Source organism: Larimichthys crocea, chromosome XII (assembly GCF_000972845.2).
Source record: "Larimichthys crocea isolate SSNF chromosome XII, L_crocea_2.0, whole genome shotgun sequence".
Taxonomy (NCBI): domain Eukaryota; kingdom Metazoa; phylum Chordata; class Actinopteri; family Sciaenidae; genus Larimichthys; species Larimichthys crocea.
The window spans coordinates 30,380,522-30,452,610 of record NC_040022.1 but is presented as its reverse complement, the minus strand read 5'-3'; the positions used below and the strand labels follow the sequence as shown (position 1 = coordinate 30,452,610).

Below are 72,089 nucleotides of genomic sequence, written 5' to 3'. Positions count from 1 at the left end.
ACATCTGTGTCTCCAGACTAGAACATGCTGACAATAACACCTCCATGGGTAAAGACATTCTCCGACTCAGGCACTTCTGATGAACTTTGAGAGTGTCTCTAATTCTCCTTGATCAAGCGTCAATAAATAATCAGAGGCTCCTGAACACTTTCTTCCTTCTGTACCTGCACGTCACCATCTACCTCCTGAGCTAACCGGCACTCAGGACTTTTTAAGGGAGACGTGAAGGCGCTCATGAATCGGCGGCCAACCAGAGAGTAAGAGTCAGCGATTATTATATATACCTGAATCCATCCGAACAAATTCTAACGCAGTTAACATAAAATGAGTAAATGTGCCGGTGAGAAAGAAAAACGTCTAAATTAACAGATAGTTTCTAACGAGATGGAGCTGCTCTGACTGCCGAGTCACGCTGACGAGATAAAGACGGAAAAAATAAAATAAAGATGGCTGGAGAGAGAGAGAGAGAGAGAGAGGATGAAAGCGTCAGGTAACGAGAGGGTAAAGGAGGTGGAGGTCGTCTGGCCGGTGATTAGTGAGCTTCCCCGTGCTGGTTGAGCCCGACTTGTCACAGGTTGACATGGGATGCAATTATAGAGGGGAAGTTTCCCAGCCCCTCAGGCATGTGCCAGCCATGCTGTCAACGTCGGGCTGATGTGCGGCAGCTCTTGGCACTGCCAAAAGGTGTCACAGGCGCTTATGTGTGCTCAAAACTGCTGCTATGCTCCCATGAAAATTGGGCCTTTCTTTTTCCTCCCCTTCCTCGCACTGGATGATGACTCTGTGTGTGTGTGTGTGTGCACACACCTTTTGTTTGAGTATTAGTTAAACCCCCTCCCCACTCCACTCTCAGACTCGTTCTTATTTCTTCTGAGGTAAAAGCCACAACACTTGTGATTCCGCCGGCTTCTCACGCTGTTCCCACATCTTCTCCTTTCCCCTCATATCAGCCCCGAATACGACTCCGCCGGCAGCAGCAGCAGCAGCAGCAGCAGTGTGGGTAAGCTCTATAAGACCCAAGGCAAATTACCTCAGCGGGACACTACACTTCTATCCCTCCCTCCCTTCCTCCTTTCCTCCATGCTTCCTCTTCCTCCTCCTTCTTTCTCTGCATGTCACAAATCAAAGTGTGTACCTCGGCGCTGGCTGCACATCGTGGGAGTGGAGCTTGAAACAAATTCAATATCCTCCACGAGCAGATTCATGTCTGTCCTGCAGCGTGAGAGAACAGAACACAGGCTTTTACTAAAGGACGCTGACGGTCATCTGGACTGTTGTCCCCCTACAAAGACTTCCACACTACCATCTAGTGGCTTGAAAGCCATGCTAGTGGGTTATCACATGTGATTTTCCTGAAAATTGGATCCTCTGGCAGCTTGCAGTTCCTCTAAACTCGCCCTGGGCGACACAACGCTGCTTAAACGCACCCCTGCCGTCTTCCTCTGCCATCGTTTCCGAGAAAACTTCTAAAAAAGATGCTGCCAATAATCCGAAGAGGACGCAGGGATGTGACGCACATCTGTGTCACACTCTGGAGATAATTGTACGACATGTTCGGGAGTGCCAAACGAGGCGAACTCCCGGTAAGCCGTGAAAGGTGTTAGTCAGCAACCTGTTAGCGGGCCCTGTAGGAGTCACCGGGGTCCGCCGCTGTGTGTGCCCGTTAGCGTTGTTAGAGATAACTGTAAGGACGCGTGTCCCCGTGTCCTCTACCTGAGGCCCCCCGCTGTGATCACACAGCAGCTGAACATATGATGCTTCCTCGCCCCCCCTCACAGTTCATAGCCCCAACACCCCCAACCAAGAGGGCCTGATTAAATCGGCGGAACAAGGGCTAATTAAATATGGTCTGATCAGGGAGGAGTGAATTATTTAACGCTGCCCACACACACACACACTGATGTGTCTTCTTCAGATCCTCACTTTCTTTTTGGTCGCCTTTGTCTGCTCCGTTTCATCCTCTCTCTCTCTCTTCGCCTCTTTGTCTTTTTACGACATTTACGCCACCGCTCTTTCATCTCTTAAATCGCGCCATTCAGTCGCTTGAAACAGTCACAGAGAGAAACGCAGGGGCCGCGGGGCTGGTGGGAGATAACATTGTGGGTTGATTAAAGACACGGACGGAGACACCTACAACATCCTTTTGAATCGACGCAGAAAGAGGCGACAGATATATCCCCCCGCGGACAAATACAACAAAGGCACAAGTGAAGATGTTAACCGCTGCAGCCTCGACCTAACCTATGCATTTCCAAATAAATAAGCCCTTCCTGTTTTATTGTACCCTTTAGAAACCTGCGGACTGTTAAGAGTTCTTTTTGCTGATGCTGTGGTGCCAGCAGTGTGACCAGCAGTTCACAGAGAAACTCATGCATTCATTCACCCAGCAGGAGATGGCATTTTCCATTTCTTTCCTTCAATGCTGTGGTCTTTTTCCTGACAGCGCCGCTCTCTCTGGGCCAATTTCAGACTTTCTGATCACCCACTGCACCGTGCACATCTTTCAGCTGCTAACTACAAAAACCTAAAGCACACAGAGAATCACTGACCCGTGACAGAGCGGACCGGAGGAAGAGAAAATGTTTTTTTTTTTTAAAAAAAAGCCTTGTAAACATTGCATTTTTTGCATTTACAATCTGCTGTCGTGAAACAATTAACCTTGAGAAAAAGCTGCAAACGACCGCGGCGAGGGAACATTCGAATGCAACACCCCATATCTCCGGATCATTACGAGGCCTCCGCCAAAACAAACTGAATGAATCCATAATTTTAACACCAGGGCAACACTGAAGAAAAAAAAGAGAGAGAGAGACAAACCAGGAGTGATTGTGGAAAACTCTGCAAAGTTCACAGAGTAAACACGCCAAGCTGACCCTCCACCACTGTTTTCCCAACTACACTTAACCGAGTAGCCTCTGTATGAACCAAGCGCACAAGACCCAGAATAAACTGGAACCAGAGGCCGCTAAATACTGGTCTCCAGAGTTAATACACAAACACATTGGCAAATTATGACTTAAACATCCATTACACACAACCCGGCAACTCAATCTGCCGACTCACAGCGAGCTCAGGTGACTTAAACCACACAATAAAGCACTACTGCTGCTCAGTCCTCCCCTTTAAGACGGCAGAAAAATACACAAACTGAAAGAAGTCTGGAAAAAAAAAACAGTGGTTGGCTTCTTTGAAAGTCTCTTTGTTGGAAAACTAAAAGAAACAAACAGCAAAGAAACTTTACAAGGAAGATTTTTAAACTGGAACGTCACAGCTTCTCCCAGGTGGAGACATGCAGGTAACCTAGGTGCTGACATAATCCCTCACCGACATGGAAAGTCTACAAATAAAACATCTTATGCAACAAATAACGAGCCGTTTCTTCTCGTAATATTAAAATCATGCTTTCAAACATTTTCACCACGGAGCCTACCAAATCAACTCCAAACAAAGGCCAGCCTCATGGCTGCTCTCCCAGGTGTGTGTCAGTGCAGGAAGACAAGGCCCAGGTGAGCTCCCGCCCCTTTTTTTATAGACTCCACCCCCCTCCTCATTTGCATGGAGGAGAAACAATGGAGGCTGCAAGAGAGGCAAAAGTAGAAAGTAGGAGTAGAGACATGCAAACAGCATTAGAGGATTTTTGACATCTGTAGATATAAAAAGGCTCCTTAACAAATCTGATTTTCAGGTGACAATATGAACTTCTTTTTTTTTGCCATATTCTGTGAATAGAGATCCCAAAATCTGACAAATTGGACCTTTAAATCTTTTCTTGGACACAAAACTAAACTAAACTGACTGAAACTACTAAAAACTAAACTGAAACGAGCACACCCACTCTGCAAACTAAGTGAAACTAAGAAAAGAAACAAGATAAACATAAAAACTAATTAACAGCTAGATGAGGACTGGAAGAACGATGTCGATGGATTGTGGCTCTGCAGAACGGTTTCTAACTTCCTCGTACGTGTCTGAACATCTGAAGCTGCTGAGACGTGCATAAAGTGAGTCACGGTGGGATAGTTTGTTTTAAAATCATATTGTATCCGTCTCCTATTTTTAGATATTCAAAATAGACCCGTGAGAAAAGAATCCCAGAGGAGCCGTGGGCGCTTTGTCTGCGTTTCATTAAGGATGCCGTCGGGTTAACGGCATACGTTGGACTAAAGTAGTACAGAAAGTTGACAAAGTAAAGAGAACCTTAAAACAACCTCTGCAGCTCAGCATTACTTTGATTATTAATGGCTTTTACAGAGGCCAAAGAAACAACACGGTCTGCAGTAAAAAATGACGCAAAGCTTAAAAAAACTTTAAGGTTAACAAAGCAATGCAGTCGTTTTTTTATAATGTGCTCTCTGTGCTTTAACGCACTGCAGACTATATAGGCTATGTTGTGTCTGTGCATAATCTAGGGCATATTCATTATGAAAACAACACTTTACTCCAGTGGCAAAATGATGTTGACCTTTTGCGGAAATCGAATACGAGCAAACCGTTGTCTCATTGTTCAAAGATAATAGCCGGGCAGCATTCCTTGTAAGGCAGATGATGTTGCTGGCATGCTGAGTGCCAGCCTCGCTGGCTGGGTGGGCGTTGGACCGGTGATGACTCATTCTTCATCTGCTTTCGAGAGACCCGGGTGACAGGTTTCTGTTTTAGCCGCTGTAACAAAGTGTTTCCTGTCGTCTGTGAATTTTCACTTAGATAAGCGATTGAGCAAAAAAAAAAAATCCTCCTTTTGTCTTGGCGACGCCTACCTGAGGTTTACTCAGCAAAGCATTTAAACTACGAAGAGGAGGAAGAGGAGGAGGCAGGAGAAAGCGAAAGAGAAAGAAAGAGAGAGAGAGGAAAGAGGGCCAGCCACCCAAAAAGAAGCCGCCTTCGTTCCCGAGGGAAATTGCATCACATATTGATCCATGTTCCCTGCATCTAATGGACACGGAGGGTGGAACCGCTGGTGGCAATTGGGAAATAGCTATGAGAGTAACAAGGAGTCATTAAGGCATAAAAGCCAGGTTAGTCACTTGAGGACCTCTCGCCCGCCTTCGCACAGTCTCCTCTTGGTGCAGCGACGTATACCTGAGGAGTTTCACAGGCTCAGGCGAGCATTTGTCTCCATTACGGCCCCTTACACCGGCAAATAAACAGGGGGAGACAGACAATCATTCTACATTACATCCATGACTATAGCGCTTTACATTTTCTATCAGCGTAACAGACTCCCCGGGCCATCTCACAATCCTCACGTTCATTTTTTACTGCCTCTCGTGTGCACAGATGGAGCTTTAACCAGGGAGGGATTTCCACTCGTGCTATAACATTTATGACCCTTTTCTCCCTAAAAAAAAGGCGAGATACAAAACAAGGTCTGGATCCTAACCTAAATCTGTCATGCCATCAGTGTTAATGCAAAACATAGCCTTCAGTGCCAGTCTGCACCTACGTTCCTTATTTCTCCTTCGAGCTCAACGTCCGACCCGTTTCAAAGGAAAGGGCAGAGGCTGCCGCGGTTTTAGTTTCCCTCAACAACAAATGTATTCAAAAGGGTTTTTGCAGCAAAAAGCAAAGAGCCTGTAGAGAGAGAGAGAGAGAGAGGGGAATCTGTGATTATCATTGATGTAGAAGGAAGTGGGAGGACCGGCTTCACAGTGATTTTTAGTTCAGTCTGATGTAACGCAAAACCTTCGGGGGCTGCACAAGAAGAAACTTCTGTTTTTTTTTCACACCTAAAGAGGCAAAACTAAATATTTTCCAAACTTAATCTTGCACGACAAAAAACGACCCCCGCTCGCCCCTGCGCGATCTCAATTTTGATTTTTAATCCGTTTTCACGCCGCCTCGTATTGTGATTCAAATACCATTATTCTTAGAGACGTGTGGACAATTGCCCAGATGTACGGCACTTTACCTGCATGTAAATTATTGATCACCTTTCAACCACTTAAAAATAAAGAATGAATCGGCTCTTTGCATGTAAATAAGGTGCCGCACTTAGCCGAGGTGTCAGACTCGGGATGGGCGGTGGGAAGTGATTTTGATTTGGTGCCATTTGGATATTAAGTGCACTGGATATTGAGTGCTATTACAGCCAGGGACAGGCTGCACATCAATCTCTGTCAGAGAAGTGGAAATCCAGACAGGAGCAGCCAGCAGGAAGGAGCTACAGTACGCTAACGCCAGCTGCATAAAATAAGAAATAAAAAACTGCAAAATCCCCAGGAGCAGTGGGAAAAGTAGTTCGGTATAATGAACTGTATACAAGCTTAGATACGAGCATCTCATCTTGGCCTTGGAGGATGACCTGTATACAAGCTTAAACTATAGTACCTCATCTTAGCCCCTGGGCGCTAACAACATGTCAGTTACTATAGCAGGCTGCATGCAGACTCGGCTCATTTGAACATATCAAGTGTCACTTGAAGATGTCTCCGGATGGGTGTCACACACACACACATATTTCAACATCTTTTCAAGTTTGCAAGCTCGGCTCGCTGTCACTGTTGGTTAACAGAGCTGCGGCGTGCAGCATGTGTGGCGAATGCTGCTCCGTGCATATTCTGTCCAAGATCGACGACTCTCTCTTCTCGCAGTGCTACTTTTGGTTTCGAGCTGCCTCCCTCTCTCTCTCTCTCTCTCACGGGATCGCCCCCCAACCAGCCAACCGACCAACCACCATCCCTCCCTAAAAAGTTACCTGATGAGCCACCGTCCTCACAGGAAACAGGAGGAGGAGGAGGCGAATCAGGGGGGTAGGAACAGAGACAGAGAGAAAGAGAAAGCTCTCATTATTTCTCCCTAATTGCCCACGAGTGACCCTCCTGATTCCCCCCTCTGCAACCAGGTACGGTGCCTCATTACAGGCAGCCTCCTCAGTTCTCCCAGGAGAAACCCATGAAAAGGCCATGAAAGGCCTCGTCTGACAGGGGCCAGCCAGACTGGACCAATTAACAGGGTTTTTCTGTGCTCTGACTTCGCCACACTGCAGTTTGCAACTCATCTACGGTGTGAGACTCGCAGACGTCCTAGGTCAGGTTCGGAAAAGGACGGTAGAAGAAGAAGGGGCGAGGGCAGTGGCGTCTTAGCCCGGCGCCTCTGTACCGTTTACGTGTTTCTCACGCCTCCTTTCACACTTTTTCTTCTTCTCTGAGGAGGAAAATTAACTGAGAATTAATTAAAGTCAAGAGCAAAGCCAGTTTTAATTTTCTATCCAGGGGGTGGCTTTTTTAATTTTGGATTACCGCTCAAACTGTGACAGGTCATTGAAAGTTTAAAATATCGATGTTTTCTGGTGCCCTGGCATCATCGCCCCATGAAGGCTAAATGCAATCGTCTCTCAGCTTCTCAGTGCCAGGTGACTTAGTGTGTTGTCTGAATAAATGACCCAGTCAAGGTGAGTCCCTGTGTCAAGCCAAAAGCATCAAAGACAAACCTATGCAACCTTGCCGGAGGGGCCTGTTTTTCCTTTCACCTGCAGAACTCCATTCCCACTCTTCAAGGTTTGATGCATTCAAGCGCCGTCCTGATCTTTGTAATGATTGGTCAAAAAAAAAAAAAAAAAAGAAGGTAATTCAGACAGCCTCCTGTCTATTAGTGACATGAAAGACAAGACTTTCAAAGAGCGTTCTCCTTCCTGTTCGCCTTTTAAAGACATCCCCCGTCAAGGTCACATCAGTTTCCGCCGGAGTGATTCAAAGCAGAAATCACCTGGACGTGAACAGAGCTGACGGATAGAGTGGAGGACAATGACGGAGGGGCAACGATACCACTCGGAGAAAGACTCTATGACAGTTGCAGCGACAGTTTATCTGGGCAGAGGAGGGAGAAAACGAAGAGTCGTGAGGGGGGCGGGGCCGGATGGAAGATTGGCTTGCCGTCTCATGGGGGTAGCGTTGTTTGCCTGCAGGGAAAGGTCACGGGAGGGAACGGGAGTAACGAGGTGTGAAGGGAAGGCACTGTCCTCGGCTTCCCGGGCCCTAGGAGACATCCCCGGCAAGGTGTTAATGCAGATGCCGCAGCCTCCCAGGTTCTGTTTATTACACTTTTCCGAAGGGGAAGCCAGTTCCACCATCAGTCGATACAGCTGAAAACATGCTAATCAGAAGCACAAACTGGCAGCAAATCTGACTCGTACGCCCACGAACGGATAAACACGGCATGTGGAAAGAGCTCGGCTGCTGCGTGCACGCTTCATACTGTGAACATCTTTTACTCGGTAACTGCTTGGGAAAAAAAAAAAAAGAAAAAGGATGCAAGCCTGATGTGTTGCTTTTTGTTCTTTTTCTCAGTAATTGGTCATGTCACGAATCCAGTTCACGTCTCGCTGAAGCTGTCCATGCGTCTGTCGGGAGTCGAACCTTCAACCCCCCAATACCATCAGCTCGTATCTTTATCCACAAACACCTGTGTTGTTTAATTAAACGTGACATCTTGGATTATTTACCGAACATGATGAGAGAACAGTTGAGGGAGTTGGTTGGCTTTTTTATTTCCCACTGTGTGTCTCAGAATCAGGACTACATTTCCCATGAATGTCTCCTTTTTTGTCTTTTGCACTGAGGACTAAAACGGAATCTTCAGAAGCTTCGAAGAAATCTGAAGTGTGTTTCAGTGTCAAATGATCAGACAATGATCGGATGTTGAACCGAGTTCTGCTGAAAGCGTTCGTGCAGTGTCAGTATTTAACATTACACTGCTAGCAAAAGGAGGTTTTAAAGTCTGGGGTGAGAGGGGAAGTCAGTATGGGGAATGGTGATGGGGAGCCGTGCTGACGTCGTGCCAGAACAGGAGCCGGGCAATGTAACCGAGCTCGCCAGCCTCTGTGGACTTCGGACGTTGGCGGAGGAAGCCGCTGGACAAGAGTAAATGTGGGACTGACTTTTAGTGGTTGGTGAGAGCTTGGTGAAATAAAAGGCTGAAAGACAGACGCCGAGCTGGGCTGACTGCTGCTGGACTAGGCAGTGAGATCAGCTGCTGCTGCTGGGGACCTGGATGATGATCGGCTGTTGGCGAAGTTGTCACGAAATCTTACATAATTGGGGGCGGCAGTAGTTCAGTCCATAGGGACTTGGCTTGGGAACCGGAGGGTGGCTGGTTCAAGTCCCGCATGGACCAAAAATATGGAAGGTGGACTGGTAGCTGGAGAGGGGCCAGTTCACCTCCGGGGCACTGCTGAGGTGCCCTTGAGCAAGGCACCGATCCCCCCCAACTGCTTGCTGGGCGCCCCTCAGGGGGGCTGCCCATCACTCCACCATCTCTCTACATTGCATGTCAATGAGCCCTTGTATTGCATGTGTGTGTGTCTGGGTTAAAATGCATGTAAAAGTAAAATAGAGTGAGGGATTAATAAAGTATCTTCTTCTTAATGTTGCACCAGTGATGAATGATGGATGGAAGGCGATTATTAACTGGTATATGTTGCTTTTTATGTTTCCAATAACCGCTACGTGGACGCAGTGAGTTAAAATCACTGCTATAGCTTTCATATAACAGGCTGATCCATAAATGAATGAACACTACAGGCTTGTGTCAATGAAAATGTGTGTTTCAAACAGACAAAGTCATAACAAAATGACCTTAACACAACCTGACACAACCCTTGTTTTGTTTCCAGCATGGTCCCTGCAGCCGCAGCAAAACTGCTGTCTCTCCATGAACTCAACCTGAGAGAGGACCACATGGGAGACCGACCCTCATTATGTATAAAATATCATTAATTAACTTTATTGAATGAGTCACAGTATGGTTTCCACCACATGGTTCCCTCAGGGTCTCTTGCCCAAGACCCCACCTTGCTCTGTTCGGAGCCAGTGAGCCAGCATCCTTCACATCAGGCCCGTTCTCTTAGCCGGGGCTGCTTCTAGGTGACTTTCTCCCCTCTTGTCATTGCTTAGAAAGCTGCCAGTAATTTATAATGTTGTGACAGTCAAATAAACAGGGGCTGCTGCTGCTTGCTGGAGTGAAAAGTCCCGTATTAAAAGGGAATCAAAACAGCTCCAAATGGTGCCTTGAATGGAAATAATCTTGGTGCAAGATCTGTTCTGGGCTGGCTAATTTAAATTTGTTCAGGGTGACAGCTTACTGGAAGAGGGACATAATGAAGTCCATTATCATCAGTGGTGCAAATTCTAAAGAACGAGAACTCTCATTATCAGCGCTTTCCTGTATACGAAGGAAATATGTTCATCCATTATGAAATGTGCTGAGAATGACAACATGGAGCAAACATAAGACAATGTAAGCTGCGAGTCGCCTCTGCAGGAGGAGGGGGGGAAAATGGAGCTCGCTGGAGACTGGACAAGTCCTTTTTTTTTTCTTCCGTACAATGCCTTCACTTTATTTATGGATGAGCTGATGGTGATTTTCAGTGCACACACAGAAAAAGGCCATGTATTGGATTTTAGCACAGTCAAGACTGTAATAGGCTGATCGTTTTGATACGTCGCAATGTCGTATACAGTTCTACGCAACGGCAAGACAGGCTGTGCTTTTATTTACGCTGGCTTTTCTTGTGGTAATCTGACATCTGGTAGACCACGCCAGACCTTGAACGGTGTCTTCCCCGGGCATTATCTCATAAAAACAGAGCCTTGATAATGCGGTTCCATTAGACAAGTGGCGGAAATAACAATAAGTCATTTTGACCAGAATTAACTGATAAAACAGGGAAATGAAGGAAGCCTCCGAGATCTGTAACCCGCGATAATAACCGCGGCTTCGTTAAACTTAGGGGAGCGAGGACTGACTTCAAGCTGTTTTCTGAAAATATGTTCACTTCAAAGAGTGTAAAAATATGTTTGGTGCCAAAATAATCATCAAAAGCAAGTTTAGTGCCAGAGAAATGTGTCGCTGAATGAACTGGAGTGGAGGAAACGGGGAGAGCCAGGTGTCACACACACATACTAATGTGCCATTAAAAGTCAAGTGCACATATTCAGGGAGACAAGAGACTGATGCAAACACAAAGCAGTGCACTGATGATTAAGAGACACACATGAAATATGGATTTATATTTTTAATTTGGGGTTCAATCTAAAATAATTAACATGTTTTTTTGTTGGTTTGTCCAAAACTTTCATGTATCAGGACAGAAAAACACCTCAAACTCATCTGGTATTTATCCCGTTTGAAGCACTAATCGAAACTCTTAGTGATCATTATCAGAAGCTTTGGTGGAAATTCAGGATAAAAAACGTTTAAATGGTCTGATATTCAGAAATAACACCACACACACACACACACACAATGAGTGTTTGACACAGCCGTGTGATGGTGCTGACGTTTTCAGGCACAGTTCATGATGAATGGATGGTGAAGATACTGCAGATCATCGTGCTCCAGAAGACTTTTTTAGGAAATACGGTAATTTGCTTTCTGTAGAATTATCTGAGAAGATCGACACCACACTTAAAGTCTATCTGTACTTTAATATAAGGCTACTACCAGAAGCCTAACCCCAATCCTACACCTTTGTGTCTGTCTTTAGCGTGCCTCGGCCTGAGGAAGACCCATTAAAGGGTCGAAAAATTAGATTTTTATTGGATTATTAAAGGAATAAAGACTTCCCCCCCCCAAAAAAAAACCCATGATCATACGAAGACCAAGATTGGACCATGGTGATCTATGGAACCAACGAACTGCAACTGGGACCGGTGTGGTAGGACCAACTGGAACAGTTCAGTTTGATATCAGGCAAACATGGACTGAGAACAGGACGAAACAGATCTGAAATCTGTACAAACTCGAGGTGTAAAAAGCAACAAATTGGACATTTTTTTTTATTTTTTTACAAAGGGTTAAGTGCCGCACTATTTCTTGGCTGGGACCAGTGAATACCTGGAGTATCCGACGGTTGCCTGGCAACTGTTCCCAGCCAAGAAATAGTCCAGCACATAAAGCGTGGATGTATTATAAGAACTTGACTCAAATATGCCGCCCACTCATTTGAATGAAAATTGCTCGCCAAGTGCATAAGCTAAAGAAACAATGAATAAAACAATGAACAGTCCTTATTTTAAGCCTTACATTGTAAACTTATATTGAACAAACAGACATGAGAGCGGCATCTATCATCTCATCTATCTCTGCGCCAGAAAGCGCGAATCCAAAAAATGGCTTCCTGACCCTTCAAGGACTTTTATATATACATAAAGAAACCTGCATAATTTCTCCATAAACTACAAATAGCGAAACATTACAGGTGACCATTTGGAAAACAATATTTCTCTCCATTCTGAGGTTTTCACTTGTTGAAGGTTGCTGAAGGTTGTGTAATCCATCACGGTGAAAATCATGTCTGGATTTTTTTCTTTTTTCCTCCAAAGTTCTATTATTATCATTATGGCATTACCTTGTAATAATATTGAAACTTTGAGGAAAAACCCTCTGCAGACTTAACATTTTCTGTGATGGATTACACGAGTGAGAAAAGTTTCAAAAGTCTTGTAATTGATTTTCACACACACACACACGACCAAAATGAATAGAAACAACAAAGAAAACACACATTTAAACACTACAGCATGGTGTTGGAGGTAGAAGGCATGTGCAGCATGTAAGTGGTCGACCAAATTTACTTTGATGGGTCGAAAAATGTAATTATTGTTCCAACAATGGAAATTCAGCCAGTGCAACAATAGAGTCGAACCTTTGACTACAATAGCTGTGGTTCTTCTGTTACTGTGAATGAATACCACAAGTATAATAATTACTGCTGGCCTGCCAAGCTCATGCTGTGAAGAACCATATGTACGTAAGTCTAAACCACAGACTGGGTGTTGTATGGTGCATCAAACAGAATTCAACGTGGGGAGTAAATGAAAGTTCCATTTCTTGTAATTAGAAAGTCAAACAGCGACATCTGGACGACCCAAAGCGGTGACTGCAAACCTTCAACGTGTCAATCTAAAAACATATTTTCATTTGTCAAAGATTATCATATTATGTTGGGATATGGTGATAGGGAGAACTGAATGTTAGTATTTAACATTACACCACTAGTAAAGGAGCTCTGGACCCCTGGGATGGGGAGGATTTCAGGCCTGAGGCGAGGGGAAGCTGTGCAGATGTCGTGCCAGAACAGGAGCTGGGCAATGTAACTGGGCTCAGCAGCCTTTTATTTATTACATTTTTGTATTTGGCGACCCAAAGCGTTGTTATACGCGACTCAACAGTCAACTACAAGACTAATGTTATCATATTATGTTGGTACTGGCCACAGCTCATAGATTAGTTAATGCTTATAGTTGATTCCATATCAGCGCCTCTATAAAAAGCAATAATCCTCTCCCATAAAATGCACTGTGCGATAGAGGGTACAACGCTCTGGAAGGAAGTGTCGACTGAAATCTGTTAACAAGTTCCTGTAAAAAAAAAAAAAAAAAACCTCAAAGCAGTGTTGAAAGACCTTAAAGCAGCTACCGTCATCTTCATTATGAAAATCAGATGCCAAACAAAAGTCTTGGGTGACTTTCAAGGCAAGAAAGACAAAGGACACATATCAAACACACTCGTCCTCTAACAATGTTCACTGCATTCAGTCCTTGTTCCATCTCCGAGGGATCTTCATGTCCCACACGTTCCTTTTCACCCACTCCTTCAGGTCAATATTAGCACAAGGAACTCCAGCTACTTGATGTACCCCAGTCAAATTTACCAAACACTGTTTGACTCATGCTATTAAATCTGGAGATGAAAGAATCGCCAAGGGCAAACAGCTCCTGAGGCTATACACCAAATACACCCAGACTCTCTACTTTTAACAGTAAGGCACAATTAAGAATTTAAATGGATCCTGCATAAATGTGCTTCTGCTGTGAATCTGACTGACTTTGAAAATATCATAATTAGTGTCAAGCCTTGCTGACATTGTGCAAAGTGTAAAGTCCGGCTATCTTCACTGATGTACCGCGGTAATAAGTTCATCCCTGTGATTACGGGGTAAAACCAGGAAATATGACACAAAACGTACCCAAGGAAGAATAATATAATTAAGTTGGGAGCTATAGATGTGTAACACGGCGGGAGCCTGACTGAAGCCTACGTCTATTTTACCTCAACACTATTTACTTTCACGATATAATTCCAGCTCTATTACAGGAGATAGAGAAGGACAAACATGACAGAGCAACAGACAAATGGGGAGGAAAGAGGAGTGAGGGAGGAGGAGAAGGGAAAGGGAAGGGGAGGTGGTGAGATAGGCAGAGTTGGGGATGATAAGGAATCACAGATAAAGCCTCTAGGGTGCAGACGTGTTCCAGAGAGGAGTGACCAATCAAGATAGAGTGAAAGAGGGGGTAAAAATTGTGATAAGAGTGATGACAGAGTGTAAAATGACTCAGTCAGCCCTGGCAATGGCATTGGCTCTGACCTCGCATTCCTCATCCCAGTTCAGCGGAGTCCCGAGGAGGTTCAGGACTGTGCCAGTTGGTTGTAGGACACGGTTTGAAGCTGCTGATTTGGACAAAACCTAAAAATCTGTAAACCCTCCAACGCGGAGCCCTTTCCAGACTCTGACAGCGCGTCGCGCACAAAGGGTCGATGTCAGCACGTTGCACGATTTAAATAGCAAAACCGGTCGTTTGTCATTGCTATCCGAAATGACACAAGGCTTCCTGAACAATGCTGTTTGCCAGCGCCTTCCAAAACTCATACGGTCACTGAACGATGTGCCACAGCTTTGGTTAAACATGACAATTTACTTTGGGTTTGCAGTCACAGTTCAAAGAAACCAAAATATGAACATTGGCCATTGCCATTGTCTTCCAAAATACGTTTATTCGACCTCGCCGACCTTTTGGCAGGACTGCAATTTTTCCATCTTCCATATAATTGTTTAAAAACAAGATTGTGGTCATGGTTAAAAGAATGCAACCTTGAGTATAGATTGGGAACACGATATGACCAGTGTCATCTACTTTGATGACTCTCCAGTCATTTTAAGTGTTTGAACAAACAACCAATGCTGTTGCTGTTCCGATGAGGACAGTCTGATTTGGACAAAACCTAAAAAGCTGTAAACCCTCCAACAGACAAGACAGAGAGCAAGTCGTCCAATTAAATTAGCAAAATCTGCCGTTTGTCAATGCTTTCCGAAATGACGCAAGGTTTCCTGATCCTGCCCCCTTCAGGTTGAACAATACTGTTTGCCAGTGCCTTCCCAAACTCATATGACCATTACATGATGTGCCACTTTGGTTAAACATGACTTTACTTTGGGTTTGGGGTCACAGTTCAACGAAACCAAAATCCCAACAATGGCATTGTCGTCCAAAATATGTTTATTTTATCCCGCTGACCTTTTAGTTGGACTATATTTTTTATCGGTGCCTTTCATAGCACATATAATTGGTTAAAAACATGATTGTGGTTAAAACCCTGACCTCCAACGTGTTTCATTGTTGGACAGTCTGATTTTGACAAAGCTAAAAAGCTGTAGACGCTCCAGATGAAAGGCCTCTCCACACCTTCGCAGTGTTTTACACACACACGGGATAAAGTCGTAGGTGAGCGCCGAGTGATTTGCAGTCCATCTAGCCGCCAAGTCCTCCAAACTAAATGTTGTTTATCGTTGCTTTGTTCTGATTCCGCTTGCCAATTTGCAGAACATTGTTTGTCTCTGCGTTCCATTGCATCTAGTGGTTCATATGTTTTCTGATCAGCTGGAAGCTGGAAATCCATTTTACGACCTCCTTTGTAACAGATTTTGTTATTTTTAACAAGTATGGACCCCAACAATGAATAGCATGGACCCTCAAGTAAACATCGCAGGTCAAAGATGGATCCAGCTTTGCTAAATTTGAATGTAAATTTAAAGTTTTATAGACGTCTAGGTTACATATAAGTATTGTTTGTTTTGTTTCACAGTGAAATATGGAATGTAAGTTGGTAAGTGGGTTAGGAACTCCTTACAGAGGAGGCAGGTTTTATTGCAAGGTTTGGACACATCCATCACTGTAGCTGTTACGTAAAATCAGATCCTCGGCTGTATCATCCAGACTGAAACTGTAGCAGGACCCTGTCAAGTGCAGTCACGGCTCAGAAAGTTCTTCATAACAAATGTAAGCGTGGCACCGTGAAGATTCTTTAGACACTAACACTTTCAAATAAACAGCTAGTGGAACAAACAGGACAGGAATGTATGGATGTCACCATAACTAGGAGTGGGTGGAGTTTGAGTAGCCGTGTTCTGTGGCGTCAAGAAGGTGACATGTTGAAGCCCCTTAGAGAGAACATTTTCCCAGGAGGACGAGTGGAGGCGACAAAAAGAGACTTTTGACCATCAAAAGAAGTTTTATCTCTTTATGACATTCATTATGTCACGTTTCAGATGTTTATGTTAAGAAAACTCGACGTTAATCAAGGCAACATAAACGTAAAAAAGACACATTTGAATGTGATTAACTACATGAAGTCGCATCTTCAATCTCCCCATAACTGCACGTAAATTTGAAAACAGTCGCGTTAGCTCGAGCCTTACTGAGAACACTGGCTCCATTTTCTACCTGCATCATGCATTTTCATAAGCAGTCGATGCTGAATAGTGAACAGTTGACGGTTGCAAAGTGCACACATATTGACAGTGATTAGAATCCGTGAGGGCTCGTTGCCGATGAATATTCAAGAGCACCTGTCTGCAGCAGAACCTGCGGCTCAACAACGTGCGGTCGGAGCCTCTAAGATGGAGTCCTGCTACACTCTGCTATGAAATGAGAAAATCACAAGCACGTGTTGGGTTACACACTGCTGCACACTGCACACTGAACACACAGCAAAGACGTTTAGTCTGTTTTTAACGTTTTGCTCATTAGTTCATTAAAAATGTGTCATGTTTTAAAGCTCACCTGCAACATGCAACATTGGTTTGTTGTCTGGAATACTGACAAATTAATTATTATTATTATTCAAGCTGTGGTTTCTGAATTTTTTATATTCACTACTGTTAAAGGCACAAAAAAGACAGCATACTATATACACTTTTGGAGGCTTTTCCCTGTAGGGTGTCCGGGCTCAGCCTTAGAGATCGGGTAAGGAGCTCGGACATCCAGCCAAGGTGGTTCGGGCATCTGATTAGGATGGCGCCTTCCTTTGCTGGAGGTGTTCTGAGCACATCCAACTGGCAAGAGAGACCTTGGTGCAGACCCAGAACTTGCTGGAGGGACTATATAGCCCATCTGGCCTGGGAACGCCTCAGGAGGAGTTGGCATGTGTTGCCGGTGAGTGGGATGTCTGGAACGCACCGCTAAAACCTGCTGCCACCGCGACCTGACCTCGGATAAGCGGAAGGAAATGGGTTGATGGATGGTTTTGGGGCCATGGATTCCAAAGATGTGAAACCTTAAAGATTCAGCATATGGTGACATTTTATCCATAGTTGTCCTAGTTTGGTGTGCAGCTTCACCTCAACCCCCGTCCGACACCTTTGGGATGAACTGGAACACCAACTCAGACCTTATCGCCCCAGTATGTAAGAGTGGCGGCTTCCCACAACATATGGTTATGGATTGAGGTGTTGCACAATGACAGAACATGTCAATAACTTTGTGGTATAAACAACTACCTTAGACCAAGCCGACAAGAAAGACACAATCTTTGTTATTCTTGACATCAATCTGTCCCAGTTCTGCTGAGCCACCACCCGCTGTGCCTCTCCTCCACCTTTGGCGCCGCTGAGTTTACAATGAGTCACCAAAATATCCAACAGGCCTGCAAGAGCTCAAACTATAATTTAGGAAAAAAAATAAATAGAATTTTACCTTTTAAACCAGATGGAAGAAGAAGAGAGTGCTTTGCCACGTTTCTGCAGACAATGAGGTCTTCTGTCATTACATGAGTTTAATTTTATTTTAGTTGACTCATGTACAGTGATATAACCTAGTAAATATAGATCCATGCTTTGGATCATTGCCTGACAAAGCCAGCTGGTTCAATTAAGTGTGTGATGCTTTTCTCTGGCACAGAAAGGGAAATAGGTGGGTGGGCGGCAGTGAAGCAGTTTCAGGGTCTGGAATTGATATCATTGTTTGTGCAATTTAAATGAAGATAATATTGGATAAACAAGACACAGAACACCAATGTAAACCATTATCGACGGTGCTGCGCCATCGTTTACCCGCAAATATTCAATTTGTAAGAGCAATTGTTTGAGAATTTGATCACAATTCGGGAATTTGAGCTGAATTTGAGTGCATTTAGAGTCCAGCCGCAAAAAGCAGCACTCACAAATCAGATCATCACGAGCTGTTTGTGCAATTTAACCACGATCATCTGTGCAGGGAAGAAAAAAAAAAAGCAGTATTTTGTGTGAAGTGAACGCCGCTATAGATAGGAACTGTAACCCTGCCATTCTGTAACTATGGAAACAATAATGAGGTCACTGTGCTATTTTAGCTGGGTTTACTTGGAGATCATTACTGACATCAGCGCACTTTCAGCTGAAGTTTGTGGAAGTTCAGTGCGAGACCGAACCTCGACGGAGACCGAGGGAACTTGTCACACACAGCGAGTCGCATTAAGACGCGATGCTGCCGGCTATATAACCTTGAGTGATCTCACACGGAGCTCATTAGTCACTGCAAACAGTTCAATCCTATTATGAGCCGAGTCGAAACCAGAAAAAAAGAGTCAAAATATCAACTTTTTTTTTTTATTCACAGTTATGACATTTTGTTTGGCCTTCAATCTTCTGAGAAATTCGATGTCTCCAATCTGAATTCTTTCCTCCGAATCAAACATTTGTTCACTGAACGACAAGCTGTGCCGAGAATGTGAGAGGTCTGATTCACAGAACATATCTTTAAAAAAAAAAAAGCTTCCCATCGCAGACTAATTGAGCTGCTTTTGTTTGCGATTGTACAAAGTCTAAATTGGAGTAAATTCCCGCTGCAGCTTCTTACACTCACAGTGGAGGGTTCGGCATCATTTGAGCACCCTATGATAATGCCTCCATCAATTAAAACATGCCCATTTAATAAATAACATAATTAAAGGGACACGCTGAGCCTAGACGAGCAAACCCAGTATTATGCTTCAAATTACACCCCGAAAAAAGAGACTTGTTCAGCCTTCATTCATAGCCTTAATTTAGACTCCAGAGTAACAGCTGAAATGTGCAAACTGAAGAACAGAGCGTGGCGTCTGTGTCAACAAGGATGAAGTCTGGATGCATCGCTCCGCACGTCATATAGGATAAGTGAACTTTCCCAGGCCTGTGGTCGGTGGTGGAGTCGCTATCGTCTCATTTTGGTGATGTTACCGCCTTTGAAGCAGTTTTCCCGCCCACACAAACCAAGAACAGAAGAAGACGTCGATAAGAGTAAATCACAGAGAGCTGAGGCGGAGCAGCTGAGCCGACCTGTTTTCCACATGGAGCTTGTTTCATTGTTACTGTCGACCCCGTGTTAACCTGCGCGTGACAAATAAGGCTGAGTCACAAAAGAAGACGCCCACGGTTAACTAATGATAAACACACGACCAAGAGAAATGACATAATCTGTTTGTTTATGTTCATATTCATGTTCACCTGACAGAGATGCACAATGTTGTCGATAGCAGCTGAAAACAGAGACGTTGCTGAAGCAACATTGTGCAACTTTTCCACCATAAACTAACTCCTGTTGACCCACACTGACCTGTGATCAGCTGAACGGTGTGTCTGTCATTCGTACGTCTGTTCTCACTCTATGTAACTTTGAGAAGTACGTAACGCTTTACGGCACTAAGTCACACAGCAGCAACTATTTCACTGATTCTGGTGAAACTGGATCATATTTTATGGAGGAAATGTTTTCTGGTTTTCCCTCTGATGTCCTCCGGCTGCTCCGCCTCAACTCTCTGTGATTTACAGAGTTTATGATGGACAGTGAAGTAAACTGCTGACAGCTGTAGCTGCTGTTAGCTCATGTTAGCTCAGTCTGTTAGCTGCTGTTAGCTCATGTTAGCTCAGTCTGTTAGCTGCTGTTAGCTCATGTTAGCTCTGTTTGTTAGCTGCTGTTAGCTCATGTTAGCTCAGTTTGTTATCTGCTGTTAACTCATGTTAGCTCAGTTTGTTAGCTGCTGTTAGCTAATGTTAGTTCAGTTTTCCCTATCTTGCTGTTTAGCTCATGTTAGTGTTAGCTGCCGTTAGCTAATGTTAGCTCAGTTTTTCCTAGCTGCGGTTAGCTAATGTTAGCTCAGTTTTTTTTGATAGCTGCTGTTAGCTAAGTTAGCCAGTTGTTCGCTGGCGTGGTTAGCTAATGTTAGCTCAGTTTTGTTAGCTGCTGTTAGCTAATGTTAGCTCAGTTTGTTGCGGTGTAGCTAATGTTAGCTTCAGTTTCTTAGCTGCTGTTAGCTTAATGTTTAGCTCAGTTGTTAGATGCTGTTAGCTAATGTGTTAGCTCCAGTTGTTAGCGGCTGTTAGCTGCTGTTAGCTCAAAGTTAAGCTCAGTTTGTTAGCTGCTGTTAGCTCATGTTAGCTCAGTTTGTTAGCTGTTGTTAGCTCATGTTAGCTCAGTTTGTTAGCTGCTGTTAACTCATGTTAGCTCAGTTTGTTAGCTGCTGTTAGCTAATGTTAGCTCAGTTTGATAGCTGCTGTTAGCTCACGTTAGCTCAGTTTGTTAGCTGCTGTTAGCTCAGTTTGTTAGCTGCTGTTAGCTAATATTAGCTCAGTTTGTTAGCTGCTGTTAGCTAATGTTAGCTCAGTTTGTTAGCTGCTGTTAGATAATGTTAGCTCAGTTTGATAGCTGTTGTTAGCTAATGTTAGCTCAGTGTGTTAGCTGCTATTAGCTAATGTTAGCTCAGTTTGTTAGCTGGGCTGAGGAGGTTTTAATGCCAAGGGTGATGCTGACGGGAATCAGAGCCAGTGTAATGCCAGAACAGGAGCTGGGCAATGTAACCAAGCTCAGCGGCCTCTATGGACATAATGGCAGAGGAGAAGAGAGTGAAGAGTTGACATGTTAAGTGTACTGCTGCTTAAAAAACATTCCAGGCTGATATCATTGTTGGAGCGGCTGAAATTAAAATAAAGAGGCGTGAGTGCATTAGTGTGCAGAGACAAAACAAACAACGGTTATAATGAGCTGCTTTAGCAATTTAGCTGTAAATCAATAGTGAGCACTAAAGTGAGATATTCCACCGCTGGGAGTGTAAATCAAACAAGTGCAACCCGACGACTCTGAACAACAACAGAGATGATGAGTGTCTGCAGAACAGGTAGAGGAGTTATTTTAGGGCTTTCAGCACAGCCTGAAAACAGATGGAACATAACAGTCATACAAAAATATGAGTTCATGTTCTGTGCTGCGTCAGGACGAATAAAAATAATGTGAAGGAGTGAATCAACTCAAACAGGCAGCGGGCTCATAGACAGAAACACTTAAACATCTGTGCTCTGGAACATTTACAGAGTTTATGATGGACAGTGAAGGCAACTGTAGGTGCTGTAGCTGCTGTTAGCTAATGTTAGCTCAGTTTATTAGCTGTCGTTAGCTCAGCTTGTTAGCTGCCGTTAGCTCAGTTTCTTAGCTGCTGTTAGCTCAGTTTCTTAGCTGCTGTTAGCTCATGTTAGCTCACTTCTTTAGCTGCTGTTAGCTCAGTTTGTTAGCTGTTGTTAGCTCAGTTTGTTAGCTGCTGTTAGCTCAGTTTCCTAGCTGTTCTTAGCTCAGTTTGTTAGCTGCTGTTAGCTCAGTTTGTTAGCTGCAGTTAGCTCAGTTTGTTAGCTGCCGTTAGCTCAGTTTGTTAGCTGCAGTTAGCTCAGTTTGTTAGCTGTCGTTAGTTCAGTTTGTTAGCTGTCGTTAGCTCAGTTTGTTAGCTGCCATTAGCTAAGTTTGTTAGCTGCTGTTAGCTCAGTTTGTTAGCTGTCATTAGCTCAGTTTGTTAGCTGCCGTTAGCTCAGTTTGTTAGCTGCCGTTAGCTAATGTTAGCTCACTTCTTTAGCTGCCGTTAGCTCAGTTTGTTAGCTGCTGTTAGCTTAGTTTCCTAGCTGTTGTTAGCTCAATTTGTTAGCTGCCGTTATCTCAGTTTGTTAGCTGCTGTTAGCTCAGTTTGTTAGCTGCTGTTAGCTCAGTTTGTTAGCTGCCATTAGCTCAGTTTGTTAGCTGCCATTAGCTAAGTTTGTTAGCTGCTGTTAGCTCAGTTTGTTAGCTGTCATTAGCTCAGTTTGTTAGCTGCAGTTAGCTCAGTTTGTTAGCTGCTGTTAGCTCATGTTAGCTCAGTTTCCTAGCTGCCGTTAGCTCAGTTTGTTAGCTGCCGTTAGCTCAGTTTGTTAGCTGCCGTTAGCTCAGTTTGTTAGCTGCCGTTAGCTCAGTTTGTTAGCTGCCGTTAGCTCAGTTTGTTAGCTGCCGTTAGCTCAGCTTGTTACCTGCCGTTAGCTCAGTTTGTTAGCTGCAGTTAGCTCAGTTTGTTAGCCTCTTTCTCACAGCCTGAGAAATCGATGGAATAACAGTAACACAATAATCAGAGATACAAACACATTCTGTGCTGCGCTTGGACGAATAGAAATGACGTGAAGGAGTGAATTAAGTTCAGATCAAACAGGCGTCCTCCGTGCAGAGCAGATTGCGGCTCACAGATAGCAGCACTGAGCAGTTTGTACACATTCCCCGAGCATCAGAGCGAATGTCTCGGCTCTGCCCTTAACCATTTGTACCCTGGTAATGACTCCAACATGCTGTGTTCACTAGATCGAAAAGGAAGGGAAGATACGAGGGTGGTGGTGGTGGTGGGTGAGGGTAGAGGGGGGGACGGTAAGAGTGGAGGCTTATCGTACAGTTAAGCTGCAGCTGCAGTTTCCATAACAACTACCTGCAAAAACCCAGCTCCCCCGACCGTCATTAGAATAACATTTTTACTCGTCAAGTAAGCATTAGCAGAATCTACATGAGCGATGAGGAGGGAGTAACACACACACACAAAAAGAAGAAGTGTCGGCGTCCGTCGGAGGTGTCGTCCGACAGGCGCAGGTACCTTAACCGATATCTAACGTGGTAATTACAGGAGAGCCGAGGCTCGCCGTGCACGGCAAATTATTGACACGTGGAAACACAAAAACATCCTGCGTGCTGCAGAGCTCAGGGCTTCCACAGCTCGGGCCCTTCATCATAACCTTTTCCTTCTGTCTTCCTCCCAGCAGGAACTCAAGGAGAGAACGCCGTCTTCCCCGTTCAGCCTCTCCTCTGATCACGCATTACAATACCAGGAGAGGAGGGGGATAATCAAGAGTTTAAAGAAAGAAAGGTAAAGGCTGGAGAGAGACAGAGAGGGAGAGAGAGGGGAGCACATTAAGTGCCGGCTAGTCCGGGGTATCATTTAAAATCAGTCCTGATGGCTTCATCGCTGCCAGGCTGTATGGGGCTGTAACCTTGAGCGAGGGCTGGTGGGGCCCTGGTGACCACGGAGGGGATGGGGAGAGGGATTGAGCTCTTTTTTGCATTCACATTCTGCTCAGCAGGCACCCGGGGGCTATAACCCTGAGAATCCGTATTAGGTGAGCCAAAGTCACCATTAATATAGAGCACTGGGCCATACTATAACCTTACACTTCACATCTCTGGGGTGTCCTGAACTGAGGAGAAAAAATGGTACTTTGGAACAATCACTTGGGAGGACTTTCAAAAGTGACCTCTTACCAAAGTCAATCCGTTTGCTTTCCCTCTCCCTCTCTCTCTTTTTATTCATTTTTATCTGTGTTTGCTGTTCCTGCTCAATCTCTCCATCTCGCTCTTGGCGAGCTCTCGCCGCCATCGCCTCCTTTCGCCGGATGCAATTACAGATCAGGGCTAAAAAAACACCGGTTTGGGAGGCATCTTCAGCCTGCTCCACCCTCCTCCTCCAAGTTAAAGAGCCGGCTCGCTCCGTGTTGACTTATCAACTCCTAACGTGTAGAGATGTGTCGACGCCACTGCAGATTCTGACCTTTGTAAAAGGTTATTTAATTCTTTACAACGTGTATAAACACGAGTCGTGGCTCCCTTTTAATAAACATGAATCAGAACCAACCAAATCCCAGCAGAAGATTTGCATAATCTGTGTGCATGAACTCTGAGTAAAGAGACAGTTTGGGATTTTTGAAGTGTGGCTGCATGAGGTATTAAAGTCAGTCAGTGCGTTTACATGCAGCAACAAACTTAGATTTTCTGATTGTGTCAGATAAAGACATGCATAAGACCGGAGCACTCGTCTGAGTATACAGAGAATCGGACGAACCGGAGCACTCGTCTGAGTATACAGGGAATCGGACGAACCGGAGCACTCGTCTGAGTATACAGAGAATCGGACGAACCGGAGCACTCGTCTGAGTATACAGAGAATCGGACGAACCGGAGCACTCGTCTGAGTATTCAGAGAATCGGACGAACCGGAGCACTCGTCTGAGTATACAGAGAATCGGACGAACCGGAGCACGGCTCACTCCGTTACGCTCTCAACAAAGAGCTGATTGCTGAGTAAACATGGCGTTAAAATGCCGACTATGAACGAATTATCTAGGAGTCTTATCTGATTTTGAGAAGTAGGTCGGACTAAGGTGTTTACAGGCATTTTAAAAGTCCAAACTATGTCTGGTACGTTCAGAAATTAAATTTGTTTTGCTGCATGTAAACATACTGAGTGTATCTGTGGTAGACCAGCATGGACGCTAATATACTGCTGTGGACAGACCACAGAGAAAAGCCACGTTATATTTAGAATATTTTCAGTTTTGTATCGCTCTCCTCATCAGTTATTCGTTTCTTTTATTGTGTTTTCCGTTGTAACACATTAGTTTGGATTCAAACTTGTCGCATTGTTTTTTGAGTCCATAAAGTCTGCTGGAGTGATAACAGTGCTTCAGTTCCCCGAGAGATTTTAAGTTTCACTTTTTAAATTAGTGTTGTGTTGCTACTCCTGTCTACAGCAGGAGTTATTTTTCTCTTAATTATTATCAACTTCAGATAACACAGAGGAGCAAAAGTTCAATTTAGAGCTTCAGTTTTGTCTCTTCAGGTTCAAATTTAGATATTTAACAAAGGTAACAGTGTTTTAAGCAGGGCCGTTTTTTTTACTATATGTGGACTATGGGCTTACAGTGTTACATGTGAATGTTTCTGAAACATCAGTATTTTGTTTTTTATTGTTTGTACATTAATATGGAGGCTGCTTGATTGTATTTTTATTCATTTTTGGATTGACGTGGACTAAATAGAGGCCCCCCAACCAGCATCTCGCATAGGGGCCCCAAAAGAGCAAGACACGGCCCTGGTTTTAAGTTAAAGTTCCAAGTCTGCTGGCTTTGGAGAGAGCGATATGACAAAGTGCTGTAAAGTGATGAAAATATTCTAATTATAGTTTAGCTTTTTTGACTTTTTTAGGACTTTAAAATCTGTTTTGTTGTGTTTGATGTTATTTTCTCTTAATAATCGATTTAACACTAAACCGAGGAGCAAAAGCCAAATTTAGAGCCTCACTTTTGTTTTTAAATTTAGTTATTTAACACACTAAAGTGACTCAGCACGTTCACACACTCCACCTTGAATCATAATATGAAACTTTCTGGAGATTTTAGGGTATAAATTCAGTCTGGTTAACTACAGTGAATCAACACCACGGTTATTTTTAACAGATCCTGGCAGAGAAATCTGGAAAACCTCCGCTGGCCTTGCGACAACACTCGTGTGTACTGGATGTTTTTTTGTTTTTGTTTTGTTTGTTATTAAGGGTTCTGCTTTACAGCACACACACACACACACACACACACACAAAGAGAGGGTGCTGTTCCTCTGGCACAAAGAAAGCTTTAAGAGTTTACTGATAACAGCAGATGGTGGAAGGAATGCGTCCCGAGGGAGGGTGGGCAAGGAGAACAGTCCTGTGTGTGACAGGAAACAGTGTGCTTTATGGGTAATTACGAGGACACGGTGGTGTGAGATGGAAGTGATTTCCAGTAATTAAAGTAAAATATCACAAACTCTAATAATGACAGAACAAACACAGAAGCTGTGCGTACAGTAGGCTGTGCTTACATAAGAGAGAAGGAGACGTACTTTCACGGAGTTGGTTCACTGAATTATTTTCATATTTGCTGTTTGAGAAGACTACATTAAAGGAAAACAATCACTTTGTGAGGGAATATAGATTCCTTCCCTGTGTTAGGTGGAGAAGTATAAACCATATGATACTCGGCCCAGGGCGAGAATGAATATATGAATAAATAAATGAACAAGCAGTCCTCTGGTGAAACGATACATTGTAAATTCAGTTTGCTTTGCACAGAGTATTCAGACAAACAGAGAGAGTGTTTGTTCCTGTTGTGTTGTGGATGTTTCATATTTGAGTTGTAGCCTCCTGAAGTGCTCGATGTATATACTGCAGCGCACGGTAAATGTTAAAAGGGTTAATTCACCTTATTTTCATCCAGCCGGGCAGATAATGTCGGAGGTTTTGAGATATTGCCTTCAAGGTTTCGACTGGAATTTCATCTGTGGAGATTAAAGAGCTGAAAACTCAGAGTACCGATGGATCTTTCTTCACACTGAAGCACTCGTTGGCAATGAAATACTTGTTCAAACAAGTGTCTCGATCGCGGTGGAACAAGACCTTTATGGCATTCGATGTGATTGTCAGAGGCGATACAAAGCCCTTCATTCTGCAGAATGGTCAGAGTGCGTTGGTTTCGGTTCAACGAGGATCAGAAAGAATGGTCGTGGTTTGATATTGAACACTGAAATGAAGTGTTTCAATTGAGGACCGACTTTTTAAATGTTTAACAATGGCCACCATCTTTCTCCAACCTTGAGTGAGTCAATGTAACCACTCGCAGATTTCATCTGTTGCAATTTCGTACACAAGTGTAATTTTTTTGGGTCCAACCAACCAGATATCGACTTTTTCTCCCTGCTAAGATCAGGACACACCAGACCAAGCGGTAATGTTAAGTGGCTGGTAAATGTAGCCTATGCAGAAGAGTTTCAGTTATAATGCACCTTAAAACATACTATAGAGCTTCTCCTGCCTGGAATCTGCCCCACACCAACACCAGACACATAAAAAAATCCTAATTTGTGTCGCTGACTCTTTGTTTTTGTTGTTATCACAGGTTATTGTTACCTTTTGTTTCATGTTTGAGTCCTTTCACTTGTTTATATTTGGCCTATATTGCATGTTTCTTGTCTTTCCACCTCTGTGGAAGGTAACAGGGATTGAAATAAATAAATGAGAATATTATTATTACTTATTTAACTCCATTAAAAATGTATAGTAGGAGCTCACGGCAATACATGTCACTATAATTGTTTTTTCATTGATTCTACGTGACGAATAAACTGTCATGACATTGACGTGAGATACGAGCCGACAGCTGATCGCGTGAGACGTTTCACCGTTTCTCTGGAAATGTAATCAGACAAAAAAAGCAGCAATCAGCTGGTCGACGAGTTTTCATTAAAGGTGAGGCCGCCTTTGGTGCCTGTTTGCCCCGTTTTGATCTGGAGTTCAATTTGATTTCTGTCTCGCTGTCATTGGTTTAACACTGACCAGTCCATTGGGGACAGCAATAAAGTTAGTAATTCATCTCAGAAAAGGGCAGACCCAGCCAATCGCTAAATATAATCTGGACACCGGGGCTCACTTATGACCTTTGGCCTTTTTTGAAATGGGTAACCTTTGCCAGGTGACCCGTTTGAATCCTCATACCAGCTGGGAAATGTGTCTGGGGTGCATGAGTGGGGAAAGCTCTGCCTTCTACAAGCATTACTTCTTAGTGTCGCTGATGCCCTTGCACAAGGCAGCTGCTGTAGCGTAAGAGCATGCACGCTTTGCAGAAATGCTCAGAGAATCTTTTCTTCAGATCTGTGTTTGGACGAAAGCTTCGACGGGGAATAAGACTGCCAACTGGCTTCAGCGAGGGTCAAAGAATATGGCCGGTCTGCCAGAACAGGGGGCAGATTAAACTCTCCTCTTCCGCGACGCAACTGCTGTGAGGCGACCACGTGCCCTCAAGATGGTCTTGGGGCTGGAGGTGGGGGTGGATGTAGGGCGCTTGATTATAATGATTGGCACCTGTGAAAGAGGGCTTGGGCAAGTGCACGGACCATATCAAAGAGGATCAGCCGGGGCACAGTGTGACCTGACTGTTATTAGGTGCCAAAATGAAATGGTCGCTCTATAGCCCTTCAAGAAATCATTTAACCAGTCACAGCTGAGAGAAATACACGCATGCATGCACACGCTCACACTCATAAAGTCAGACAAACACACACACACACACACAGTACAGTAAAGACCAAAGGTGTCTCGTATACCGTGCGATCAAAGTGGGAAGTGTGTTGAGAAATCAGTTGGAAATCTGTTTTTTTCCCCTGCAAACATGGAGAGATATGTCGATGTGAATCATGTTAGATGGTGTGAAAATGTGGAACGCGTCCGAGCAGTGAAGTAAAATGTCGATGCCGTGATTTACTACAGAGGTTGTGACCTTATGAGGTTTTTAAAGTACACTCAACAAACTAAATTCCATTGCTGTGCCTCAAATCTCGTACTTTCATACTTAAACTTGTTTTTTTTTAGTACATACGTGTGTTCGTGTTGTCGAAAAGTTGAAGGTGGAACGGTCAACACTTCTCAACCCTCATTTCGTCTACGGAACGGAACAGGAGGGACCATTGGGAAAATGGAGGAAGGAAGCTGCCGGTTGAATCTTTGTGTTTATATTTTGGAACTTAAACGTCGGACCTAATGCTCTACATGGTTGCAATTCAGTAAAGAAGAAGAAGCGGCAAAATGCCGTACTCGAACACAGTGCACATAGTGTACACAGTTTAATACATACAAGTGTACTAAAGGCAACGTTTCATTGGTTTGATTTTGTGATTTTTAAATCATCTCTTGTAATCATTTCATGCTTTTTTTCATCTCATCCAAACAGGCCGACGTGGTGTAAGATGTTGTAAATTAGTTAATCAGCAGATGGAGTTTGCTCAGTTGTCGTGGAAACCAAAACAACACAAAGACAACTCTTTTCACACTCGGCGTGGATACTGACAACTAATGGACATTACTATTTCGAGGGGGTGAAGGATGTTTTGCTCTGTGACCGGGTGGTGTGGATTTTTAGAACTGTAGGGAGTCAGACTAAACTGTGTGCACAGATTTGTCAAAATAAAATCCAACTGTAGAAGAGTCTATAAAAAAACTAGTATGTTACAAAGGTCATACCACTGATTCAAAGGGGAAAAATGTCTCCATGCTTTAGAGTTTACAAGTTACTGACCAGAACGTCTACTTCTGTCTCCTATAAATAACATTTATATGAAACTAATTTGCAACAGGAAACCAAACAAAAACCAAAAATGCTTGATATGATTAGGAAATGTTAATTTACACACCTGGCAAGTTGAAGCGACTGAAACGTGTCAGATGAATTCAGAAAATTACATGACTAACTTTGAAACACTCTGAGATGAAATGAATTCATCTCTATCTCTCTGCTCAGGGTGGCCTCAACGTGTCATCGAGCCGCCCTTTAAGGACCGCCCACAAAAATCCTGAAAACTGTTTGAACCTCTAACTCCACATTTCAGTGATATATCGTTCAAAGTCTCTTCATGTGTTTTCAGCAACTATTGTCCAACATATTTAATGTGTTTGGAAAGAAACTGGAGGAAAAGGAAAAAGGAGCGTAAGACCGAAAGACTGGATGCAAACCTGAGATTGTCCTTTGTCACCAATGTAAAACAGTTTTGTTACACACAAATGTAACTTATAGAAGACAGAGACAAAAAGTTGTGGTGGATACAAATAAAAATGGTGGACAGACAAGACAGTGAAGCAGTGGAAGAAGACCTGTCCCTCCCCAACAAACATTTAACTGTGCATATTCGTTTTATCCACCACTGTTAAAAAACTAAGTTCATTTCAAGCACTTGTATTGCCGAAAGGAAATTTGGCATCCATCTACATAAACTTCTTTGGTTCGTCTCCGATGTCTGTCCTCTAACCCTGCAAAGTGGATTCAGAAAGTAAAATAAGTTGTCAGAGCTGGAAGAGTTGGAAAAGGGTCAAAACAAACAAACAAACAAACAAAATAACCAAATAGGACTGCACAGTTTTATCTTCAGCTTCCATAATTGTAGATGCAAATAAACAAGAAAACCAATGTTCATACCAATTGGACGAACTTCAACGAGTCCATGCCAACATATTTCTTTGCATTTTCTCTGTTCTCAGTCTGTTAACTGGAAGCCTGTTTGCACCAGTGTTCAAATGGCCTACAGTTTTGTTCATAACAAATATTTCCTGTCACTTAGCAGCACCCCCACACTCCCAGCGCACCCCCTTGCTCATCAGCCATATCTCTGTTACCGTTTCCTCATTTGTTGTGTCTCCACGTTGGCCGAGCCTGCCGTCCCCTTGAGGGACTGCTTCACTCATGGCTTCCACTGTTGTGTCGCGGCAGTCCTCTGCCTTTTGCACAAACATATCGATCACTTCCAACCTCTCCTTCCCTTGTCACCTTTTTTCTGTCCTGGGCTAAAAATACATTTTCACAAACCAATCCGTGTTCGGCCGCCCGGCGACCACCTCCAATCCTCTTTCCTCTTTCATCCTTTGACCCCGTCTGCTCGCGCTTTAATCCTTTTTCATATTTCTATCTAAAATGTTTGTTTCATCAAAATCCATCTCGCGACCTCGTCAAGGCTTCGTGACCTTAAGATACTATCGCTGTTATTCCGAGGTCAAGAGGATCTCCTGAGCATTCTGAGACGTGTCTCGCATTGTGAAACCCTGAAAATATACCGTCTTCAAATAAATGCTGATTGCTGTGTTATTAGGTTCCTTTAGCTCATAAAAAACATGACAGCCCTTAGATGTTTACAGAGCCAGGCACTTTAAAGGGTCAATAAAAGGAAATTGCTGCTCAAAGAAGGTGTGGGAGTACGACTTAAGATGCGCGGCTCACGCTATGACCTGATCCAAACAACTCCTTCTTTTGCAATGACGGAGAAAGTCCGCCGTCATCGTGTTGTTTAATTGTGCAGCCAGACTCAGTCCAAAAAAAAAAAAGAAGTGCGTCTTAACTCTGCCCTCGTTTACCCTCATTGATGAAATCTCACCTGTGATCCTCTTATCTCTTTGACAAGACTGACAATAACAAGCGTGAAGGTCACTGCAAAGACACTGCTTCACTCTTGAAATAACAAGTTTGGGTTTCATAAGGCTGAAGTAGCGGCACTGGTGTCCAGATCAGTGGACCACACGTGCACCCTTGGCGAGGGAACAAGGAAAGGTCTATTTGCTCGGAAGGTCACGACGTCAAGGCCTCGAGTTGAAGTGTCTCAATCAAGGCGGGTTGCAGAGGAAGGGTCACCTGATGGCCAGCGCCGTCTGTTCCGGAGGGCACTTAACCCTGGATGAGTAGCTAATGGGTGGAGGGGGCGAGTCATCCAGAGCAGATTCACCTAACCGATTTAAATAGGCATCCACTCACAAATGCATGGAACTGCTGCGTGCTACCAAGCCAAAGGTGCTATTAAGGGGACACTCGACAATATCCACAGAAGCTGTTTAGTTGACGGAGCGTGACGTGAAGAAAAAACATAGTTTGAAACTCAGATTTTCGGATTTATTAAACGTTTGATTGTCTGTGATTGGGTTTTTATCTTTGCGTGATAAAACAATCGATCCATGTACCCAACGAAGCATCGAGATGTTTTTCTGGAGGAACCTTCACGGGTGCATATTCAAATAAATGCCCGACACAGACTTAAACACACTGATAGTCGCCGCCGTGCAAAAAAAAAGGGTGGGGGGGGCAAAAACATCCAGTAAAAAAACTCGACAACATATTAAATCTGATCGCGCTGTAACGAAAAGCGAGCAGTGATAATAATAAGCTCTGATGGGGCCCTCTTATGGCCCATCGATTTCCAATAGCTGAGATCATAGAAAGCTGGGTGGGTAATTACACTGTGCAAGCAGAGGTCGTCCTGAGCAAATATCATTATCATCAGATTAGAATGAAAGGCTGGCGCTGGGTCGAGCACGCGGGGGTGAAGGAGACCCAGAGGAGAAGCTTCTCGGCACACATTTTCTGACCCCTTCATCTGTCTCAATGTCCCCACCTTGCTCCCACCTCCACCGGGTCAGCCCTACATCACACTGACACAAACAAGGGGAGGGGGGTAAGGTGGGCAGGTCACCGAGGCACAACCATTCATCAGTGAGAGACAAGGCGTATGATGAGGATGATACCTCAGAGTAGCAAACAGATAAACAACGGGACGACGCGTGTGCTCGGTGCAGAGATGATGCTGGGGGCAGATACACCGGCAGGTTCACTCTTTTCTCTGGACTAGTGATGAGGTCCACCTTCTCTCAACCCTCACCCCCAAATTCCACGGGGCGTGGTCGCAGCAATACGCGGTCGTTCTTGTCGATGTTTTAAACCCCACCGGCTCCGCTGCGGTCCGGTTCAGAAGCGGGCCTCCGTTCGGCTCTGTTGTATTTCTGACGGATGCTGCGTCAATTTCCACAGAGCACCTCGAGCTGACAGGAAGCCAGACACAGAAACAGCATAGAGAATCCGGTGGATTTTCAAAATAAAACACCCTGCGCAAACTGCTGTCGTAGAAAACAGACAAAAGAGAAACAAATGAAGTACACAGCATATTTACACATGTAGAAGAACATGAACCAGGAAAATGAGCAAATCTGAGTAAGTAAACAAAGTCTGGAGGGATAAACGCTGCTGAAACGCTCCCGGTGGGTTTGAAGTCATGTGCATAGACTGTATCCGTGACAACACTCACATGTTTCTGAAGAGCCGTTGTGAAGCTCAGTGCGGTGGCTCTGGTCGCCGCCATGGTTGTAGTCCTGCTTCTGCCGAATAATCAAAAAAATGGTGCAAAGTTTAAGCCTTAATATAACCTGAACAGGCTGTAAACATGTTTATTTCTGCTGTGAAGTTGGACATTTGGACATGGGGACTTATGGAGACTGACTCACTTCTGGAGATTATTTCCGTTATAATAATGTTTATAGCTCCAAAGGTGGCGATTGTACCTGTCAGGATCTGACCCTGTCAAAATAAAACAAAAGAGTAAAAGACGCATACATTAAAGGCAGATGTCATGTGTGTCAAACGAAGTGTTGAGAACTGGATGAACCATCCACAGATGATTAGGTGGGAGTCCCAGCAGGCCCGGCTCACCTTATCCACCTCCCTCACCCCGGGTACTTCCCCTCAGCCTCCTCCCTCCTCCCTCCTCCCTTCCCCTCTGCCAAACATGCAAACGCAGAGATCCAGAGCAGCCCCGGTGAGAGGTTTGCGAGTGCCACTCTGACGAGCCTCTGACGTCTCTATCTGCGGCGCTCAGTGTGGGAGCTGGCCCGGGCCACCTGCATTAACATAAACAAGGCGTGCTGCTGGGGTCCGCCTGTCAGGTGGCTGTCACCGGCGAGGACAGAGGAGAGACGCCTCTGCATTAACCTCCAGGCTTATCTCACTTTCTGTGCATCCCACAAAAAAAAAAGAAGCAGGGATTAGTGCTCAGTCAGGAATTGCTTTTGGGTTCTTGACACTCTCGCACGATTATTGAACTCCCTCTTCTACACTCAGACTATTATTCTCATCCTTCTCTGCCACTTTCCCCAACGCGAGGGAATCCCTGCAACCCGCAGAAACTTTGATTTTGGTGACACCTTTGGTGATAAGTTGTCACTGCAGGGAAACGTATCCACTTCCATGAAGCGTTACAAAATAAAATGCATGCAGACGAACACAGAGCTGCATGAAACTCGACCGGATCCAAAACGTGTCGCCCCTGAACAAATCCCGAGAAGGAACACCAGCAGCGCCGTGACGCTCCAACAATTAACTTTTCCCGCTGTTTCACATTTCACACTCCGAGTCTCACCTGTGAAAACACATCATTACGACCAGCGCCTGATCAGAGCTGAACACACCGACGCCGGCGTAATACAATTGGACGAAACACTCACGCCAATAAGCCTGAATGCAATTTGGAGCCGGACCAACTTGGCTCTCGCGCCAGGTCTTGGTTTGCAAGGAAGTGAACCCGTGCAGACCTCTGCTTTGCAACTATTATTTATATCGATTACTGAGCTGCTACTGCGGGAGACAGTCAACCGTCCAAAATTATAAACGTCATGTGCACAAACAGACAAGGGGACGTGATGAAACTAAAAAAGAAGTGCTCAGAATGACAATTTCCATGATAAATACTGAGACGCTGGATGGTTTGAATACATATTTAAAGGTGCATCGTGTTCAGTGGCATTTGGTGGTCGATTGCAACCCCTCGTCTCACCCCGTCTTTCCTGAATTTAAGTTTTAAAAACAATGAAAATAACATTAAAGAAAACATAATTATTACATTCCTGAACCGTACAGATTGGTTGATATAATCATGCGACAACATGTCTTAAAGAAGCAGTGTGCAGGGTTTCGTGGTGTAGTTGCTGATTGCAAACCTCTCAGGTCAGCCTGTCCTTCCGAGTGTGATGGAGAAACATACGAGAATATCTGAAGGTCACATCTCCGGTGTTTAGTTTGTCTCTTCTGGGTTACTGTAGAAACATCCTCATACTACAGGTAACAACAACAATGAGTTAACGTTTCAATAATGCATTACCTCACATCACCCTTTGCTTTTCAGCATGAAGGAGAAACAACACAGGCTCAATCTGGTTTGTCCAAACCTGGACCTGCAGCTCATTCAGAGGTAACACAAAGATCTGACACACTGTGTAAACAGAGATTCTTAAATTTGACACATTGGACCTTTAAAATGGAAAAAAATAAAAAATAAATCTCTTTCGATTTTCTAAAAAATTCTGACTGAATCAGAAAAGTAGTGGGATTGTTATTGCATGAAAGCCTCAGCGGACTGCTGAAGACTGTTGTACAAGTTTGGAGAAAAACAGATCCTTGAGAATTCCTCTTGTTAAATCACTGTTTCCGAGGTCAGGAGTGAACTTCCACACTTTCTGTTGTCGAAGTTTCTTTTCTTGTCTGTGCAGCCGTGCCGAGTATCACTGCCTCATACCCAGCAAACTTTTTCTTTGAGAGGGAACACTTGATAAATCACCAACCACGCGCTCTCCTTCTTTTTTCGCAGGGCTCTCCTGAAGCGATACAGTATGCAAAGTCATTCTCTTCCTCCTCCATCACTGCCAAAACCAAAAACTACACCACCTCCGCTCGCCGCCGCTGCCTAAGTATTCGTTCAGCACATTCTTGACATCCTCCGCGTTTGGTGATTTTCGTGTCCTCCAGCTCCGGGAGGACGCGCGCACTGTCGGTGTCACCGGCAATGATGTAGCGTGAAAGGTAAATATGTTCCCCAACTCCTCCATGATGAGCACAAGCTAAAGGTTGTCTGCTTCACTGACAGAAAAAATAAAAAGTAAGCAGCAGTTAACTTCCTTCCCTCCTTCCTCCACCCTCCTCCTCCTCAGTCTGCATCTGTACGGCCTCGTGGCTCCCGGCCAACAAAGAGACGGCTGTAACACCGCGAGAGCCTAATCCATATCTCCAGACCTCAGGCCTAATCAAACGGGCTGAATATAGGGAAGGAGTCAATAGCTGCTTAATTACTAACGAGAGTAATGACAATAACAATCACGTTCCATTCCGGCTGACGTAATTAAGGGAGGCATGAAAGGCACACCGAGGGAGAGCTGCCTCCAAGCAAGGCAGCAATTAGGGCAGGAAGCTGAGGAGGCAGCTTGTGGCAAAGACATGAGACGAGCTGCAAACACTGCCTCAGCCTTGTCTCCTCGTCTCACACCTTGTCCTCCTTTCAGGCATCAGTATCATCAGTTGGTGCCATGCACTGACAGCACTGGGCTTCATTATATCCTGTCCTGCCCGTCGGTGGTGGTGCTGGTGGTGGTGGTGGTGGTGGTGGTGGTGCAAACACCGTGTTGTTGTTCAGCCGGCTTTCTCCAAGCACGTCGCTGCCGGCTGCCATGTTTAATGACCCTCCTTCCTCCTGTATCCAGCACTCAGTAGGCACAGCGTGAGACGTGGGGAAACACTCAATTTCTGTAATGGCTTGAAATGGAGTAAATATCACCACTCCTCCACCCAACCACCACCACCATCACCACCACCACCACCCCCTCTTGCATTTGTTACTCATTCAAGCCCCGTTATCACTCGCTGCCTAATTTCCTGGTGCACTGACAAAGGCAGAGGGCGTTTCCATGGAGAGGGAACCCTTGCGGTTTTCCGTGCTTCTCTCAACTTGGCACTCTGTTCATTTCACAGCAATTATCCTGAGTCATTCCGCACATTCTGCCACAGAACTCAAGGGAAGGACCTTTCAGCTAATTGCTTTCAAATGGAAATAAAAAATAATCACACGGCTACTTTGTCAGAATGACTCCTGTTATGCGGCATTTGGTGTGGAGGGGGGGGTGGTGGATTGATGTGGGATTCCTTTTTAATGTCCCATTTACAATGCCTCCCGCTCCATTTCCACACCAAGAGCCTTTCTTTAAATGCTTAAACGATCCTTCACTTTCTCACAAACCACAACATGTTTTGTGCGGACGACTTCTTTAACATCCAGGTAATTTGTCTTTTTTCGCCGCCGCCTCGGCGTCCGGGTCTATTTTAGGTGGAGCAGCTCTCGCCTCTGCAGTGTGAAATTCACCTGTCATCGTCTATAAACACCGATTTTTATTTATTATTATGAAATTAATATTTAATGACGTGTTTCATAGTTATTGACTTTGCCTTTATGTCCATGCAGCACGCTAGTTTTTCTTCTTTCTTTTATGTGACTTCTGCAAAGTCTGCTAATGCACAGAAGTCCAGATAGAAAATAAAGATTAGGCATGTGTGTGTGTGCCGTGCACAGTAATTAAAATGAATCCAGCCTGTATCTGTTACCACATCAATCATGAACAAGCTGCCAACATGAGTTCAATACGCTTATAAAACACAAAATATGTCGGCAAAACAACTGCAGCTGCCGAAGAACAGACTGTTTGAAGAGGCTCCGGGTCTGAAACGCTTCCAGCAGACTGAGATCCATCCACATTCATTGTGCATCAGTCCGCGGAGATCTTCCCTTTGTCCAATAACAAGAGCCCTCGACTCTTCAGTCGTGCCTTTGAGTTTCTTTTCTTAATTCATGCTCAGTTGTACCGTGAGAAACGATCTGGAAAAACAGAAAAGAGACGTCTAAAACTATGCCAGCAGCTCTGTAATGCCATACTTTGAGCTGAATGCTAATAATTACCAATCCATCTCTGGATTATGTTATTGTACTTCTTTGTTTTGACCTGGTATGGTCCATCCAAAGGTGACATTTATGTATGAACTCTTTTAGATAAGAATTAATCCAGCAGATTGCAGTTTTCATTGGATACGTTGGTGGCACGGCATGAAAAGTCAGGATATCAAAGTCATGAGGATTCACCCTCTTGGGACTATGAATATTTGTATAAAATGTCACATCAATTGACTTTTTGGGGGGTTTATCGATATCGATTTTAATTGGATGCATAAAAATTCTGACTTGTTGGTGGCACAGAGTTCAAAGTCATGAGGATTCACCCTCTGGGGACTATGAATATTTGTATAAGATCTCACATCAATCTTATATTTGTTGAGATATTTCACTAAAAAAACTAGAAAAAACCTGATGCTACAGGAAAAGTCAGAGTGCTCACCAGAGTCAGTCGGTTTCATCTCTGGGGACCATGAATGTGCAACATTAAACGGCGATTCATCCAAATGTTGTTCAGATATTTCAGTCTGGACAAAATCGATGGGTCGAGCTAAAGCTAAAACAGTCCAGACAGTATAAAACGTGGACGTGACGTCACTCACAGGTTTCTAAAGAGGGTTGTGAAGCTCCTGACTAATCTCAGACTGTGCATTGAAAGCGTCCACGCTCTTAATCCTGCATAACTTTAAGCCTTAATATAATGTGAACAGGTGAGTTGTATATAAATTCACCCTCAGTACAGTTGTCATGAACGGGGAAATTAGCTACAGAGACCAAAACTGTTTTTTGTACCAGGCTGTAAACATGTTTATTTCTGCTGTGAAGTTGGACATTTGGACATGGGGACTTATGGAGACTGACTCACTTCTGGAGCCAGCCTCAAGTGGACGTTAGAGGAACTGCAGTTTTTGGCTTCAGTTTGCAGCCACGGAGGTTGAAAACACAACATGTAACCCCACAAGCTGGAGCTCGGTCACTGATTTATTAATCGGTAGATGAATTATCTCTGTTATAATAATGTTTATAGCTCCAAAGGTGGCGATTGTACCTGTCAGGATCTGACCCTATCAAAATAAAACAAAAGAGTAAAAGACGCATACATTAAAGGCAGATGTCATGTGTGTCAAACGAAGTGTTGAGAACTGGATGAACCATCCACTCACTTCTGGAGCCAGCCTCAAGTGGATGTTTGAGGAACTGCAGGACAGAAAACTTCCTTTCTTCCTCTTGCTCTGAAATAATTTCCATACCCCTTCCTAAATTCTTCCACTTAAATCCACAAACTCTGCAGACTCGCTGTAAAGTGAAACAAACAAGCAAACACATCAGCCGCTGTAGTATGAGCTGCAGCGGGATCTTCTTTCGGGTTCAGCCAGCCTCATATTTGAGGTGTTTGAAGGCAGAGCAGAGCAGAGCGGTGCTGATGTGTTGACGTATGGTGGGAGGCAGGAAGAGGCAGCTGCTGTTCATCTCCATGAGAGGGAGGCCACTCTGAGAGGATGAGTGGAGGAGAGAGAGGAGAGAGAGGAGAGAGGGGGGAGCCCTTTCAGGAGATCTCTGAGTCAGAGCGAGTGGGGAGGCATCAGGATATTATTAGGGAGGTGTGTCTGCCGCCCTGCTATTACGGCTGAAATAAATGGCTCTGCCAGGTACACCTGCCCTGTGCTGCTCCGTCAGGTGTCACGTGTGCGATCCAAAAGAGATTTCGTACTTTTGAACCTGTAATTCACGTCAGATAAATAGCGCTAATGACACTTTTGGTCATCCCGAGGGAGGGAGGTGAGGAATCTGTCTTTGACACCGGCTGCAGGTAATTCCATTATCTCCTTGTCTTCAGGTTAGTCACCTCAAACAGTCACAATACATAACAGAGCCGCCCGACTGCTTTTTTATTCCATTCCCTTGAATTCCTCCGAGGCTCGACAGACTCTGTATTATCTCAAGTGAAACAGCCGCGCTTGCTCTTAATCTCTTACTTTAAATGCACTTAAATAAATGATTGAACGTATAGCGCGGGGAACCCGAAATGTCACTGACGAGCTTCCCCCTTTTTTGAAGCTTTGTGCGAAACATAAAGGCGGGCGAAACGCAAATGTTAATGAATTGTCTGAGGAGTAGAAGATCAGAGGAGCCAAACGAATTTCATATCACACCTAAAGACCTGGCATTTAATTAAAGTGGCCTGAAAAATGGCTGCCTAGGTTGGCTGACAACAGTTTCTCTTGAAGCAAATTAAAGAAATCAATTACGGCCGTGTGAAAGTGTAATGCCAGCACGCCGGAGCCCCCACAGCGCCACAATGAGACACCAGGCCAATGGGAGAGGAGGAGGAGGTGGAGGTGGAGGAGGAGGAGGGCGCCTCCACCGTTGCCACATCTGACTGGCTCGGCTGCAGAGTTTATCACGTCAACCTGTAACAGGCAACAGAGCCTGAAAGGGCCCACGCGCTGGAATGAAGCCGCAAATCAGCCTCAGCTGCCTCCACAAGCCGGAGCCTCCTCCACGCTGCTCGCAGCATTACTCACACACACACACACACACATGAACAACACACACACATGAACAACACACACATATGCTACGCTCAGAGATATTTCAGGGTAATAATGGCCGTTTACTACACGCTGCATATTGCTTTGCTCATCAACGTCGTCCACTGCTTATATAAGAAGCGTCTGTCGCCACAAACAAAAATCTAAAGCAGCGTTTGAAATTCACTGAGAACATCAGCTACAGACACAGCTGGAGGTTCTCTGACGTCTTTTCACCTCTGTCATTATGTCCATAAAGGCTGCTGAGCCGGCTCCTGTTCTGGCACAACACTGGCTCCGATCCTCCTTTTCTTGGCAGTGCAAAACTCCTGTGGTACAAACAACTAACACTGAGCTAACATTAGCTAACAGCAGCTAACAAACTGAGCTAACACCAGCTAACAAACTGAGCTAACAGAAGCTAACAAACTGAGCTAACTGCAGCTAACAGCAGCTAACAAACTGAGCTAACAGCAGCGAACAAACTGAGCTAACAGCAGCTAACAAACTGAGCTAACAGCAGCTAACAAACTGAGCTAACATTAGCCAACAGCAGCTAACAAACTGAGCCACCAGCAGCTAACAAACTGAGCTAACAGCAGTGAACAAACTGAGCTAACACTAGCTAACAAACTGAGCTAACATGAGCTAACAGCAGCTAACAAACTGAGCTAACATGAGCTAACAGCAGCTACAGCTGTCAGCAGTTTACTTCACTGTCCATCATAAACTCTGTAAATCACAGAGAGTTGAGGCGGAGCAGCCGGAGGACATCAGAGGGAAAACCAGAAAACATTTCCTCCATAAAATATGATCCAGTTTCACCAGAATCAGTGAAATAGTTGCTGCTGTGTGACTTAGTGCCGTAAAGCGTTACGTACTTCTCCCGACCCGGAGCCCAAAGTTACATAGTGTGAGAACAGACGTACGGATGACAGAGACACCGTTCACCTGATCACAGGTCAGAGTTAAACTCTGTTGCTTTAATCCACCGACTGCTCAAGAGAGCGAGTGAGAGAGCTGATACACTTGCAGGTTAGTAGCTGGAAGATTCAGGCCTCCGATGGACTGAGGAGAAAATGATTACATGCTCGTGGCCTCCTGGAGGAAGAGCTACTACATTATGGCAAATATCTGCTGTCATATTCCTGCTGTTCAATTTTAATACAGTATGTTACGTACACTGTGCCGCTCAGGCGGAACTGACTGCCACCCACTCTAAATGTTAATCTCATTGTTATCAAATCAACGTCAACACGCATAACGGGAGCAGCATTCACATGTAGACTTTGTCCGAGCGTGCAGACAGACGCTCAAGGTCAGCGCGAGCATAAACTGATCAGGTGCTGATATGGACGTTAGGAAGCAACAATAACAATGACTGGAGCCGGGCCTGGCCGACCTCTGCTGTCATCACATGTTGACCATATGTGGGTGTGGACTGTACCGGCCCGGTAACACCCTCCTCAGCTGTTTGACAGGTGTGAAGGAGTCCTCTTCCCTGCGGCACCTCGGCCTTTATTCTGCTGCACCAGGAGCTGCCACCACCACCACCCTCCTGCAAGTCCAGCTCTGCTCCACGATGATGATGATGATGATGGGGGTCCGTGATGGGGTGAATGGCAGGAAGTTGGCAGTGAAGAAAAAGAAGTCGAGCTGCCTGACGTGAAGTCTGTAAATGTTTTGTTTCATCCGTCCAAACAGATTTCAGTTCAATATGAAATATTCACATTTAAAACAACAAAGACACTTACTATAGCATGTAGGAAAGATTCTTAGGCCACTTGGGGGCAGCAGAAACAAGTTGCGAACATAACTTAGGCCTAAAGATTGTGCATTATTATTCATTTAGAGTCACGTTTCTGCTCACCTCATGAGTATAAGTTATATATTCAGCCTCTTTTAGCTCCAGGTTTGGTCTCTACCAACTCCTAAAGGACACATCTGTGTGTTTAGCTGCTAAATCCTCCACTGTGTTCATCAGCGAGTCTCTAACTGTGTTTGTGGCTGAGAAGGTCGTGTACAGTTGGTTTGAAGAGTCACTATGAAACGTCCTGTTAGGTGCAGATTGAGTTGATAACTCGCTGTAGGAGAACATCTATTTGCAAATTTGGATCCACTGTGTCACATTTAGAGGTCTCTTTTTATAGAATGTGGCAGAAACTTTGGTTTTCATCAGCGTATAATCACCTGAAAATAGGAACTGTTGTGTTTTCCATCCTTAGAATGAGACTTTATATCTACAGACGCCGAAGGTCGTCTCCCGTGGAGTCCACCACATTGAAGCTGGCTCTAGATCTAGCCACTGTAATTTCTCTTTGAGTTAGCGAGGGGGGTTGCCAGGCATTGCTCCTTTAAGAAATGTTGCTACATAGTTTGAGAAAATAATCACCTGGAAAACACTGGAAATAAAATAGAATGAATGTTGAACCCAACACGGTTACGTAACGAATTTGAAGGAAATGCAAAGGACACGCCGCTTAATATGCACAGATCGTTTGGATTAATATTTTACACTCAGCCTCGTTTGCCGTCCTTCATCGCGTGCTACCAAAGCCGATAAAACGACACGCTGAGTTTCTCTATGGCGGCAATTAACCGCGCGGACTTTCTTTGCATGTAACCTGATAATAAGCCGCTCATGCATTAAAAGTTTTGTTTGCTCACAATTCAAAACACATCGATCTCTGCACGCCGGCGTGAACTTGATGGTCTACTTCCAGTCACAGCGGGGGGGTCGGGGGGGAGAAGCAGCTTGCCATTCAAACTCCAAAGCGAGCAGAATACTGATGCAGTTAAGAATTTATTTCCACCTATAAAAGGCTCGTGTTCATGTATTTTACATTTAGATCTCACTCCTCTTTCATCAGCAATTCTGATTTAGGAGTAAACAGTTTATGTGCGCCGCAGAGATTCAAATGTTTAACAGTTTGACTCAGTTTGTGAGTACACAGAAACTTTTCCAAACGTTTAAATGAAATGTTGCATTTAGGATGATAAATGTGACAAAACTTGTCATTTTTACAACTCTGCTGACATTTAGGTATATTGAATAAAGATCAGTATAAATCCTTAAATCCAGGCATACACCTTCTGAAAGTGAGCGGCTTTACTCTGCGTGTTTGTTCAGAGCTGCTTTATGTAAAATTCAACAGGCTGCAACCACAAAAACACAAAAACACAAAAACACACACACACAGTTTGATGTTTATCCAGATCCCAACGGACTAATCTTTACAGAGTCGACAATACGTTGTCAAATAACGGAAAAATGTTCAAGCGTTTGGACAGCGTGAGGTTATTCCACGGGTGGTAAATACATGAATTCAATAAATTGTAAATACGGGAGCTTTGTCGTGTCGCACTCTTTCTAATTCTTTGACTTTGGGACAACACGCGGATGTTATGTGGAGGTTGTTTAAACGTTCTCTGAGGCCCAATGAAAGAGTTTTAGCCCCCATAGATGAATAAAATATGATGATAATATAAATAAATAACATATATCTATATATAATGAAGACAGAGTGATGTCTGATAGACATAAATATATAGACGTCATGTGGGCGAAGACTTGAATGAAGCCTGGTTGCTCAAACAAACCACCTGTCAATCAAAGCGTCCACGCTTTTAATCCTGCATAACTTTAAGCCTTAATATAATGTGAACAGGTGAGTTGTATATAAATTCACCCTCAGTACAGTTGTCATGAACGGGGAAATTAGCTACAGAGACCAAAACTGTTTTTTGTACCAGGCTGTAAACATGTTTATTTCTGCTGTGAAGTTGGACATTTGGACATGGGGACTTATGGAGACTGACTCACTTCTTCTGGAGTCTTGTTGCTGTATAGGTTTGTGGTTGTGCAAACTTGAACTACTTTACATACTGTATAATATTTACAGTAAACGTGTGTAATACATTTGAACTCACTGGTTTCCAAAGAAAAGAACAAAGGTGACAAAATGGCAGCTGGTGATGCTCCTGTGTTTGTAGTCCTCGTCTCTGACAGCTCACCTTTTACAGACAGTCGAGGATTTCATCACTGAAGATGAAGAAGATGAAATGATTGCCTTTATTAGTGGTTGTTGGGCTGATGATTGTCACTGACTGGAGGATTTACCTTTATTTCACCTTCAGATCAGCCGTGTTTTAGAAAAGTCTTCTGGTTTCTTTTGGACTCATTTCCAGGTGAAACTTTAACATGAACTATTTTCTTCACAGCGATCAAAGTGTATGAACTCTACAGATCATTTACAAGCTCCTCTTCCTGGAATGACTCAGCTCTTGATAAGCCCTCCCTCTTCTTCCTGCTCTCAAACACAGCCAGCTCCTCTCTGCTCATGTTTCCTTGTTCCCTCCCCCTCAGATCTACAGTTTGAAGATGGGTGGAACCAACATGTGCTGACGTGTCAGCTGACAGGCCGCATGTTGTTGAGATCAGAGCTCAAACTAGTTTCATTTCTGAGGAAGTCAAACTCAGACAGTCGTCGACGCGGAGAGGAGAAATGGCGCAGCAAGGAAATAAACTGGACCGGGAAACCTTCTCTTGTCCGATCTGTCTGGATCTACTGAAGGATCCGGTGACTATTCCCTGTGGACACAGCTACTGCATGAACTGTATTCAAAACTTCTGGGATGGAGAGGATGAGAAGAGAATCCACAGCTGCCCTCAGTGTAGGCAGACCTTCACACCGAGGCCTGTCCTGAAGAAAAACACCATGTTAGCAGCTTTAGTGGAGGAACTGAAGAAGACTGGACTCCAAGCTGCTCCTGCTGATCACTGCTATGCTGGACCTGAAGATGTGGCCTGTGATGTCTGCACTGGGAGAAAACTGAAAGCTCTGAAGTCCTGTCTGGTCTGTCTGGCCTCTTACTGTGAGAAACACCTCCAGCCTCATCATGATGTAGCTCCATTAAAGAAACACAAGCTGGTGGAGCCCTCCAAGAAGCTCCAGGAGAACATCTGCTCTCGTCATGATGAGGTGATGAAGATGTTCTGCCGTACTGATCAGCAGTGTATCTGTTATCTCTGCTCTGTGGATGAACATAAAGGCCACGACACAGTCTCAGCTGCAGCAGAAAGGACTGAGAGGCAGAGAGAGCTCGAGGTGAGTCGACTAAACATCCAGCAGAGAATCCAGGACAGAGAGAAAGATGTGAAGGAGCTCCAACAGGAGGTGGAGGCTATCAATGGCTCTGCTGATAAAGCAGTGGAGGACAGTGAGAAGATCTTCACTGAGCTGATCCGTCTCATGGAGAAAAGAAGGTCTGATGTGAAGCAGCAGGTCAGATCCCAGCAGGAAACTGAAGTGAGTCGAGTCAAAGATCTTCAGGAGAAGCTGGAGCAGGAGATCACTGAGCTGAAGAGGAAAGACGCTGATCTGAAGAAGCTCTCACACACAGAGGACCACAACCAGTTTCTACACAACTACCCCTCACTGTCACGACTCAGCCAATCTACAGACTCATCCAGCATCAATATCCGTCCTCTGAGGGACTTTGAGGATGTGACAGCTGCTGTGTCAGAGCTCAGAGATAAACTACAGGACGTTCTGAGGGACCAACGGACAAACATCTCACTGACAGACACTGAAGTCCATGTTTCACTGTCAGGACCAGAACCAGAGCCCAAGACCAGAGCTGAGTTCTTAAAATATTCACGTGAACTCACACTGGATCCAAACACAGCACACACAGAGCTGTTATTATCTGAGGGGAACAGAAAAGTGACAAGAATGGAACAAGAACAGTCTTATTCTTGTCACCCAGACAGATTCACTTATTATCGTCAGGTCCTGAGCACAGAGAGTCTGACTGGACGTTGTTACTGGGAGGTGGAGAGGAGAGGACATGGAGTTGTTGTAGCAGTCGCATACAAGGATATCAGGAGAGCAGGGAGATCACATGAATGTAGATTTGGATTCAATGACAAATCTTGGAGGTTAGATTGTTTCACAAACAGTTATAACTTTTGTTACAACAAAGTCCAAACTCCCGTCTCAGGTCCTCGGTCCTCCAGAGTTGGAGTGTACCTGGATCACAGTGCAGGTATTCTGTCCTTCTACAGCGTCTCTGAAACCATGACTCTCCTCCACAGAGTCCAGACCACGTTCACTCAGCCTCTCTATGCTGGACTTTATGTTCGTTATTCTGGATCCTCTGCTGAGTTGTGTGAAGTCAAATAGACAGAAGTCATTGAAGGGTTAAATTCTGTGTTTCATGTCTTCAGCTTGTTTTGTTTCCATCATTGTTGCTGACAGCTGATTGTTGTGGCATTTCTTCACCTGTCAATCAAACACTGTGGGCGGTACTTTGCCCTCTTCTCATTGGTGGTTGTGTAAATGTTTGAGTTTCTTTAGGTGGCGCTCCTTCCTGTGTCTGTTTAGCCATGGAGGCTATCACTGCTCATGATGACTTTAGTTTGTATGATCAGAATCAATAAGGAGATGATTCATTCTTTTCTTGTACATATGTGAGATTCAATGAAGAAACAACATTTAGTTTGTGTCTCAGTCAATAAAGAGGATTTATTACACAGACTGCAAGTCTTCATGTTTTCATTGAACATGTGCTCTAAATGAACTCCCTGCATTCACCCTGTTTATTTCACTGAGCTGCTTTCTCGTGGTTAAAGTGACAAATAAAGTTGAGTTTGAACTGAAGGTGACTGACAGTGAAGAAGAAGAACAGACAGATGGATCACCACAGACTGTAGAAAACATGGATGCAGTCGTGACAAAGTGCCGTTGTGAAGCTCCGTGTGGTCGCTCTGGTCGTCTCCGTCTGGGCGGTCCTGCCTCCGCCGCCTCCCGACTAATCTAAAAATGGTTATAGAGGCGGAGCTGAATGAAGCCTGGTTGATCAAACAAGCCACCTGTGACCACACCCACCTGTCAATCAAAGCGTCCACGCTCTTAACCCTGCATAACTTTAAGCCTTAATATAATGTGAACAGGTGAGTTGTATATAAATTCACCCTCAGTACAGTTGTCATGAACGGGGAAATTAGCTACAGAGACCAAAACTGTTTTTTGTACCAGGCTGTAAACATGTTTATTTCTGCTGTGAAGTTGGACATTTGGACATGGGGACTTATGGAGACTGACTCACTTCTGGAGCCAGCCTCAAGTGGACGTTAGAGGAACTGCAGATTTTGGCTTCACTGCATTGTACCAACTAACTTTGTGTTGAGTTAATAGTTGATGTCTACTACATTTCATTCCTGTTCGATTGATTCAGCTCAACAGTAGTTTGAGTTTGTAGCGACTGATCCAGAAGTGTGTAGTGTGCGCTTTTAATATCTTAAGAGGACTTTCTGATGTTCAAAGGAGATCAAATCTTACAGAGATCATGAAAGTTATATAGAACTATACAGATGTGTGTGTATGCTCTGGAAAATTGATGAAGTTGCTCTGGCTTCCTTCAGGGAAAGGTATACTGCAGTGGTTGTATACGGGCAGCAGGGCGTGCTCAGGGCTAAAAAACTAAAGGTTTCTTCTTCTTCAAGAAAATGTGAGAATCCCCGTGGAGATCCTGTGCAGGACTGAAGAGGGTCAGATGAAGTTTGCTCAGCCCCTCAAGTTCAGAGTGTGCCCGTTTGATAAAGTTCTCATGGCAAAGATCTGAGACTCGCTCCGGTCTCAACACTCACTCCGAAAAAATCTTGCTGACGGTGGATGACGACGGGATAAGAGTTAATGTGAGGAAAGCTAATGAATATGAATGAGGTAAATGAAAGCTGATGAATGTTATCCCTTATCTCCATAAAGATTGGACAATTCCCTTGAACCTCTGCCAAGGACACACACAATAAAGAACAAATTTGAAGAGTTAGCGTGCCGGGAGATTTGATGGACGTTGATAAGGTTACATCACAACGCAGTGATATATAATATCTGGATGAGAACGCGGAGTGTGATCTGAGCTGAAACACACTTTAATAGTTTGTCTATCGCCGTGGCAATTGCTGAAAAATCAATGTAGTTTTTTTTAACCATATCCTGAGGCCAATGTACACATTAGAGTTATTAAAATGAATATGTCTATTAGGGTCCTTTCTTCCCGAGAGACCACTGCCAGCTGACGAAGAGATATATACTCTCATTTTCCTCTTCATTTTCCTGGTGTCAGATCAATCATGCACCATCCCAACTCAAGGTGAAACCCATCAAAATGTCATTCCCCCATTGTCAGTGATTCACAGGAACCTCCCGACACACAGACACAGACGGGGCAAAGGCAGACAAACAGAAAGACAACATCAACAAGCGAGTTAAAGAGCAGCCATGATGCCCGGAGAGATTAATCTGCTTTACTGCCAGTAGTCAAGAGCAAAAAAAAACTCTGAACACGACTCCCAGCTGTAAAATCGGCTCATAAACATCATCGGGGCTGCATGCACAAAGTGCCAAGATAAAGTCTATCCAATCTAAGAGATTAGATAACCCGAAGAAACTTTGCTCAGGAGGTGTTAAGCCACCTTCTTGTAAATGAGCAGTTCAAACTTGGAGTGCAGAGTCAGTCGAAGCGTCGCCATGCCGTGCACCACGAGTCTCTGCCTCCTCCTCCTCCTCCTCCTCGTCTTGGCCTCGTCCGCGCTCGGAGCTCCGGCGAGGAAACCGAGGCAGAAGCTGCTGCTGGTCTCCTTCGATGGCTTCCGGTGGGATTACGACCGCGACGTGGACACGCCGAACCTCGACGAGATGGCAAAGGATGGAGTCAAGGCGGCGTACGTCACACCTCCTTACCTCACCGTCACCAGTCCTTCACACTTCACCCTCTTGACAGGTAAAGTGTTTCTTTTTCTACAACAGTAAGCATCTGCATATCATGGCAGAATAGGAGTTTACCTTAGAAGGGTTGGGGGGAAAAAAAGGAATTAGTTGTAATTGAATGTCCCAGGGTCCAACAGCTTTTATAGCTGAGTAAGATAATTATGCTTGGATGACTGAGGGAAGAATTCGGCGCTCCCTTTCTTATTTTGACTCTCAAATCATCAGCGCCAGCTAAAAGAAATTTAACTTCCTTGAAATTAAATTCCTCTAATCTCCGAAGTCGGTCATAAGACCTTGTCCAAAAGCGTCATGCCACTCAGCCTGTTAAGTTGATAGAATTTTTAATGTGAACGTGTCACGCCATGAATAATGAGTGCGAAGCTGACTGACATTCTCATCCGTACAGGCCGCTACATCGAGAATCACGGGGTAATCCACAACATGTGGTTCAACACAACCACCACCGAGAAGAAGCCGTACTATCAGACTCAGTTTGTGAACGAGTGGTGGGACAATGGCACTCTGCCTATCTGGATCACGGCGCAGAGGCAGGTCTGTTTGCAGCGCAATTTACATCTTATCACCGTGGAGAGAGACTGTTTTGCTGTTTGCAGCACTAGAAACCATTTCTCTTGACAAAACACCTCTGAAAAGCCTGCTGAATAATTTCAGGTCCCCCGCAGTTACATTGCAAATCATTTCGTGGGTATAGATGTTAACTGCATGCAAATGACAGCTGCTGCAAAGTTCAGCTGTATATTCAAGAAAATTAATGAAAACTCAGCGACTACCCATTTGGTTTCTTTCCAGATGAACACTTGGCTTGCTTCATGTGTTATTATTTATGTATGTAACGTTAATGTCTCTTTTTTTCCCCGCCCCTTCCAGGGTCTGAAAGCTGGCTCTCTTCACTTTCCTGGCACAGCTTCCAGTTACCAGGGACAGGTTGCTATGGTGCGGGAAGTGGAGCCACAGCCTTACAATTACAAGGACGAGACCCTTTGGAGACAGAACTCAGACAAGGTGATGGGCTGGTTCAGAGATGAGGATCTAGACTTCGTATCCCTGTACTTCGGTGAACCAGACGGCACGGGCCACAGATACGGCCCCGACTCCCCAGAACGTCGGGAGATGGTCAAGCAAGTGGACCGGGCGGTGGGCTACATCCGTCGCTCAGCCGATAAATATGGGCTGACCGACCGCCTGAACATCATCATCACGTCAGACCACGGCATGACCACGGTGTTGCGGAAAGGTCTGGTGGACGAAATCACCCTGTACAAGATCCCAGGTTTCTCGTTCAGTGACGTGTCCTTCCACCTGGTTGATTACGGCCCTTCTGGAATGCTGTTGCCAAAGCCGGGAAGGCTGGAGAAGGTTTACGCCGCCTTGAAGGACGCCCATCCTCACCTCCATGTGTACAAGAAGGAGGACATGCCAGAGAGTCTCCACTTCTCCAAGAATGATCGCATCCTCCCCATCATTTTATGGGCCGACCCCGGATACCTCATCAACGGGGTGCGTTGAATAGATATGTTTATTGCTTAAGAAACAGTTGTCAGAGAGACCTGTGAGGTGAGAAACGTGTTGCCCAATCCCTCACACCTTTTCTCTGAATGGAAAGTTTTGCTGGGAAGCTTAAAGAGATGTGCAGCAGCAGTTTTCTGCCCACTGCAAGTCCTATTGATTTACCCTTTAAAGCAAACAGTTACCTCAGGTCGCCATTTGTGCCCCGTCAACGTGCCGAGTTGTCGAGTGCAGCTGCTGCAACATTTACATTCATGCTTAAGTGTTAGTGATAACTTAAGAACAACAGTGTTTTATGTGATTATGGCCCAGTAAATTAAACGACAAGTGCTGATACAGATAAATAGCCAGGTGGACGATCTTTACCTTTAATCGATGTTTATTTTAGAAACAACCTTAACATGAATACTTAAATTGCCTGGTGCATTTCGCCCATAGGAAACAGTACATCAGGGCTGGTTTCAACCAGAAACAAGGAGTTAAATTTTAATCTTAGTCCATTACAGTTTTAATCAAGTGCATTTGCACATCCTTGGGATAATCCAGGCCTTGCTGATGACATGCAGCCCACTCTCAAAAAGCTTCATGAAAAACCCCCTTCATGCCTCAAAATTCAAAAAATTTGCGTTTTAATTCGGCTCCACTCAGAACTTTGAAGAACGTGTCGGTCACTACGGAGAACCATCAAGTCATAATTTAATTTAAAGGCTTAAATAATTAAATCGTAAAATGTTACCACATGCTGGAAATGAGGAAAATAACCAGTCATGTGAAACAAAATGATTATCTAAAGTCCGTAGGTTACGACTATTATCTGACTCCTCTGTTCTTTCCCTTTATGCCCACTTAAACTCCTTTTAGCTTGATCTCACACGAGGATAAGCACGCTCAGACTGTTGCATAACTGCTTAAAAGATAACAAGGACTCTAAATGCTGATGTTCCTATCATATTTTGTTGGTAACAAGCACAATACTACAACTTTATCAAAAAAGGAAATTATGTCCTTTAGGTGTTTGATAAAAACGGAAATTTTAGAGGTGGATTTAAATTCTCATTTAGCCTCTGTCATGGGTTGATAGTAGTCACAAAGAAAAGACTTTCATTGTACAGAATGGAAACAACGCTTTCACTTGGCCAAGAGCGCCATCTGCTGACCAAACAAGACTAAGCCGAGATGTGTGAACTCTGCTGTAGATGAGGTTGTGTCACTAAAAATCACTGGCTTCTAAAAAAAGTTGCCGTCTAATTGAATCGAACCAACTGGGTCATGCAAGTCAATGTAAATCCATGCCTTCATGTCCTTGCAGTATTTTCCAGTTCAGTTCAACAAGGGTGAGCACGGCTTTAACAACCAAGAGATGGACATGAAGGCCTTCTTCAGGGCAGTGGGCCCGGCGTTTAACAAGAATCTGGAGGTGGGGCCCTTTGAGACGGTGAACATCTACCCCTTGATGTGTCACATCCTGGGCATACAGCCGGAGGTCAACGACGGCCATTTGAACGCCACCAAACACATGCTGGTTAACGGCGCCGCGACTCGGGGTGAGTTTATATCAGACTAATGAGCCTCTCCCCCCGTGGCCTCGAAAGTGTGTCGCTCCAACACCTGCTCCTTCGTTACTAGGCCATTCATCCATCATTCCCGACTTCACATATGTCCAAATCAGACGTAGAGGTACTGTAGGTTAAAAGTAGAAAGTAGATCTGGCATTGCTCATGGTAAGTTTGGAAAAATTTTTTTTTTAAAAAGGGCTAAGATCTGATGAAGTGTCTGACATTTAATAGTTCAAAAACATTTTTTTATTGTCATCATAAGCTGTCAAAAAACCAAAACCAACAACGCCTTAGTGCAGAGAGTATACACCATGCAAAGTAGATAAATAAAACAGCTCAGATATCTTTTATTTTTGCATTTGGACACTCTAGTTTTTAACAATATTTACTATTAATATTGACTTTCACTATTTTAAAATGTGGATTATTCAACATTTGATGCCGTAGTGAGTATTTATGGCAGCAGGACGGAGTATGATTGAATCAAACTGAACTACAGTGTGTGTGTTTATGTAAGTGAATGAACACGTTACCCGGTGCAACAGCTCGTTGACGTCGGACAACAATAGAGCTCTGTGGCACAGAAGACACAATAGTTGCTCGTAGATGTTGGTCTTGGTCTTTTTGTGAGGTTTGTTGACAATAAGAAAGATATACGATATCAGAAGACTCATTATTTAAGTCTTGAATATAATAATAATATAATAATATAATATAATCCTGAAATCAAGACAAGATGTTGCCCCACCGTGACCCTGACGAGCGGTGATAAGCATTTACAGATAACGGATGGATGGATGTTCTTGTGTGCATTGTGTTGAGTTTTAGATTTTTGTACAGTCTGGTGTGTCAAAGCCACAAAAGCTGATATAACAGAGTACATTCACTAAAGACATTTACTTTTAAGAAGTCAGTTTAAAGATACATACAGAAGAACTTTGTGTCTGGGCTCCACACTTCAGAAGTTAATGAACAAAAATGTAAACATTGTCATAGTGCCATCATGTGGTAAGTTTGTAGTAGGGGCAGCGCTTTGGTTGTTGTAGTTTTGAAGATCCAGGTACTTTAAGAGTAAGAAAGACTAGAATAAAGTGAATGTGGTACAATAACACAGTGGTCCGTCCATCCATTTTCCATAACCGCTCATGCTCATTAGGATGATCGCGGGGTTGCTGGATCCAGTCCCAGCTGGCACTGAGTGAGAGGCAGGGTACGCTCTGGACAAGAACATTGTGGGCCTTTAAAGATTTTCAACATCAGAACGAAGCCTCAAAAATCATTATATATTATTATAGACCATTTTTTTTTAAATGACTGTGTTCCCTCGGTATTTTCTGTTTCAGCCGCAGATGTGAACTCTATGCAAGATGTCTTCACAGGACTGGCTGCAGTGTCTGGATTTCTTGTTGTACTTTTTATAGCGATGATATCTCACAGAGTACTAACGAAGACACGCAACAATAAAAGGTAAGAACACTGTCAGGTACTGTTTGTCCTCTGTAAAAACAATATTTCAAGAATACTTGATTCCACTATAATCGACACATATAATAATGATTTTCATGTTTCTATCGTTTTGATTCTGCTGGAAGTCGATGAACAATAATATTTATCTCTCAGCTCTGTCATCGTGTGTTTCAGATTGGGAAGTTCAGAACATCATCCAGAAGAAAAAGAAGAAGAGACAAAACAAACTTCTTTTTGATCGCAGAAATAATCGTACCGCGGCCTGTGGACAGTCCACGCATGACTCCTTGTTTTATTTTTTATCCCATGTGAGGAAACAAACAGCAGAAATCAATAAAAATAAATTCTCACAACTCAGATTTTATTTGTCTGCTTTGCAACATTGTTATTTATGTTTGAATGACCACGTTTGATTTAAATATCATGTCCGAACACATTAACGTAACAAACAAAATGTGTCTGTTGAACATTGTAATCATTTTAAAGTCTTTAATGTTGTTTAGAGTGTGACATAATAAGCTCTTTATTACATCTCTACTCTAAAAACAAAGTGAATGTGTTTTTTGGGAGGACGGTGGCTGCCGAGGGACAAACTTAAAACAACCACATTCTCTTTTGCCCGCCTCTCTTCGCGTAATAGCGTCAAGTTACGCACCAAAGCGCTACACTTCTGGTTTCGACTTTCAAAATAAGACTATGCTTAACTACTTTCCCCATTATGCCCTATATATTTAATATATACATAATATATAATATAATAATATATATAATTAATAAATATAAATTATAATATATTATATATATTATATATATATATATATATATATATATATATATATATATATATATACACACACATTACTACAAATACTTACGTTCATCCTATAGTAAGTTCATTTCTGGAAGAGTATGAATAGGATTTGTATCATCAGCACTTTATATTTCATTTTAATCAGCTTACTTACTAAAACAAAACTGACATTAATATAAACATTTCAATTAACTTATTGACTAGCTTCGGTGACGATGACAAAAACAACTGACATTGCTGAAGTTCAACCAGCACTACTGCAAAAGATTTTTAGTTTATATATCTATTTTATGGGAGACATTTTTTTACAGATGAAAATAAGCCTCCTAGGCTAACTCTGGCTTACAATTATTATTTTATGTTAATAAATGAGAATCGTCAATGACAACATATCTACATTAGAATCAGCTTTGTTGACCAAGGACTATTTCCAGGAAGATGGAAATACTCATACAGCAAAAATAAGGACAACAAACAAAGGTAAGTAGTTACCTTTAACAACATTTAACAATACAATGTCTATAGTCAAACAGTCTCAGATTAAAAACATATTTATATATGTTGCTTGACTATATAGACATTGAATGCTGTTGTTAATGTTTGCTCTATATATATTTTTCTTGCTTATAATTTACAGAGACTATATAAAGACATTGTATGTTGGATGAATGGATACACGCATAGATAGATACTTCATTGATCCTGAAGGAAATTAAAGCATCCAGTAGCAGCATGAGAGACACTGTGAACATACAGTAAACATGCATTAAGATTTGCCTATACTACAATGGTGTTAAAGTTAAACCAATGACCTGAATTTGCACTTAAATTAAACCTGTGCAAAGAAGTTAAATATGTGCATAGTAATTTGACGTGCTATAACAGTCCATGTAGGGCCTATTGTTATTGTTATTGTTGTATGTGTTAAATAAAGTTAAAGACACACATCTATAATAATATATGCTTCATTATGTTTCATTGTTGCTGAAAGTGTTTAAAGTTATTATGAAAGAAGCCAAAATTCAAAGTTACAAGTAAAGTTTGATGCCCTGGACTAGACATACTACATATACTACAATAAACATACATTAAAACTAACCTATACTACAGTAAACTTGCTGTTATCTCATATCTCACTGCTACTTGTTTTTTTAAATTATTTTTTTTACTGTTACTGCTACTGGTTCTATTTAACTGTTATTTATTTCAAAACTAAATTTATCTCATATCTCACTGTTACCTCACTGCTACTCGTGTTTTGTTTTTTTTTACCGTTACTGGTTCTATTTAACTGCTATTTATACATGTGTATATATTGTTTAAAATAGGATATTCTATAGGGTATATTGTTAAAGCTTTGTTTTCTTACTACTGTTTTCTTACCGTTTGGGAGCTGCGATAACAAAAACTAAAAATTTCCCTACGGGGATTAATAAAGTACTTCTGATTCTGATTCTGTAGATAGATAGATGGATGGTTGCTGTACAGTCAAACAGTCTCTATTCACTGTTACTTGGTTTTTAATCTACTGTTACTGGTTCTATTTAACTGTCTTTTGCTACTTATACATGTGCATATATTGTTTAAAATAGGATATTCTATAGCGTATATTGTTTTTTTTTCTTTCTAGTGTTTTCTTGCTATCACTCACTGGGAGCTGCGATAACAAAAACTAAAAATTTCCCTATGGGGATTAATAAAGTACTTCTTATTCTGATTCTGTAGATAGATAGATGGGTGGTTGCTGTACAGTCAAACAGTCCGTCTAAGTTGTAATCAGAAATCTTTTTTTTTTTTCATTCAGAAGTTGCTTCTGAGTAATAATTTATAAATATCTACATACAAACTGTAATAAAAAAAACAATACATTATCATTTTAATAACACGCCTTTATTTTGAAGGCGAGCCCGTGAACATCCGGCGGTGCGCGAGCGCCGCAGTGATTGGCCGGACGCGGCTGTCGTCGTGTGATAAAGGAGCCGAGCTCGGGGTGAAGGCAGACATGGAGGAGCTGAGCGCCGTCGGGGAGCAGGTCTTTGACGCCGAGTGCATCTTAAACAAACGGCTGAGAAAGGTCCGAGGCTTGTGGGGGTTCGAGGCGCGGTTCTCACGGTTTTATCCGCCAGTTTTTTTTTGTTCTCCTTCTACCGGCTGTTCACAAACTCTCCCTCTCTCTGTTGTTTCTTCGGTTTCTTTTCTTTCAGGGAAAGTTGGAGTTTCTCGTGAAGTGGAGGGGATGGTCGTCCAAGTAAGTCCGAAACAATGAACACAACAACAACAACAACAACAGCAGCAACAACGTGCCGTTTGTTTTTTTTCGAATAATCTGACCGTTAAACGGCCGTTATGATGTTAAATTGGCGCCATTTTATCACAATTTCGTCAAATCTGCCTTTTTTCATTCGCTTTCTTTTGTTCATAACATCTCTTTGGTAAGTTAACGGAAACCCAAAAGAAAATACTTTTTTTCATTACTATGTATCTGCTTTTATTTATTTATTTTAGATTTAAATCATATTATTTATCCGTTTTATTTAATTTGATTCCCGACTTTAATCAAGTTTGTTTTGTTTTGTGTAGTATGTGTGACGCCAAAACAAGGAGCATGTTGATATTTTGTTCACAACTTCTATATTTAACACACATTTCAAATTATTTTAATTAGTTTTTATTCTGCGTTTATGTTCGCCTTCATTTCTTGTCACTTTGCCCTTTTCTGTTCACTCCACATTGTTGCTGTAATCCACCATCAATGCACACTGTTGCCTGCCAGCTCCATGGTTTTCTGTTAGAACCACATCCTTTGTGTGTGTGTGTGTGTGGAAAGAGGGTGGGGGTTGATTATTTCACTGGTGACTGCTGATCAGAATAGGCTATTCAACAACAAGTGATGGGGAGAGAGAAAGACGGAGGTCATTACGCATGCATGTAGTTCAGATCACTTTAAGGAAAACACAAAAGTGGTTTTGTTTTTGCAGCTAAGTGAGTTTTTATTCTCTTGAATTTGTGCAGATTATCCAATTATTCCAACACTCGTGGTGGGTGGGGAGGGAGCTAACAGATGGTTTGATTTGTCATAATTGAGAAAACAAAAATGGGACGCTCCAGGGATTTTAAAACAGAACTGGATCCCGCCACAGGTGCGACTGCAAAAACAAACTGAAATAACCGACCGCGCCGTGCGAAGATATTTTCATGACTTCCCATAAATGTCAGAGCTCTTCCACGACCTTAAAAATGTTCTTCCTTTCCGGTTGTGTATGTTTTCAGTCGGGTTTTCCACCGAGCACAGCTGTGCTCGCCGTGGAAAGAACAATAACTCAAAACCGAATCTGATTTAAGAGCTGTGGGAGGTGAAGTTGTAAAAGTACCTTCTCTGGAAAAAGGCCAAACTTTCCCAAAAAAATTCCCCACATATTTCTGCAACAGCCCCAGAAAGTGTAGCAGATTTTGGTTTAGTTTTTTTTACCTCACCTCACCTCTCACATCCTAGTTCGGGTTTTCATGGCCCGCGTTCTCACATCTGCACCAGCTGGCCGGTCGCTGCGTTATGAAACATGGGTGTGATTTTTCAGATAGTCTGTCTGTTTCGTTGTTGGTTGGTTACGGGCGATGTTTTAGGCGAACTGCCAGTTTCAGACGAGTCGCATCGGTTGAAATCGTGATGCATATCAAGCTTTCACATGATGAATCATGAGTTAAACTGTGTAGATCCATCGATCATAGAGTTTTATTTGTCTACGGCATCAATTTCTTTATTACTATTGATTAATAAATTGTAGCTCTTGCCTTGAGTGGTCTTACTTAGCTGAAATAACTGATAAATAACTTCTCTTAGGTACCGTACAGGTTTGCCTGGACTACATTCATAGCCCCTGGAACAACAGAGTCCTCTGTTTCTGACCAAACTCTGTCGGAAGGTCATTTTCTAAATTTGGGAGCCTCCACTGAGGGCCCCGGAGGGTACATTTAACCTCATAACCTATGCATTATTCCTCACCGTGATATGTGACTTCTCTTCATGTCGATTTATTTTAGACACAACAGCTGGGAGCCTCAAGAAAACATCCTTGACCCAAGACTGTTGGCTGCATTCAACAAGAAGTGAGTGTCCCCGTCGAGGCATTAACACCAAGGAGTGGTCTGTCCTTTAACTTTAAAATTAGCCCGGTCCTTGCGATCGACTTGCATTTTTAGCTTTGAACTATGCTATGAATTTCTTAACGTCAGAACACGGGGGTGAAATCTGAACATATTTTTTAACTGAGTTGTTACAGTGAATTGCAGTTTTTACATTTATTTTAGCCCGTTTTGTTTTAATCGCTGATAAAGTTAGTCAAACAATAAGATTTTTGTTTTAATCGCTGATAAAGTTAGTCAAACAATAAGATTTAACAAGAAAGATGTGGAGCTATAGCATTTGTTGATGAACACTCATTAATCCCTAATTGAGTGTTTGTTAAAATTTGTCTCTTTTTCCCTCTTTTCTTTAAAAATAGAGAGCAAGAAAAGGAGCTTCTGATACGTAAGAAAGGCAAAAGGCCAAGGGGACGACCTCGGAAAATCCTAGTAAGTACAAGTTAAAGTAGAATATGATTATTTGACGGAGTACACAGTTTCTAATGTTTGCTCTTTAATTCAGGAAAATGTGCCAGAAGCTCCGAAGTCCAGCAGCTCTTCATCTGGTTCATCGTCGTCGTCCTCCGATTCCTCATCCTCGTGCTCCTCCTCTTCGTCCTCATCAGAGGATGATGATGACGACGGCGGCCACGTCAAACAGGCGAGCCCGGGCGTCCGAACACGAGACCTTCACCCCGTCCCCCAGAAGAAGGCGCAGATTGTTGTGGCAAAACAGGAGCCCCCAAAGAAACGGAGCAGGAAACCTCTGCCCCCCGACGTGAAGGAATTTCAACAGAACAAGGGCCCTCGCAAAATCCTGAAGACCTCCAAAGATATAGATCTACCGGGGGCGATCAAGAAGCCAGTTCACCCGGCGAGCTTCACCTTCATGGGCTTTCATCGGGGCTCGCCTAGGGATCCGGTGGGTGGTCAGAACAGGAGCTCTCTGACACAGGGTGGTGCTGTTAAAAACTCCATGAGCTCTGTGGGATCTGGCAGGTCAGTCCAACCTGCCTCCCCCTCCCTGAACAAATCCAGTCAGAGCAGGAATGCCACTGAGGGTAAACTGTCCATCTCCAGTATGAACAGTGGGACAAGTCTGGATTTGAAAGCAGCTGCTAGTAAATCAAAAGGGGTGGCAGCATTGAATTTGAATACATCCAAACACCCCATTCAAGGAACCACTCAGCATACACTAAGTTCCCCCAATGGACAAAAGAAACCCCAGGCCCCTGTGTCAACACTGCAGCGGATACCCAATACTAAACCAGTGGCTTCCTTACCATCCAAGAATGCCTCTGCCAATCAAGGTTCTGGCCTTCAGCCTCTCAACCTTCAGAACAAACTGGTCCAAAGCAAAGATGCTCCTGGAAATGGCACAACTCCCGTGTCAGGCCTGAGAAATGCAACAAACCCAGCAAGGAAAACTACTGTCGCACAAAATCAGGAGTATAATCCTCCCAAGAGTCCAGCAACCCCCGCAAGACTGCAAGCCAGAAAGAACCAGCCCGGAGCAGACAAGGTCAAGGAGATGACTGAAATCCAGACCCCGAGAGTCCAAGGCAGGCTGGAGAAGAGCGGCGTGCAGAAATCCTCCGCCGAGGTCCAGAGCCAGCAGGAAAGATCGGCCCCCAAAGACGGCAAGAAAGCCAAAATGAACGACATGAGCACGGGTGAGGACGAAAGCAGCTCAGACTCCGACCAGGACTACGCCGGGGAAAATCGCACGGTAGCGGTCCAGAACCAAGACTGGAAGCCCACGCGGAGTCTGATAGAGCATGTGTTCGTAACGGATGTCACCGCTAATCTAGTCACCGTCACAGTCAAAGAGTCGCCAACCAGCGTGGGCTTCTTCAGCATTCGCAACTACTGACAGGACTCCAGAGACACCGCAAACCAGATGGGGCTTTGAAGCAAACTGTGGGCTTTTGGGTTCTGAAGGAATTAGATAAACCTTTTTTTTTTTTGGCTGGAGAATTCCTGAGGAATGCGTCAGGGAATGGAGGTTCAGTCTTCTTTTAGGAAAAGACTCTCTCTCTTGTAGGTTTAAAAAAAAAAAAAAGATAAAAACAGTTGATTGTGATTATTTATTTGTTCATGTCTACAAATTGCTCAAGAAGGGGCAGTGGAGGAAAGGCAGTGCCCACAGATAGGCAAACAGTCCTGGAGAAAAATAACTTATTCATCTTCTCAAGAGCAAGAAACCCAATGTAGGTTGCTGAATCTATGAAATATTAACATTCATACACTCGTTCGTGTTGACGAGGAATGTCTGACTGAAGAAGGGTAGGCATGAGCAGAAGGGGGGTAGTACACATCTAGTTCATGATGTGTCAGTCAATAGCTAATGTAAAGCAGTTTTTAATTCTTAGTATAGTATTCTTTATTTTTTTAATGTTCCATAAATTAGCTACCTCTTTTTTATTTTATTTCAATGTTTGCTGCATACGTGTATTCATTTCTCACGGGACGGGAGACCTTTCCCTCCAGGGTATATACCATCATATTTGTTTTTTATATAGTTCTAAATGTATTGGACTCTCATGCTGTATAAAGAGCCCGGGCAGCAGACAACAGCGTCATTTCTGATTGATTAAAAAACATCAGACCGGCCTCCGACTTCCACGGGCGTGTTGAACTGTGCGCACCATTATCGCGCCCCCCCGCGAAAAGGGAGTTTCATTCCACAGTGCAGCCCAGTTTATCAGCGCCGTTTTCCAAACTGACTAAAGCATGCGGGGAGTCAGATACTGTATCTCTGCTCCTCCCTGGTCAGATAAGACTCGAGTCCAGGCTGAGGTTTTGCTCCTCCGCCTTTGCATCAGTTCTGTCCTTCACCAGCAACTTGAATCTGCTCAGACTTATAATTAATATGCACAAAAACCGAGTAAGTGCTTGTATGATCATGGACTTCCCACCTGAGTCTATCGGAGCTCCCCACATGAGCCTTTGAAGGCAACCGCTTGGGAAAAGGTCGGGCGTGGACAAAGCTCGACAGTAAAACCACTCGGCATTGTTCGTCACTGACCACAAAAACACCAGAGTTCATTCCGTCTGCTGCTGCTGGTGTTTCAAAACGAGTACTGAAGCACCGGTTTTTCCTTGCAAGCTGCAGACATCTTATTTCACCCGCCTGCATGGGGTTCAGGAGCTGCAGGGCCCCGAGTTTTTTTATCTGATGCAACGGAAAAGAAACCACAACAATGTGCGCTACTTTCTGCTCCCTCAAGAGGAGTTCAGCAACCAAGCACTTCGACTGAACTCTTCTGTCTAATCCTGCTCTGCAGACTGTGCCTTTCTTCCTCTCAAAGACTTAAACACAAAAGGCATTACCCCAAAGATAGCTAGAATTTCAGGTTGTTCAATAAAGGAGTACCCTCTAGAGAATAGCATGGAGACTGGACTCGTTTTTCATTGTCTTGTGTTGTTTCGGAAACCCTGCTGGTATCACACATGCGTGAAACAGACACAAACATTCGATGCCTTATTGGAACAATACGAGTGGTTTAGGGTGAAGCTAGAGAAGTAGTTTACATTCAGGAACAGCTGGAAAACAAAAGTGCATTCTCTTGTTGACGTGTGTTCCAGGTGAAAATGTCTCTGTGCACCAGCGGTAGGTAAAGGTAGTTTAGGCACAGTCATTTATCGCCACCGTGCGAGAGGCTAACGGGGTAACACGAGGTGTTTATATGAAAATGTTCTTTGATTTTTTTTTTGTATCTTATTTCTTAAATCGATGAAAAGGAACAAACCAGTCGTGTTTTCTTTTAGATCTACTAACCATCTCAACCAAGTGTTTTCTTTACAATCTATTTATTTCAAATCACAAACCTTTCAGGGTAGGACGGTGTCGTCAATCTTTGTTATTGTGCCACTTGTCAAAATCAACTAATAAAATAAATGGTACAGCCTCATGTCCGCTTTGTGTTTTTCTTTTTAGGTAATTCAGACTTGTCGCAGGCATTTGCTGGTTTCAAAGCTTCTTAAAATTTGAGGATTTGCTGCACGTCTCTGTTTTGTATCACCGCTGATTAAACCATGTCTGTGTTTTGGACTGGAAGCAGTAAAGAAACAAACGGACAGCTCGACTGTCGGCGTGTTGGCGTGAAGCTGAGATGAGTCAAAAAGGTGTCATGGACTTGACAGATTTTTCAATTTCTCAACATTTACAGACATGTCATGACTACAATTGATCTTTCATAGTGTCCACTGCGAAAGAAATCACATCCATCAAGTAAGAGGTGATGGAGACGGGAAGACTTTCTATCTTATCTCCACTTTCACATCAACAGCCACTAGGTGGTGCTGTTGTACTGGAAGGTAAAGGCACCCAACAGACCTCCAGTTTCTTAATTAACCATAATTATAATTGTCTTACATACAGGAGATTTAAATCCTTATATTTTTTTGTATTTTATGACATGCAGCAAACATAAACCCAATATAGAACCACAATTATACTCTGTATATAAAATTAATACAACAGCATCCACTGGTATTTCCTCTATAGTGGATTTTTTTTATGTTTTGAGATATCTATGACCTCAGTTTCTAATTTCAAGTGCTTGCCAAGAGAAATGTCGACATCCTCCGTTTCCACTGCATCCCTGTCCGATCTTCTTGATAACATTGGAATCCCGTACCCGCCTCTGGCGTGGAAACACTTTCGCCGTATGGCCGTGCGGTTAAATTTCAGCCACTCATTCCATTCGATTTGCCTCAGCTCTGTATAGGTATTGGGTGTGTGTGTGTGGTTTGGCTGCGCAATATGTTGTATCTCAAACCCACAGAGTTCTGGATCAGAGGGCACGGTCACAGAATAACTCAACTTCTGATTTGGCCCTCAGATAGGACAGTATTGATGACTTGACCCATGGGTCGTTCTATGTTCTCTATACCGAAACGATTGGCTAAAGTTAAATGACAGAAAAATAATCAACAATTAAACCATCTAAACTTTTGAAGAGACATTTCACCAATCTGTTTTAAACCTCATATCATTATTCTTACATAATTACATTACATGCTTCTTACATAATAATCACTTACAAATACAACATACTACAAGTCCTAACTACAGTTGATTGTTGAGGTGTGTATAGGTAGCCATAATGTGTACTATTATGTACATATTATGTACTTCACTTTACTGAACATACAATGGTAACTCATGACGCTGAATGGACTATTATGGCATACTATGAGTCCTTCCTACAGTTCACTGTTGAAGTGTATAAGTGAATAGAAGTAGCACCAAAAGTCAACCTAGTCCAGGGCATCAAACTTTACTTGTAACTTTGAATTTTGGCTTTTTACATAATAACTTTAAACACTTTCAGCAACAATGAAACATAATGAAGCATGTATTATTATAGATGTGTGTCTTTCACTTTATTTAACACACACAACGATAACTTTAGGCCCTGCATGGACTGTTATAGCACGTCAAATTACTATGCACATATTTAACTTCTTTGCACAGGTTTAATTTAAATGCAAATTTAACTTTAACGTTTATTGTAGTATAGGCGAATCTTAATGCATGTTTACTGTATGTTTACAGAGTCTCATGCTGCTACTGGATGCTTGAATTTCCCTCGGGGTCAATAAAGTATCTATCTACTATGAGTCCTTACTACAGTTGATTGTTTAGGTGTTTCTACACTGAGTATAGGTTAGTCATAATGTGTTATAAGAGCGTTCATAGGATCTATGATGTTTCATGAATGTAAGTGTAGACACTGAACATTAAGAATGCATTATAATTCACCATGATGTCGTCTGCATAGAATATACCACATTTTCATATGAAAGCTGAATCTGCAACATTAGTATAAAGTATAACTGTCAAATAAACGTAGTGCCGTCAAGTGAAGTATCTCAAAGCTGTACTTTAAGTACAGTACTTGAGTAAATGTAAGTAGTCGCAGTACATTCCACCACTGCTTCTCCACTGGCGACACGAGAAAAAAGTGATGCAAGGAGCTCGTTTTAAAGCATTGTTATTGTTCCGCCGAGGAGACTAAATGAACAAGAAAGTCTGCAGCACCTTTCAACACACAGACACCCCTCTCCCTCTTTCACCACCCCTGTATTTACACACTCTTAAAAACACTGTCACACAGCCTGACTAACTGACAGAAGTTATCATTACACAAAGCGCTCGATTCCATAATTTATAGAGATCCCCGTCCCAGTCATGTGGAATTCTCCCAAAATAAATTCAAGTAAACACTTACGCGACAAAGAGGCACTCACAGTGGCCTGGTATGCATAAACAGTATGAACAGTGTGACAGTGTAATCCCAACCCCGCTACCCCCGCCAACCCCCCCTCCAAGCCCAACACACACACACATACCCAACAACCCAGCCCAGCACTGACTTCAGGCTGGGGTTGGAAATGAGCCTAAACCCCCCCACCACCACCACCACCTCACCCCTCTAGCGCCGATGCACCAACCCCGATCCCTCCACCCCACACCTGACTCCTGGCAAAATAAGCCAGACTCCAATCCATCTTCCATCGCAATAACACACACCCCAAACCATGTTGTTTTGAAGAGCATTCAGCAAGTTCATCTCCGGGGATGTTTTTGTTTTTTTCCCCAGGACATCTTATTGTTTTAGCAACACAAGATGCTGTAAATCAATCAGCTCTTTGGCCTTTGTTTAAAAGCCAGAAATAAGCTTTTTCCATGATGCATTGTCCAAAGTAAGCAATTGACACAAAGGATGCAAACAAAGATGATTAGGGTTGCAGGGGAACCTATTTTCCTTGCATTTTTTTTACTTGCAGGAACGATTCTACTTACCTTTGCATGCAGACTATAACTAAATATCATCAAAACAGGGAGATTTAGCATTTTTATTGCTTTACGATGGCTCCATACCAAACTAAAGGGAAGAATTTACCAACATTTTATTTGTCTGCTTCATTGCTGGAGAATCCAGGCTGCGTGTTGACTAATGTGAGTATTTAAGAGGCCAAAACTGATACTGATATTTAATTTGCTCTGTTTGTATTTGTGTTTGGCCTCCTCTCCTACCTTGAGGATTGTAGCCGAGCGGGGCTGGTTGAGTTTAAAACGCCTGGGATGGTCGCTATTCGATTTCAAAGGGAATGTTTAGAAACCTGATCCGACCCTCCAGCGAGCATACCTTCTACACCCACGTCTCCCTCGCCCCTCATTCTAAATCACTCCACTGGAGCAGTGTAAACAAACTTCAGTTTGCTCTCTGATATTGAGAGGTTAAGACAAGCGGCAATCCTCCACTATGACAACACGGCCTCAGACAGACGATGTCATCTGTCTTACCTCACTCTCCATCCATCACTACGCCGGAGTCGACATGTCTGACAGTCCCACTCTCGCTTTTCTCGCTGGCACAGGCCTCCACATCTGTCACATTTTCCTCCAAAGCTTACTTTTATTACACCAGATGAACTCCGCCTTCTTCCCTCTGAAATTCACGGACACCTGAAGGGCAAGCAGGCAGAGAGAAAACCTATTGATTAGTCATGGTATCTGAGGTCATCCCGGCTCCATAAACACTTTTTCAATTGCTACTCAGGCTACCTGTGAAACATGAGAGAGCAATGTCAGAGACATGTTGTGCTAAAATGATTCATCTGAAGCTGCAAGTCAAACAAGTTTTCTTTATGTCAGAAATGATTTAATGAGCATTTACTGAAGAGATAAATAAAAATGTAATTAATAACTTCTGACTGGACTAAAAAGGTTGGAGCCTCGAGTTTGTGTTCAATAATATCAACTTTTTCTGCTTTTCTCAGCTCCACCAGGACGCCATTTAAAAGCTAATTAAAAGTTAATTAAAGAAAAGTGTAAGTTGGAGCCTTGAGGGGATCGTAAACAGGACATCCCTCGATGATTTAGAGGGATGGTAAACGTTATAACTTACAAGCACGCCCAAGATACTTAAATTCATAATGAAATGAAAGTTTATAGGCAACGCGTATGGTGATTCTAATTAAGGAGGTCAGTATGGAAGTAATGTTTCTCAAACTTCATGTAAAGCTAACAAGATTTCTGCCGCTTAAAACGAGGTTCAAATTACATCAACCGTAGCCCAGCTCACAGAACATCTTTGGTCCGTGGAGCCAATAATTACCACAGTTATGTCCCTGCATGGACATCCAGAATCTAATATTTAACACAGTGTTGTGTAAATGGAAATATGTGTAACATTAGCACAGCTCTGTGTCCAGATGATATCAGAGGGGAAGTCTATAAAGATAGAAAATTAAAAAGGATCCAAAGCGGAGCCTTGAGGCACACCAACTGACGGTCTTAACTCTAAAATACAAAAACTCAGTCAGGAATCGAGGACACTGTTTTGTTGGGATTAAATGTACGATGATTATCAAGCAGTACATGTTGGAAAAAAGTTTCTTGGCAGCTAAATTTATTCAATTTTCTACACGGATACTTGCACAGAAACCTGATTTCATCTTTCCCGACTCAAAAAGTTAGTAGTCTTGATATTGTAGCTGCGAGCTGGAAGCTTAAAGATTTATGAAGCGGAGACGTGGCCTTACGTTAGACATGGATGAGAAGGCAAAAGGGTTCATCACTGCGAATAAACATTCACAAAGTCACTGATTTAATGTTGATATAAATATAATAAATAAATACAAATCTAAGTAAGTACAGACATGAATTACGTCCTTTGTGCGTAGGGTCAGGGTTGGTAGTGGACTCAGACTAATGAAGTAATAATACAACATGTTAAAGTGAAATAAAAAGTAAGACAGAGTAGCACAACAAAGTGTGAGGAGTTGTTGCATAAAAGCAGTTTTAGACTTTTTAACGCCCACAGGGCAGGAATAAGGAGGAATCTCCCTCCGCTGTGAAACTGAGGTAACAAAGTCAAACTGTATCTAGCAGACAGAAGGTGCCAGCGGGAAGTTTGCCCTTCTGATCTTTGTATAATCTGCTCTGGGGAAGACACAGCTACTCTCCTTACCACCTTCAAAGACTCCCCTCACCAACTTTCAGCCTCACATCCTAATCTGATTGAGGAGGAGAGAAAATATTGACTATTTCAGAGGACAAAGCAGTGTAAATATTTGAAACCATTGCTATGATACACTGAGAGAAATGGAGCTCAAATATTGACGATTAAACCAAATAATTTGACCCAAAATGTAGCTAGTATTTCAATCAGTTACAGGTTAAGGACGTCAACATCACGCGGCCCTTTGACATTCACAAACAAAGCATTAATTTCCCTCCTCAAACCGGGGTCCTTTGGTCAACCCACATAAAACTCCATAAAGCCAGTGGCACCAGGAGAGGCGCGCTGATAAATCAGCGGCAGGCCGCGAACAAGGCCCGGTGCCGGCGGACCTGTGTGCAACAGGACAAGTCTATCGGCGAATTTCACAGGTCATTACTCTGGCTCCAGCCATCGCAGCCTCCAGTGGCTCTGGAGACGGCCAGCTTTTTTCTCAGAGACAACAGCTTACTGGGCTTTGTGCTAGCTAAACAAGCGTGTCTGTCTCACAGCAGTAGATTAATGTCGAGATAGAGAGGTTTTTGGTCCTCGGGGAGACCTGAAGAGGAGCCATCCTTCAAACTTTGGAGGCCATTACACAATAACAAAATAACAAAAATCTGAAAGAGGGGGCTCATTGACTGAACCCTGTGCTCTGGAGGCTGCACGGAGAGAGAGATTTCTCAATTAAGGCTCAGCAAAGAGAGGATAAAAGAAAAGTACAACAACAGAACTGACGTTTAGGGCTGCAACTAATGATTGATTCATGTTTTTTTGGATTAATCATTTATATTTTGCCCGTTTTAATCTCCAAAATCCAAGAGGACGTCTTGAAAATACCTTTATTTTATGTGAGAAGCAGTCCAAAACCCAGAGATATTCAACAAACCAGAGAATGTTTGACTTCAGGATGAGCTGATGATCAAAAATATTCAACTGACTCATCGATTGATCGCTGCAGCTCTGCAGACGTGGCTCCGGATTTGCTGCGTGGGGCCCTGAGATGCAGCTTTAAGAGCGTTTTTTTCATTGAGTGTCATCTGTGAGAAGTCGTGTGTGTGGTAAACACACAAACCCTCAGCCCCTTCACATGAATGACAGTAAACAACACAGGCTCCAACCCCTCCACCACCACCACCCCTGAGGAGAAAGGGGGTCACACAAACACAGCATCTGACCGCCTCTTAATTTGTTTAAAACGGCCCGTTCAAGCAAAGGATCATCGACGGGAAGAGAGAAAATCTCGTTTCCAAGGCTGCCGCCGTGGCTCGAGCCGTGTTGTTTGGGAAGGAGATCAGGACGCCGGCTGACGACTCAGCTGAACTTCCAGCTCACACACACACACACACACACACACAGCTTCACAGAGGCGCCAGGTTGTAATTAACACTTTGCAGATTACGTTTACAGGACCAACATGGTCTGCCTGAGTTTTATTACCGCCTGGGTTGTACCTCTGCCCTCCGGGGATACAAAACACTCTCTGTTTGACGTTGGCCCGTTCCCGTGTGAGAGCGTTTGACAGGTTTTGATCGCGGGGAGAGTCTTCTGGCTGTTGGGAGATAATGAGAATTTTGCCAGTTTTCCAGCTATGACTGGATGAAGACACACGCCGCAGTCTGACAATATTAATCTATTTCTGTCCCCCTATCTGCAGCTTTCATTCATTTATTTGAGCTCACGCTGTTGGTCTAACAGTCTTATTAGAGGAGCAGTGAAACTAATCTATTTCTTGGCAGCAGGCAGCAGACAGCTGGCCAGTGAGGAGTCGCAACAAAGTGGCTGATATAATTGCGGTGTAATCATTTTCATGCAGCTCCTCGGCTTCTTCTCAGACGGCAAGCGGCGCTTCAGGTTAACACGCTACGGTAATAAAGCAGCCATTAACGTGCCGGTGACCTCGGAGTATGAGGGGCCAAGTCATTCAGCTTTCATCAAACACGCCATTTAGTGCCGATTTCTCAGCGCCGGCACAAAGGAAGAGTCTCCAAACAGGCAGACATGCTTAGTGTTTCAAAATGGAAGTCGCTTCTGTCTGAAGTTTTTCCGCAGCACGTCCGAACTGTTCAAACGGATTCCTCTGTGTCAGCCTTAGATCTAAATATATCAGATAAACGCTTACTTAATGTCCAGTGCTAATATTAGCCCGAGCTAACAGGCCGAACACTTGTGCTTTTTAATCACGGGGGCCGCGGCAGTGTGGCAGTTTGCATGCTGCGTCCGTCATCGCCGAGACCGGCGAGAGACGAGAGAAGAATGAACTGTAGTGCATTAAGTGCAGCTGTGGAAAACATCTGCACACATCTGCACCGCTAGATGGCAGATATCCCCTGAAACAGCCTTCAGAACAAAAGCAGCTGTCATTAATAATCCTTCAATGAAAACTCAAAACTGATGGCTTCCAGTCGTGTCAGGAGGAGGAGAAAAAAAAAAAAATCTGGACATTTATCTGAAGTTCAAACCCAAAACAAGACATGCTTCAAATACTGAACCAACATGCAGCAGATTAGCAGTGAAGCCTGTCAACAAGCAACAGGCAAATACGACCGGGAGAGTTCATTACGGATCAGAACCCAGAGGAAGGTGTTACAGAACAGGCTGGTTTCCCCCATCTGTCTCCCTCAAACCACACTCGTGTGTCTTGAACACTTCACACTGAATTAAAGTGGAGTGGAAACCCGCTCTCCAGACTAGCAGCACTTCTTTCCACTCCATGCCCGGGTGATAAATCTCTAGTCGTCTATCCTCTGCCGCCTGCCTCCTCTTTTAAAACATTTCCTCTTCTTCTCTCTCTTCAGGCAGCAGTAGTTTGCTAGAGGCAAAGACTGAGGACCAGAGAGGTTTGAGAGTTTGGATCTCTAACTAACAATGAACTATTATCTTATAAGTAAGAATAAATGTGTTCTGAGTTTGTCAGACAAAAGAAGAAAGTGTTATTAACCAACCCGCCCTTGACATCATCTCTATCTCTGCTCAGAGTGGCCTCGGCGACCCAAACTCAACTCCACATTTCAGGAATATATCGTTCAAAGTCTTATTTTGAACTATTTTCCAACATATTTCATGTATTTTGAAAGAAATCTCAGAATTGCCTTTACACAGACTTTCTCCATTGGTGTCCTCCAATGTCAACACACAGATTTGTTAATAAAGGACTAAAGAAACTAGATAATATTCACGTTTGAGAAGGACATTCTTTCTTTAAAAAGTTAACTTCTAATCCATTTGTTGCATCTTTGTTTGGATCCGCAACAATTGAGGGAATTGCAAAAGAAAATGTCCTTGAGACAAGACACGGTTTGTAGGGAAGATGCTACAATGGGAACCTCACAGTTCTGTGGTTTGTTACGAGCAACCTTCGATGGAAAAATGATGTGATTTGTATCCAGGAAGCTGAAGGAAAAGTTCAACGTCTCTTTCCGAGAGTTGGGTGAGAGAATTAGTACCGCACATAAAGACAGAGGCATAAAGGAAAAATGCTTACCAACAACTAAAATCTCACTAATTAACACGTTGTGTCTTGTTTGTTTGACTGAGAAATGTACAAACGCCAATTTGTGGTTTCAGGAGTCGTTACCTGATTGCCTCACTTTTTTTTTTTTTTGTTGCCAAACAATACCAATGGAAATATCTATAAAACCCAAATCTGTGTCTGGCAGCATTAGACCTCCAGGTCAGATATGAGATACTTGTCAGTCAAGTTTTTCTTTGTTATCCTCTATGAAGAAATGTATCTTTGCGACAGACATACTTGCTGAAATCTGGGATTACGCCTCAAGTCCTGCCCATGAAACATACAGTATTTAAGTGACATGTTTGTGCAGCACCTTGACAGAATGCAATTATATCAGCAACCCACAGGCGTGTTAATGATGGTGCTCTGTCATCAGGATGGAGACACAAGGTTGGTTTAGTCTCAGCCTCTGCTGCTGGAGGGCTTTTGCTCCTGATAACCTTTATGTTTTATGAACTTTTGATAACCCCCTCCCCTCTCGAGCGAGGCTGTCATTCTCAGGTAATCTCAAGGTTGTCGCATGAATTCGCTCCCGTGGTAGACAAGCTTCTATGTCCTGTGGACGTTTCTGGTGAAATTAAGCAGCAAAACATCACTGACTCTGGCTCAGTTTCCTTCAATGGTAGACAGTAGACTGTCAGCAAGTTGAGACAAACATGAACAACTCTGATTGTTTTTCCACTGGTCAAGATTATGGATCTTAATAGAAAACACGACCTAAGCGATGCCAAGACAGCCACACTGCGTAATCACTGGGAGGTCCAAGCTGCCAAGCAAGAACCGCTACCACCCCCGTCTGAAAGTTTAGGAAGGGATAGACCTGGACACAATACAAAGATCTAGTACGTGGCTGTCAACACACATGCCTCTCAAGCTCCCACATATTAAAGGGTTAGTTTGGGTTTTTGTGAGTGGTTAAATGAGTAATCCACATCCTCCATCCAATCCATGCTTCCCACAGGAGATAGCATTTGGCATGACTCCAGTTTGAAGCAATGTACTGCTCTAGACAAGGACAGCAACACCTAAAAACACCTTAAAAAAAAGGTGTGTGTACGCTATATTTATAATATTTTCACTGCTTTATCTCACCGCCAGATAGTCCTGTCCGATGATTCCTATGCTCTCAATTTGCAATTGAGAGAAATGGCAATTTTACCTCGCAGAACATGGAAGTTGGTGGTCCACCACTGTTAAATTAAATTAAATTATTGCTTTAGTCTGGACATTCTGGAGAGACTGATGCAACTGGTTCAGTTTCCCATCAGAAAGAGCTGCTGACAAGGTATAGTGGCCAAAATATCTTAAATATTTTGATTGATTATTCGTTATTTTAGGTGGGACATCTTTTTTAGTGTACTAAGACACGTTTTAGTTGATGCCCCAATGCACAACAGTTCATTGCCTGGCTTCATGCTGGTCCTCTTGGACGTGCCAACCAACTTTGAATAAGTACCTCGTATAACCCCACTTCAGAAAACCCGAACTAACCCTTTAAGCATTTTAAATTCCTGTATAACCAAGCTGAACGTCTTTGAACAACAACAGCATCCATGTAATGTTCAACAGCC

The 72,089-nt window shown here is 43.5% G+C and overlaps 3 protein-coding genes across 3 annotated transcripts; all 3 read left to right on the top strand.

The window, feature by feature from the left end:
* The first annotated feature begins 44,238 nt into the window (after positions 1-44,238).
* Positions 44,239-46,035, top strand: LOC113747120 (tripartite motif-containing protein 16-like). Its single transcript, XM_027285536.1, has one exon. The coding sequence runs from the start codon at positions 44,239-44,241 to the stop codon at positions 45,916-45,918; it is 1,680 nt and encodes a 559-aa protein (XP_027141337.1). The 3' UTR covers positions 45,919-46,035.
* A 2,019-nt stretch (positions 46,036-48,054) lies between these two features.
* On the top strand, positions 48,055-53,410 carry LOC104923400 (ectonucleotide pyrophosphatase/phosphodiesterase family member 7). Its single transcript, XM_010736472.3, has 6 exons — positions 48,055-48,520; positions 48,914-49,059; positions 49,396-50,025; positions 51,344-51,578; positions 52,934-53,057; positions 53,232-53,410. The coding sequence occupies exons 1-6, from the start codon at positions 48,223-48,225 to the stop codon at positions 53,293-53,295; spliced, it is 1,497 nt and encodes a 498-aa protein (XP_010734774.2). The 5' UTR covers positions 48,055-48,222; the 3' UTR covers positions 53,296-53,410.
* A 2,354-nt stretch (positions 53,411-55,764) lies between these two features.
* On the top strand, positions 55,765-61,901 carry cbx2 (chromobox homolog 2 (Drosophila Pc class)). Its single transcript, XM_027285563.1, has 5 exons — positions 55,765-55,942; positions 56,073-56,116; positions 57,907-57,972; positions 58,368-58,437; positions 58,511-61,901. The coding sequence occupies exons 1-5, from the start codon at positions 55,871-55,873 to the stop codon at positions 59,858-59,860; spliced, it is 1,602 nt and encodes a 533-aa protein (XP_027141364.1). The 5' UTR covers positions 55,765-55,870; the 3' UTR covers positions 59,861-61,901.
* The last annotated feature ends 10,188 nt before the right edge of the window (positions 61,902-72,089 follow it).

What these genes read in the sequence shown, in the direction of transcription:
- LOC113747120 (XM_027285536.1), top strand. Translation starts at nt 44,239, where the DNA reads ATGGCGCAGCAAGGAAATAAACTGGACCGGGAAACCTTCTCTTGTCCG.
- LOC104923400 (XM_010736472.3), top strand. Translation starts at nt 48,223, where the DNA reads ATGAGCAGTTCAAACTTGGAGTGCAGAGTCAGTCGAAGCGTCGCCATG. An exon ending in GGATCACGGCGCAGAGGCAG is followed by an intron (nt 49,060 to 49,395) that starts GTCTGTTTGCAG and finishes CGCCCCTTCCAG; the next exon opens with GGTCTGAAAGCTGGCTCTCT. An exon ending in CCGGATACCTCATCAACGGG is followed by an intron (nt 50,026 to 51,343) that starts GTGCGTTGAATA and finishes ATGTCCTTGCAG; the next exon opens with TATTTTCCAGTTCAGTTCAA.
- cbx2 (XM_027285563.1), top strand. Translation starts at nt 55,871, where the DNA reads ATGGAGGAGCTGAGCGCCGTCGGGGAGCAGGTCTTTGACGCCGAGTGC. An exon ending in TGGAGGGGATGGTCGTCCAA is followed by an intron (nt 56,117 to 57,906) that starts GTAAGTCCGAAA and finishes GATTTATTTTAG; the next exon opens with ACACAACAGCTGGGAGCCTC. An exon ending in GACGACCTCGGAAAATCCTA is followed by an intron (nt 58,438 to 58,510) that starts GTAAGTACAAGT and finishes TCTTTAATTCAG; the next exon opens with GAAAATGTGCCAGAAGCTCC.